The following is a 72,089-nucleotide window of genomic DNA, read 5'->3' as shown; positions in this document are numbered from 1 at the left end:
TTAGACCGCGCTTAGTGTCTGCCTGCTGCCAAGGTCCCATCCGAGCCTACCATCGCTACTGTCTGAATTACCACAGGTACCCTCATTTGAACTATAGACATTGACTTGGTATCCTGTTGGCCAGCTGCTATCCTGCTATGGTGATACGGCCCAGTGGGTCCACTTACCCACAGATCGTGACATAGTCACAAGTAAATCAGCATCATCTTTAGGAGACATCATGATCAGGTGGGTGCACGTGTTCTGATTCCACAAACACAGTCCAAACACAATTGAACACAGCACTCCAACACAGCTAAATATTAGGCCATGTGCACGTTACCAGAGGATGAATCACTTCCCCAACAAATTTGTAGAAAAAAACCATGGGACAAAGGAACAGCACCAGGACTTCAAGGAAGATATAAATGGTTGCTTTATTCACCTCAAGTGAGCGACATTTTGGTTGAAGACAGAACCTTTCTCAAGCTACCACACAGTGCAAAGTGTCAAGTTTATATAGGAAGTACATACAGTAATTGGTAAATAGTTTGGTGAGATAAGGAGGTGAATGATCCTTAGGTCAGAGATCATTGTTTCAGGATCACTGACCGTCTTTCACGTTCTGAATATTTCTCTGCTTAAATATTTTCTCCAGCTGCAAAGTTATGACAGCTATACCATGGGCCAGATAAAGGTTTTGTGTGGTAAATACTATAATTGACATATATGTTTTTTTTTAATCAAATAGTTTTTATTAACAGTTTCCAGAAAGAATACAAACAAAAGAAACAATGCATATAAAAAGCTAAATCATACAGACAATACTGCACAGTATAAAATATAACAATACTACATTACTATAGTAATACCACATTACTATAATAATACTACATTACTATAATAACAATACTACAATACTATAATACTACATGACTATAATAACAATACTGCACAGTACAAAATATAACCATACTACATTACTATAATACTACATTACTACAATAATACTACATTACTATAATACTACATTACTTAATTACTACGTTACTATAATAATACTACATTACTATGATACTACATTACTATAACACTACATTACTATACTACTACATTACTATAATAACAATACTACATTACTATAATAATACATTACTATAATACTGCTACGTTGTATAATATTACATTACTGTAATAACAATACTACATTACCATAATAATACTACATCACTATAATAATATGACATCACTATAATAATACTACATTACTATAATAACAATACTACATTACTATACTATAATAACAATACTATATTACTATAATACTACATTACTATAATAATACTACATCACTATAATAATATGACATCACTATAATAATACTACATTACTATAATAACAATACTACATTACTATACTATAATAACAATACTATATTACTATAATACTACATTACTATAATAATACTACATCACTATAATAATATTACATCACTATAATAATACTACATTACTATAATAACAATACTACATTACTACTACATTACTATAATAATACTACATTACTATAATACTATATTACTATAATAACAATACTACATTATTATAATACTACTATATTACTATAATAACAATACTACATTACTATAATAATACTACATTACTATAATAACAATACTACATTACTATAATAATACTACATTACTACAATACTACATTACTATAACAATACTACATTACTATAATACTACTACATTACTATAATACTATATTACTATAATAATACTACATTACTATAACAATACTACATTACTACAATAATACTACATTACTATAATACATTACTATAATACTACATTACTTAATTACTACGTTACTATAATAATACTACATTACTATGATACTACATTACTATAACAATACTGCAATACTATAACACTACATTACTATACTACTACATTACTATAATAACAATACTACATTACTATAATAATACATTACTATAATACTGCTACATTGTATAATATTACATTACTGTAATAACAATACTATATTACTATAATACTACATTACTATAATAATACTACATCACTATAATAATATGACATCACTATAATAACAATACTACATTACTATACTATAATAACAATACTACATTACTATAATACTACATTACTATAATAACAATACTACATTACTATAATACTACATTACTATAATAACAATACGGTACTACATTACTACTATATTACTATAATAATACTACATTACTATACTATATTACTATAATAACAATACTACATTATTATAATACTACTATATTACTATAATAACAATACTACATTACTATAATAATACTACATTACTATAATAACAATACATTACTACATTACTATAATAATACTACATTACTATAATAATACCGCTAGGTTTAAACTTACCGGAAATTTGTGAGTTTACCCCATGTGCTTATTTGAACAATCCAGTTTAAGGCCCAGTTCACACAGTTTTTTTTACACAGATTAAAAAAAAAAAAGAGCCATCCTTTTTCTTGCTGCGGTTCCGCCTCTGACATGCCATTGAAATCACTAGGATGCAGAGAAAGTGTTTTTTGCACGTGGGTAAAAAACACAGCGAAAATCGCGGCAAGAATTTGCAGGCAGGTCAAAATCTGCCTCAAAAGCAGATTTTTCTACCTGCCAAAAAAATCTGTGTGAACAGGGCCTAAGTGTCGCTAAATGCAGTCTGGCTGCTTAATTGGCAGCATTTGGCAGAGAATGTCAAGATTGGGCAGCCACTTCTTAGATACTGCCACAGTGCCCTCTGTAGATATTGCCCCAGTGCCCTTTTTAGATATTGCCACAGTGCTCTTTTTAGATAATGCCACAGTGCCCTCAGTATATAGTGCCACACACACCCACATGTAGATAGTACCACACAACCCCTATAGATGTGCCCCACACACACCCACTATGGATAGTGCCACACCCCCCTATAGAAAGCTCCATTGGGGCTCCCTCTAGGAGTGGAATCCCCAGCCAGAGTGTTGCCGACGCTCCGGCCAGGGATTCCTCTGCTGGAGCAGCCCCTGAAGTCACTGTCCATATATGGACAGCGACGTCAGGGGATCTTCCTGAACCGGCCAGCTCAACACCAATGCTCGGGCCGGGGATTCATCTGCTGGAGGAGCCCCTGAAGTCACTCAGCAACGGGAGCCCCAATGGAGATATCTACAGGGATGGGGGGCGTAACGCTGTCAACAGGGTGGGGTGTGTGGCCATTGCTCACCTACCACCGATGATCCAGCAGCGCGGGAAGGGGACTGCGCTCCTTCACGACGTCATGAAGGAGCGCCGGCGTGCTCCTCCTTCGACCTGATCTCTCTCCCGCATATGACCCGCGGGCCGCGTGTGTGAGACCCCTGATATAGCCAATGAATAGCAAGTAATTTGCGTGCTTGATACAATATCTTTTGGGCAGTCAGTTTCAGAGAAGCAGTCAAAGGCAGATTGTCTACATAGCCAAATATCCCTACTAAAGGAGAACGAAGAATTGTAACCGATAATAGTTTATTCAAAAGTCTAAAAACTCGTTCCAAAAAAGGCTGAATAACTGGGGGAAACAGCGTGAGTGCCAAAATTTCAGCACTGCCTGGCTGGTAATATATATCCAAGTCCTCCTCAACCTTAATTGCGTTGCATCGTCTCCCTCTCTCCCCTATAGGGCTTGGCTCTTGCTGCCTCTTTGGTCTCTTTTGTACTGCGCATGTTATGTATTGGCGCATGCAGAGTGCAAACATAAAATAAAAATACCACAGTGTTTTTTTCAGGCGGACACTACGGGCCCAAGAAAACAACACCCAGTTTTTATGGACTGTCTGTAAATTTACAGACGGTTAGCAACCCTGAGGGGGAACACTGCTGTATAACATTTAACCCCTTCCCGTCATATGACATACAGTTACGTCATAGCTGGGTAGGGGAAGTATACAATGCGAGTGTCGGCTGTATATTACAGCCGACACTTCACAGTAACGAGTGGGATCGTGCTCGAACGCGATCCCGCTCATTTAACCCATTAAATGCTGCGGTCAATAGTGACCCCAGCACTTAAATCGTTAGAACGAGGGGGGCGACCCCCTCTGACAGCTCATCAATCCTATGGTTGCTCATCGCGCCGATGGTTGCCATGGCAGCCTGGAGGCCTAATGAAGGCCCCGGGGTCTGCCATCTTTGTGCTCCTATTAAGCCGTGCATCTGGCAGGGCATAATAGAAGCCTGTCAGAAAGACGATAAACTGCAATACATTAGTATTGAAGATTATAGCGCAAGCGATCCAACAATCACTGGTTTAAGTCCCCTAGGGGGGGGGGGGGGTATTAAAAAAAAAACTTAAAAATCTGTCTGAACTATTACAATATAACTTTATTAAATACGCACGGTGAACGTCGTAAAAAGTGATCAAAATATGCATGTACCCCAAAATGGTACCATTAAAAACTACAGCTTGTCCAGCAAAAAATATGCCCTCATACCACTCAATCGACAGAAGAATATAAAAGTTATGGCTCTCAGAATTTGGTGACAAAATAAATGTCATTTTTTACAGTTAGTTCTTCCTTGTAAAATTAGTAAAATAAGAAAAAAATATATCTAAATTTGGTATCGCTGTAATTGTATTGACCCGCAGAATTCAAGGGTTCCGACGTTTTGACGGAATCAGTAGCATAGTCGACTACGCTATTGATTCCGTCAAAACGACGGTACCCCTGCACAACGGAGACAAACTGAAACCATTGGCACCAGATCCGTCACCATTGAAATCAATGGTGATGGAAACGGAAACCTATGGTTTCCATTTGTGTCAGTCAGGGTCCCGTTCCAATGGAAAGCTGAGACAGGACGTCGGAACGGGACCCTGGCGCAGATGTGAACGAAGCCTAACCCCTGGTGCTCAGAAACTGCTGTAGGGAAAATGTAGCACTAAGGCTGGGTTCACACGACCTATTTTCAGGCGTAAACGAGGCGTTTTACGCTTCGAATTACGCCTGAAAACACGGCTCAAATACGTCAGCAAACATCTGCCCATTCATTTCAATGGGTTTGCCGACGACCTGTAATTTTACGCGTCGCTGTGAAAAGACGGCGCGTAAAATAACAGCGTCGTCAAAGAAGTGCAGGACACTTTGGGTATGTGCACACGATATCGACAATTACGGCTCAAATTACATCCCAAGAAGTGTCCTGCACTTCTTTGACGACACTGTCATTTTACGCGCCGTCTTTTGACAGCGACGCGTAAAATTACAGGTCGTCGGCACAGTACGTCGGCAAACCCATTGAAATAAATGGGCAGATGTTTGCCGACGTATTTGAGCCGTGTTTTCAGGCGTAAAACGCCTCGTTTACGCCTGAAAATAGGTTGTGTGAACCCAGCCTTCTTGGGACGTAATTTCAGCCGTTTTTCATTGACTTCAATGAAGAACAGCTCCAAATTACGGCCGTAATTGACGCCTCGCAAAACACGAGTATGAGCAATTACGTCTGAAATGCAGGAGCGGTTTTCTCCTGAAAACAGCTCCGTAATTTCAGCCATAATTGTCGATATCGTGTGCACATACCCTAAACGTTGGCATTTTAAAAGAATGCTTGTCCATGTAATGCATGGGCGTGCTGGGTCTGCCAAAGTGAAACCAGCTAGAGTGAATTTTTGTTCAGCACCTAGAAGTGGGGGACCCCTATGATGTCAATATGCCCTAATAGGACATATGGACAGAATGTGTTTACTATGTCCTCTTGTTTCCTTTAGGGTACGAACGTACACAGCGTATTCAGAGCGGATACACTGCGTTAAGCTGCGCAGCATATGGCCTGCAAAATCATCCAGGGAGGCCGGACTCGAGAAGCAGGGAACTCTGGGTAAGTATAACTTTATTATTTTTTTTCTTCCTTGCCATTTTTGCAGCGCATCGCTGTGATTCCACCGCAACACACACTGCTTTGTTGCGGGATTAAGCACCCCATTGTATTCAATGAGTAAACCCGCAAAAGAAGAGTTGTGTATCCGCAGAATTAATGGACACCGCAGGTCAATTTATGTGCATTTTTTCTGTGGAAATTTACCAGTAAACACGTACAGCTCGGCTGCGCGCACACACACACACTACACACGTACAGCTCGGCTGCGCGCGCGCACACACACACACACACACACACACACACACGTACAGCTCGTCTGCACGCACGCACGCACACACACAAACATGTACAGCTCGGCTGCGTGCGCACCCTACACACGTACAGTTCAGCTGCGCGCACAGTACACACGTACAGCTCAACTACGTGCACAGCACACTCATACAGCTCAGCTACGTGCACAGCACACACATACAGCTCAGCTACGTGCACACTACACATACAGCTCACCTACGTGCACACTACACACGTACAGCTCAGCTACGTGCACAGTACACACGTACAGCTCAGCTACGTGCACACTACACACGTACAGCTCAGCTACGTGCACACTACACACGTACAGCTCAGCTACGTGTACACTACACACGTACAGTTCAGCTACGTGCACACTACACACGTACAGCTCAGCTACGTGCACACTACACACGTACAGCTCAGCTACGTGCACACTACACACATACAGCTCAGCTACGTGCACAGTACCCAAATACAGCTCAGCTGCGCACGCACACACACACACACACACTACACACATACAGCTCAGACGTGCGAACATTTACACACAGCTCTGCCGCCTGTACGTTATATACAGCTCTGTGCTCAGATCACACACGGCACTCCTGCTCGCACATAACAAATCTGGCCCTCCTACGTCCACTCCACATACACACACAGCACTGCTACATAAACGTTACATCGCGCTCTCCTTTCCACAAACTCCTCCCATACGTGAACCGATCACATGATTATGACAAAATCTAAGGTCCTTTACAGTCCACCAGGCTCTAGCATCCACCATTTATTAGCACCCCTCCCCCTCAGCCGTTCATCAGTACCACACATAGGACTTCACCCTACAAGTCTATCCTTCTATCTCATTAACCCTTAAGGGTACCAACGCAGGTGCATCACATAACCCCACCTACCTGCCCTCAGAACCAGTGACTCAATAGGAAACAGAATGAACACGTGATCGGTGGAGCACATGACTGCTGCATCCTACCTACCAGGACGCGCTCCATTTGGGTCAGTGTGTGACTTACCTCCCGGTATTTGTGCTTCTGTTTGTGAACAATGACAAGGTAAGCGATGCGTCTTCTTAGCCCGTATGTTCAGACTCCTAGCAGGTTGTATCAGACTGCTGCTATATAGAGTCACAATGTATTCTCATCATTTATATACATGATGCCCAGTCAGGAACGGGCGATACCTTATAACATCCCATACTGATATGCCCTACCTAGACATACCATGAATATCTGGCGCAAGGTTAGGCCGTGGTAGTTGTGGGTGCAGAGACCATAGTGAAGCTGCTGAGGACTGGACCACGGTTGAGCCAAAAAGCATTTGACCTAAAATACCTAATGGGTTTTTTTTTTTAAAGTGCAGCTAAACGTTCAACAAACTGACATGTCAGAAGTTTTGATTGGTGGGGGGTCCGAGCACTGAGACCCCCACCAATCGCTAAAACAAACCGTGTGAGCGCTCAGCCGCTTCGTTTCTGTTCGGCTTTTTTTTTAACTGGGCGTGTTTACTTGTTTTACTTACTGGGCGTTGTGAATAGAAGTGTATGATGCTGACCAATCAGTGACCAATCAGCATCATGCACTCCTCTCCATTCATTTACACAGCAGCATCACGTTCTTACTAGAACGATGTGCAGCCACATACACAAGTGTCCTGATAATGAATACACATGACCTCCAGCCTGGATGTCATGTGTACTCAGAATCCTGACACTTCTGAGTACACATGACATCCGTGTGTCATGAGCATATGATGCGTGGCTGCGTGATTTTCGTGCAACCGCCATCATTATGACACTATGTTTTTATGTTTGTAAACAGAAAAGCACGTGGTGCTTTTCTGTTTTCATTCATAGTTTTGACTACTGCAGCGCGCATCACGTGCAGCACACGGAAGTGCGTCCGTGTGCCGTGCTCGGTTTTCACTCACCCATTAACTTCAATAAGTGCGTGATGCGCGAAAAACGGGCAAATATAGGACATGTCGTGAGTTTTACGCAGCGTGAAAATCACTGACAGTCTGAACGACCCCATTGACTAACATAGGTCCGTGCGACGCGCGTGAAAATCACGTGCGTAGCACGGACGTATTATACGTTTGTCTGAATAAGCCCTAACTGTCATCACTACTCTCGCTGATAATGGAAAACTAGCAGATTTCTCCATTTAGCTTTGTATATGAATGGAAAACATTTTTAACCCCTTCACAACTGCCATATGGCTATATACGTTCCAACTGCTGATGCCCCGTGCAGTTGTCACGTATATAGACGTATACAGCCTGGAACGGGGTTTAATGAGTGCAGTGCTGCTTCAGTGTGAGCAGCGCTGCTCTCATGTCTGCCGGGGCTTTGAGAGCCCCGGACTACACCCCCCACTGTAGATAGTGCCACCTAAGCTCCCTTTAGGATCGGAATCCCCGGCCAGCGCTCCGCTGTCGTCTCTCCATCCCCGCTGTAGATAGTGCCAATCCCCCCCATGCATTTAGCAACCCCCTTCTATAGATAGCATTCCACCCCCCCCCCCCCACTGTAACTCTCTCTAGAAACAGAATCCCCAGCGTCAGATCGCACTACCGGGGATTCCGCTGCTAGAGAGAGCCCCTAACGTCACTGTACAGTTGGACAGTGACGTTAGGGGGCTTCCTCTAGTAGCGGAATCCCCGGCCAGCGTGTCCGCTACTGGAGAAGTCCCTGGCGTCACTATCCATATATGGACAGTGACGTCAGGGACTACTGAAGCGGATTCCCCGCTCTGGCAGGGGATTCCGCTTTTAAAGTTAACCCCTGATGTCACTGTCCATGTATGGACAGAGACATCAGGGGCTCCCTGTGGGAGCGGAATCCCCAGCCAAAAGAATTCTGCTCCTACAGGGGGCTACAGTGGTGCTATTTACAGGAAGGGAGTGCCATTTATGGGGGATGTTGCTATGTACAGGGGGGTGATATTTGCATGGGGTGGCACTATCTACAGGGGGTGTGGTGCTATCTACAGGGGGGTGCTATATGCAGGGTGTGTGGCACTATCTACATGGGCACTACCTACAGGGGACACTGTGGCGCTATCTACATGGGCACTGTGTGTGACACTATGTGGACCCTATCTACAGTGAGAACTGTGACACTATGTGGGCACTGGCACTATTTACAGCGGGCACCACTGGCACTGTGGGCAATGTGGCACTGTCTACAGTGCTATTGCGTCACTATCTACATGGACACTTTGGTGTTTTCAGGGGGTTGGGACAAAACCCTAACAATTAAAATTCATCCATTTTTTTTAAACGTCCATGAAAAACGGATGGCAAATGGCGGTTAAAAACGGTCAGACGTCCGGGCAATGGATCCAAGTTTTGAACACATTGATGCAAAACAGCGGTGAAAAACGGACAGCTGATTCGTTGTTAACGGCCCTTTTTTTCACTGTCGTGTGTATATAGCCCTCTTCACTCTCCCCCCACAGCGATCCAGGCTGACGGAGAGAGAAGACTAATTGTCACAGAGCTGTACAGTGTGTGTGTGTGTGTGTGTGTGTGTGTGTGTGTGTGTATATATATATATATATATATATATATATTACAAAAGTGTTTTTTGTGATTTGTCTGCTCATAATAAAAATTTAAAACAGAATTAATTAAGCTAATCTAGAAAATGAAAGCCTCATAAGTCTTGTAAAATACAAAGTAAAAACAGTTGTGATATTCAAAGCGGTTACAAAGATATTATCGTTTAAGGAAGTGCATATCAGAAATCTGGACATGGGCATCAATCACCTTTGGTCATGAAAGGGTTAATCACAAAATCATGGCAAGATAAAAAAATAAAAAAAAAGCTTTTAGCAAGTGTTCATTTTATGTAGATTTTAGCTGTGGAATTTTGGAAATTGTTCAGAAATTGTTTCAAAATCTTTTATTGTATGTTAATAGAGAAAAGAGTCTACTCGTATAAACATTAAACAACATCGCACAATAAGGCCCTGTTCACATAGATTATTTTTTTTTTGCAGGCAGAAAATATCTGCCTCAAAATTCCTGCAGGAACTGCCAGTATTGTTTTAGCACTTTTTCCCAAATTTTTTTTGCCCGTGGCCAGTGAATTTCATGCAAAAACAGGTCAGAGGTGGAAACCACTGGAAGAAAGAGCAAGCCGTTTTTTTTGTTTTTGTTTTTTTTTTCGCTAGCTGCCAGAAGCCGTCCAGGAAACAAACGCCTTTGCCTCCCATTGAAATCAATCGATTTGGGCCTTTTATTGGCGCTGATTCCGGTTTCAACGTCAAAATCCGTGTAAACTAACTCTAAAACCTTGAAAAAATTAAATGTCAACATTAATGGCCAGTTTTTTTGGTGCTGACATTGAGGCGGAATACTTGGAATCAGCACCCAAAAAAAACCCAGACGGCTTTTGGCCGTTTTGCGGAAAAAAAAGCGCCATGTTCTTTCTCCTAGCAGTTTGTGACTCTGACCTCCCATTAAAATCAATGGGAGGCAGAAAAAAAACCTGCGGCACACTTTTTTGCATTAGATTTAACGGCTGAGGGCAAAAAAACCTGTAAGAAAAGCAAAAAAAATAAATAAATAAATCATTCAAAAACGCTGCCAATTAAATATCTACCTCAAAGTTCCTGAAGGAATTTTGAGGCAGATTTTTTTTTTCCTGCCTGTCCAAAAACTCTGTGTGAACTAACATCAATGTCATGAAGACCTGGAGAACCCTCATAAGATCTGTGGTACCACTTGGTGTGATATTGGTTCATGGTGGTTGCTTGTTTTTTTTTACATAATTCATCTTTATGGAGACCCCCTGCTGTGACTGCATCAACTGACCGGTATAATGATTCCAGTAAGAGCTGCAGGTTCACAAATAAATCGTGCCTTCTGTGTAGTAAAATACATGCATTTTAAAGAGGCTCTGTCACCAGATTTTGCAGCCCCTATCTGCTATTGCAGCAGATAGGCGCTGCAATGTAGATAACAGTAACGTTTTTATTTTTAAAAAAACGAGCATTTTTGGCCAAGTTATGACCATTTTTGTAGGTATGCAAATGAGGCTTGCAAAAGTCCAAGTGGGTGTGTTTAAAGGTAAAAGTCCAAGTGGGCGTGTATTATGTGCGTACATCGGGGCGTTTTTAATACTTTTACTAGCTGGGCGCTCTGACGAGAAGTATCATCCACTTCTCTACACAACGCCCAGCTTCTGCCAGATCACGCTGTGACGTCACTCACAGGTCCTGCATCGTGTCAGACGAGCGAGGACACATCGACACCAGAGGCTACAGTTGATTCTGCAGCAGCATCAGCGTTTGCAGGTAAGTAGCTACATTGACTTACCTGCTAACGCCGAGGCTGCTGCAGAATCAACTGAAGCCTCTGGTGCCGATGTGGCCGACACGATGCAGGACCTGTGAGTGACGTTACAGATCTGCACTGTCAGAAGCTGGGCGTTCTGAAGAGAAGTGGATGATACTTCTCATCAGAGCGCCCAGCTAGTAAAAGTAGTAAAAACGCCCCGATGTACGCACATAATACACGCCCACTTGGACTTTTACTTTTAAACACACCCACTTGGACTTTTGCAAGCCTCATTTGCATAACTACAAAAATGGTCATAACTTGGCCAAAAATGCTCGTTTTTTAAAAATAAAAACGTAACTGTAATCTACATTGCAGCGCCTATCTGCTGCAATAGCAGATAGGGGCTGCAAAATCTGGTGACAGAGCCTCTTTAACTTAGGCATACATGAATTTTCATACTTTACACATTTATTGCATATTAGTAGGATCTGTTATAAGTGTTCGATTGTTTGGAGTCCTGCTGAGATTGCAGAAACCCACACCAATCCCAAGAACAGGGGTGCCGTCTCCCCCGTTTGCAGAAAGGTGGCTGCGCATATCCAGTCGACCTCCATTATAATGAATACAAGATGAGGAAATAACTCCGCATTAATGCCAATGAGACCAGAAAATGCAATAACGTGTATCTGCAGAACGGCACGTACTATAGTAACTACTCATGTGGTCGCCCTGTTGGTTATGTTTTTTCCCCATTAAAATAAAACTTATCTGGAAAAAAATAACGCTTGATCTCTAAAAAAAATCTTGTGCTACAAAAGTTCCATGCCCGATTCGCTTATCTCTAAGGTACGCAGAAGGAGCTCACTCAGGTTCTTCATGTAAAGATTTTTTAGTACTGTAAAGTTTGTTAGAGGTGTGCTTTAAGGTGAAGAGGACAGTTACTATTTTACGTGGGTGTTAGATGATTTTGCTCCCCAAATAATTGCAGTTCTAAACTGTGTTCATTTATCACAGATAGAATTGTGGATTAGAAAATACGATAACCTTTAATAGGTACACTACCGGTCAAAAGTTTGGGGTCACCCAGACAATTTTGTGTTTTCCATGAAAACTCACACTTATATTTATCAAATGAGTTGCAAAATGACTAGAAAATATAGTCAAGACATTGACAAGGTTAGAAATAATGATTTTTATTTGAAATAATAATTTTCTCCTTCAAACTTTGCTTTCGTCAAAGAATGCTCCATTTGCAGCAATTCCAGCATTGCAGACCTTTGGCATTCTAGCTGTTAATTTGCTGAGGTAATCGGGAGAAATTTCACCCCATGCTTCCAGAAGCCCCTCCCACAAGTTGGATTGCCTTGATGGGCACTTCTTGCGTACCATACGGTCAAGCTGCTCCCACAACTGCTCTATGGGGTCGAGATCTGGTGACTGTGCTGGCCACTCCATTACAGATAGAATACCAGCTGCCTGCTTCTTCCCTAAATAGTTCTTGCATAATTTGGAGGTGTGCTTTGTGTCATTGTCCTGTTGTAGGATGAAATTGGCTCCAATCAAGCGCTGTCCACAGGGTATGGCATGGCGTTGCAAAATGGAGTGATAGCCTTCCTTATTCAAAATCCCTTTTACCTTGTACAAATCTCCCACTTTACCAGCACCAAAGCAACCCCAGACCATCACATTACCTCCAGCATGCTTGACAGATGGTGTCAGGCACTCTTCCAGCATCTTTTCAGTTGTTCTGAGTCTCACAAATGTTCTTCTGTGTGATCCAAGCACCTCAAACTTCGATTCGTCTGTCCATAACACTTTTTTCCAATCTTCCTCTGTCCAATGTCTGTGTGCTTTTGCCCATATTAATCTTTTCCTTTTATTAGCCAGTCTCAGATATGGCTTTTTCTTTGCCACTCTGCCCTGAAGGCCAGCATCCCGGAGTCGCCTCTTCACTGTAGATGTTGACACTGGCGTTTTGCGCGTACTATTTAATGAAGCTGCCAGTTGAGGACCTGTGAGGCGTCTATTCCTCAAACTAGAGACTCTAATGTACTTGTCTTGTTGCTCAGTTGTGCAGCGGGGCCTCCCACTTCTCTTTCTACTCTGGTTAGAGCCTGTTTGTGCTGTCCTCTGAAGGGAGTAGTACACACCGTTGTAGGAAATCTTCAGTTTCTTGGCAATTTCTCGCATGGAATAGCCTTCATTTCTAAGAACAAGAATAGACTGTCGAGTTTCACATGAAAGCTCTCTTTTTCTAGCCATTTTGAGAGTTTAATCGAACCCACAAATGTAATGTTCCAGGTTCTCAACTAGCTCAAAGGAAGGTCAGTTTTATAGCTCCTCTAAACAGCAAAACTGTTTACAGCAGTGCTAACATAATTGCATAAGGGTTTTCAAGTGTTTTCTAATCATCCATTAGCCTTGTAACACAGTTATCAAACACAATGTACCATTAGAACACTGGAGTGATGGTTGCTGGAAATGGGCCTCTATACACCTATGTAGATATTGCATTAAAAACCAGACGTTTGCAGCTAGAATAGTCATTTAGCACATTAACAATGTATAGAGTGTATTTCTGATTAATTTAATGTTATCTTCATTGAAAAAAACTTTGCTTTTCTTGCAAAAATAAGGAAATTTCTAAGTGACCCTAAACTTTTGAACGGTAGTGTATGTATTAAGATAATACGGGCACCCAGTGTTTTAAAATTGTGACTGATATTCACACACCAACAGCTTTAATATCCTAACCTACCACAGAATTCCAAACTAAGATATGTGATAGGAGGATAAATATTAAGAGAACAGTCTAGTGCCAATCTAGCCCTTGGAGGTAACTGGACCCTTCTACAGAATTGACTAATGCACTACAACGATACTGTTTCCCTAGTATCAGCATGTCAGGCTTCGTTCACATCTGCGTCAGGACTCCGTTCCGACGTTTCCCATCGGAACGGAGCCCTGACTGACAAACTGAAACCAAAAGTTTCCGTTTCTATCACCATTGATTTCAATGGTGACGGATCCGTTGCCAATGGTTTCAGTTTGTCTCCGTTGTTCAAGAGTTTCGTTCTTTTGAAGGAATGAATGCTGTAGTCGACTATGCTATTATGAATAAATAATTGACGAAAACGAAGTGGGGTTCCCCCCCCATTTTCATAACCAGCCAGATACAATAAAACAGCCGCAGCCTAGCATTACCAGGGTGGGAAGGGCCACGGTTTTTGACCCTTCCCAGCCTAATAATACCAGCCTGTGGCCGCCCCAGTGCCCGGCCATCGCTACAGATGGTCGAGTACTGGATTGTAGCCGGCTCTTCCCGATACCCCTGGTGGCGGTGGTTACCGGGGTAATAATGGGGGGTTGTTGCTAGCCTTTTTACTGGCTCACACTAAGACAACTGCCATTACTAAGGTGGTAATAAAGTATTACAAAGCAGAGAGATCACTCCCTGTTTACACAGAGCTTGCTGTCGCTAATTTTGATGCGGAAACCGCGTCGGAATCAGCGCCCTAAAACCCACAAAATCTCCCCCGCTTTAATTTCAATGGGAGGCAGAGGCGTTGTTTTCCCTGGTGGTTTTTGACCACTTGCGGGGGGAAATCCGTTCTTGCGGCTTCCGCCACGGACCTCCCATTGAAATCTTTTCCGAGGTGTTTTTCGTGGCGTTTTTGCCCATGGTTCTTGCATTGGCTCCAATGGCCACGGGCGATAACAGCGGGAAAAAAGTGCAGGCAGTTTAAAATCGGCTTCAAGATTCCTGAAGGAATTCTGTGGCAGCTTTTTTTTTTTTTTTTGTGAACAGGGCCTAAGGGTGTATTCACACAGTGCGGTTTTCCCGCGCAGCTGAAAACAGCATCAAATAGCGCATGCATTTTTACCACAATTTTTTTTTTCGATGCGGTTTTCGGCTGCATGGCGACAATGCGGCAAAAACGCACTGTGTGAATACAACCTAAGAAAATATTTTTTTATTCAAATAAAAACTCCCCTGCACAACCTCGTTAAAGAGGCTCTGTCCCCACATTATAAGTGCCCTATCTCCTACAAAAGAAAGGCAAGTTGGATCCAGCGCTGTGGTTGATATAAAATGGAAACAGGTTCCAAGTTTAATAGTCCTGGTTAAAAGAAATCCAAGTGTTTGGAGTCCTGGTGTGAAAAAGTGGGGGGATGGTATCCTCAGAGCCATCCCCCCACTTTTTCACACCAGGACTCCAAACACTTGGATTTCTTTTAACCAGGACTATTAAACTTGGAACCTGTTTCCATTTTATATCAACCACAGCGCTGGATCCAACTTGCCTTTCTTTTGTATTTATCTATCGTGTGCCGACACGAGGATCCGGGCGCTATCTACGACACGCTCCTAGTGTCAGGTGAGCTGGAGGATTCCTCCCCACTTCTTGTTTTTTGCCCTATCTCCTACATAAGGAGATCGGCGCTATAATGTAGGTGACAGTAATGCTTTTTATTTAAAAAAACGATCTATTTTTACCACTTTATTAGCGTTTTTAGATTTATGCTAATGAGTTGCTTAATGCCCAAGTGGGCGTATTTTTACTGTAGACCAAGTGGGCGTTGTACAGGGGAGTGCATGACGCTGACCAATCAGCCTCATGCACTCCTCTCCATTCATTTAGTCAGCGCATAGGGATCCTGTTAGATCACTATGTGCTGTCTTATACTAACACATTACCAATACTGAAGTGTTTAGACAGTGAATAGACATTCCACAGGATGTCTATTCACAATCTCTGCACTTCGTTACTCTGTCTGTGGTAGTTACAGCAGAGGACGCGTAATCTCGCGAGATTACGCGGTAAATGACAGGTTACAGCGAGATTGCGCTTCCTCGGCTGTAACTACCATAGAAACTGTAACGAAGTGCAGAGATTGTGAATAGACATCCCGTGGAATGTCTATTCACTGTCTAAACACTTCAGTATTGTTAATGTGTTAGTAGATCGTCCAAGTAGTCCAGCGTATCTATGACGTAGTGCAAACGGTCGGGCAGAACCTGCAGAACAAAAAAATAAAGTTAGTAATGTAAAAAATAAAAATGTTCTCACCTCCCAGCAGACGTCTGTCTTCTCCTTGCACCACAATATAAACTACAGGCTAATGAAAAATAATTTCCTTAGGGTATGTTCACACGCCACTCAAAAAACAAAAGACTTGTAAACGTGTCAAATATACTAGCGTTTCTTTTGAAGCGCCTTTTAAAATACTGGCGTGTTTTTCACGTGCTTTTTGCACGTTTTTGGCGCATAATTGGGACTCCCATTGACTATGGGAACATTTGGTACAATTTACGTGCCAAAGAATTGACCAGACGCTTATTTTTTTTCTGCAACGTGTTTTTATTAAACCGCTTGCGTAAAACAAGATTGTATGTACCAACGCTTTCACATTGATGTAAATGGAAAGCTTTTGACGCGTCTTTCGAGGGCCTTTTTACAAGTTTTTTGGCGCATAAGTATTACTCCCATTGACTATGGGAACATTTGGCGCGCTTTATGTGCCAAAGAATTGACCAGAGGCTTCTCTTTTTTTCTGCAACGCATTTTTAAAAACGCTTTATGTATGTACTAACGGCGAGCTTTCTCATTGATGTAAATGGAAAGCTTAATCAAGAATTTGATTTTTATTTTTTTTTTCGGCGCCAAAAACTACGTAGAATACCCGCTGTGTATACCTGTCAACTGAAAAGTCATTCACCACAGGGTCTTCCCTCTTGTCTTTCATCATTCTGAGACTTTTGGTGTGTCCTAGAGTTCTGCCAGCTGCCATTGTAAGAGCACTCCCAAAATGGGAGCTGGACAATGCTTAGCAATTTGAAGACACCTTTTCCTGGCTTGTAGTAGAAAATAGAGAAGGGGGAGAGTCTCCCTTCCACTTTTTACAGCAGCTGTAAGTCAGGCCGCTTTGCCCGATTCACCTTGTGGATGGGATTGATAGCAAGGTGTCCCTTTTTGCTGATGATACAAAACTTTGTAGGATACTTTAAAATATTACAGAAAGACATAGATAAGCTGGCAGCATGGGCAAAAATATGGCAGATGAAATGTAATGTTGATAAATGTAAAGTAATGCACTTAGGATGCAATAATAGCATTCATTTATATACATTAAATGGAATAAAACGGGATAACGGAACAAGAGAAGAACTTGAGTATTCTGGTAACAAATAAGCTAAGCAGCAGCACTCAATGTCAGGCACCTTTTGGAGAACTGGAGATGGTTCAAAGGCGGGCAACGAGATTATTAAATGGGATGGGAGGTGTCGCTTACAATGAAAGGCTAGAGAAATTGGGCTTGTTCACCTTGGAAAAAAGACGTCTTAGTGGGGATCTTATTAATATGCAGGGCCGGCCTTAGTGGTGTGCTACCTGTGTCTTTGCACAGGGCGTATCACTCCAGCCGGTGGAAGGGAGCGCTAGGCTGGCTCCCTTCCCCCCCCGCTTGTTTCAGAAGCGCCTGGTTTCCTCTCGTCTGTGTCCATTTACGGACCGTGATGTCATTGGCTTCTCCTGGAGTGGAATCCCCGGTCACAGTGTCGGCAACGCTGTGTACGGGGATTCCGCTTCAGGAGCTTCCCCTGATGTCACTGTTTGATATATGGACAGAGACATCCAGGAGCGCTCCGGGAGCGGAATCCCCGGCCACACAGGGATTCCGCTCCTTCAGGCAGTTGCAGTGGTGCTACCTACCAGGGGGGCTCTGTGCCACTACCTACCAGGGGGGCTGTGCGCGCCGCTACCTACCAGGGGGGCTGTGCGCGCCGCTACCTACCTACCAGGGGGGCTGTGCGCGCCGCTACCTACCTACCAGGGGGGCTGTGCGCGCCGCCTACAGGGGGAATCTGAGTGGTGGGCTGATGGTCATTTTACTGTGAGAGGGGGGCTGATGGTTTTCAAGTGGTTTCCACCTCTGACCTCCAATTGAAATGAATAGGAGGCAGAAAATACCTGCGGCACTCGTTAGGAGCTTTTTTTTCCTGCGTCTTTTGCATTCGCTTAAACAGCTTAAAAAAATAAATAAATCAAACAACGCTGTCAGTTCCTGAAGGAATTTTGGGGCAGATTTTTTTTGCCTTACAAAAAACGTGTGTGTACATACCCTACGAGTGTAGTGGTTTTATTCAGCCGTTTTCTGTCTTTCTCGAAACAATTTTTGGTAGGGGTGCCCTGAGGAAATTTTATTTTTCCAGTGCTGTCTCGAGTCCGAAAAGGTTGGGAAACTCTGTACTAGGCTACAGGATCGTGGAGCAGCTCAGTTCGTCATGGTAACGGGGCCTAGGTATTTTTTTGGGGGCACTATCTACAAGGGGGAGCTGTATGTCACAAGCATACATTATACTGTGTAGGGGTACTACAGGTGGCATAATACTGTGGGCACAATTAGAGGACAAAATACTGTGTCCTTGAAGGGGTTGTAATGTATTATATTATTATTATTATTATACTGTATGGGGGCAGTAAAGGGGTATTCAAATTTTTTTTATGGGGCATTTTTTTTATTTTTATTGATGGGTGTGGGGCGCCGAAAGATCATTTTGCACGGTGCGCCATCTATCCTAAGGCAGGCCCTGTTAATATGTATATGTGCTGTCAATACAGAAAACTAACACATGATCTGTTCCTTCCAAGGAGTCTACAAAGGACCACGGGACACCCATTGCGTATGGAAGAAAGACGTTTCAGACATCAGTATAGAAAAGGGTTCTTTACAGTTAGAGTGGTCAAGCTATGGAATGCCCTTCCCCAATAGGTAGTAATGGCAGCTGCTATGTCAGCATTTTAAAAAAAAGGCTAGATGCTTATTTATTTTACGAATGGCATTGAGGGTTATAATTAATCGAGCAAAGAATGACGGGTAATTTATTCAGAAAGGTTGAAGCTGATGGATGGATGGATGTCTTTTTTTTTTTCAACCTATGTAAATATGTAACTTTGCTGTAATTCTGGGAAGTGCTCCCTCTGGTGGCCAACATAGAAAAACCATGTAAAATTATCATTTAATTTTTAATACTTCCCACTTGTGGAAGAAAAAAAAATATACAGCAAAAAAAAACATAAAAAAATATAATAAAAATAAGTAACTTACTAGAAATGTTTTTTTTCATTTGCGACACGTTTTCTTTTTAAGGCTCCTTCACCTATCATGTATTATTTTATTGGTACCCACATGGACCACGACAGCTGGATCATCACCAGCCCCTCCCAGTAATTATCCACCTAGGGATGTCACGATACCAGAATTTGGACTTCGATACCGATACTTCGTTTAGTATTGCGATATCGATACCAATCCGATACTTTGCCAACAGTAATAATAATTTTAAAAAAAGTTCTTCCATTTTCTGATGTGAGGAGCGTGGGGTGATGATGAATTTAACCTCCACGTGCCACACATTAATAGTAATTAACCCCATCATGTTTCTCAGTCATAATGGGTTAATGTGTGAGGTACATGATGGGGTTAATTACTATTAATGTGAGGCACATGGTGGTTAAATTCATCACACCTCGTGCCCCACAATAAGTGATAGCAGTTTTTATAGAATTTTTTTGCAGCGTACACATCATAAATGATGCAAAAAAATTGTTGTGCAGGTTATTACGGCCGCGCCAATACTGAATGTGTATTTTATGTATTGAGCCTTATTTTAATGTTTATTGTAAAAAATGTGTATGTGTGTTTTTTTTTATTTAACATTACTTTATGTTTTTACTTTCTTTTTAAACTTTAATGTACTGGCATATATTAGATATATCCCAGTACATTAGCCTGTGTACTGATAGTACACAGGCAGTTGTTAGGACATACCTCAGTATGCCCTAACAACAGGAAATATGTTAAGACAGCCCTGGGGTCCTTCAATGGACCCTGGGCTGTCTGCCCATATATGGTATGTCCCTCAATCGCGTCACAGGGATTCCTGTGACGCGATCCAAGGGGCATCCACCCTTCTCATTTTCTCCTGAAAGCGGCAGTCCGCTGTGATCGCAGCATTCAGGAGAATAGCGGCGGAGATGAGAGGTTTCCCTGATCTATGCCGTTATAGAGCGGGACTGCGGTGTGTAATACAGCCATTGCCCCGCTCCTGACAGGAAGTTCGTGCGCGGTCAGCCTGAGGTGATGCGGCCGGCGCTTCTCTAATGAGTGGCGATTCAGACACTGAAGACAGAACATGGGGTGTTTTGCAGTGCGGCCGCCATGTTCTGTTTTCAGCGCCGGCCACATCACATCATGCTGACAGCGCGCACTTGTCAGGACTCCGGAGCGGGGCAATGACTGTATCACACAGCCGCAGCCCCGCTCTCATACATTCATGTGTTACAATACTGAGCTGTGCGTCCGCACAGCTAAGTATCGAAATACCTGAAATAACGGTATCGAACAGTTTTTGGGATGCAGAGTATCGAAGTTTCGATGCATCGTGCATCCCTAGTTCCACCACATGGCGAACCCTGGCACCAGGTAGACTGCAAACCATTCGGTTGAGGTCTTGGCGACAAATGATTCTATCCGTCTTCCTGATGATAGAATCCCATAATCTACTGATAGTCTTGCCTTACCTGCATCACCATCTCGCCGACTACTAGCTGGGCTGTTCTCCCGGCTGTTAAGGAGATCAGTATCCACTAGGGCTGCCATTTCTGATACCGACACCCTTGCATCATCACCCAACTTAACAATTTTGAAACAGAAACTGTATTGGCCTTCCTTTTCTTGGATCCGTTTCTACTGCCCCTAACTACATTAACCCAGCTACTTGCCTGATCCTGCTGACCCATGTTTTCACCCTCCAGTTCTACCCCACTAACTGCGTGCTCCGTGAGCAGCATGTTCCGCTCAAGATTGTCTATCCTCCTCAGTGTTGCTTTTTGCTCCTCCAGATATCTAATGCGAGCTTCCAGGTGAACAACCTGCTCACATCTGCCACAGAGTTATTCACCCTGGAACTCCTGCTCCAGTCACGCATACATATGACAAACTGTGCACTGAAGAAAACCTCCAATCTTGCTGTCCATTATCCCAGTTACAAAAAAATAGTGAACAATTGGAAAAAGTAAAAGAGAAGAAGAGTACTCACAGGGACTTCTACTCCTCTTTACAATTTCGGTTTATTAACTTAACTTATTTTGCAAGCCACTTAGTCCAGCAAGCCCAAAGTTAATTTATATCACCAGAGAGCAACTAACCCCTCCACCTAATTAGCTGCACAACAGGAAAGAAAAACAGGGTTAGTTCATTGCTGATTAGAAAATGGAGGCATTCCTCCTAACGGTACTGTACGCTAATACAAAAGGGTCATTTTTGATATTACTCTATAACTGTAAACGTTGACATTTTCACGATCTCAAAAAAAGTGGCTAACTAGATTGGAAGCATTCCTCCCATTGTTGTTGTTAATGTGAATAATCAAAGGTATTGTCCTACAATTATGGATTCACAGACTCATCAGGATAGGTGGATTTCTAACTAAAGAATAGAGGCATTCCTCCCATTCATACAGCGAGCAGAGCGTAACTGGTTGAAGACGCAGGACGAGAATGCTCGTCCTGAGCGGCGGGTCGTTGCCGCATTAGGACGAGCATTCTCGTCCTGCAGTTAAACTGTCACCGCTTGTAAACAAACGCAAACGGTGACAGGACAGTGACTTCAGCTGTCACAGACAGCTGAGCGTCACAGCTATTGGCGGTGGGACCAATCACGGCTCCCCCCCCCCCCCCCCGTGGATCGCTGTGATTGGTCAGTCACTCCAGGCTGACCACTTTTCTGATGTGATTGAATTGCCGCCCTTCCTCTGTGATGGATCTCCTCAGAACTGTCACAGTTGTGACAGTTCTGAGGAGATCGGACCAGAGTGAATTTAGTGCGTCCCCTCACGAGTGAAATACACCACACAAACCCGTTTTTTAACCCCTTAGAGCTCCCCAATCCACCTCACCTCTCCTTTTGGGAGACCTGTAAAAAGTTATTTTGTTTGTTAAAAAAAAAAGTTGTGTAGGATATATATAGGTGATTATTTTTTATATATATATATATATATATATATATGTGTGTGTGTATATTATATACATTATATAGTGTGTGTGTGTGTGTATGTATATATATATATATTATAAACATACGCTATATATATCGTACGCAGACGGGCGAAAAAGAGTGTTAACCCTTCCTGCGCTGACGTTTTAGGCGCGATTTTTTTGTTTTAGCATAAAATAAAAAGTTACAATTTAAATCTAAAAATTATTAGTAGTAGGTTACATATATACACACGCATACACCAGGTTTCTGACGACATGTCAGACGTAGTTTTTTTTATTTGTCATAAAATTTTAAAAAAGTTAAAAAAAATTAAGTATAAAGTTATGGCTAAACAGAATTACACTGTGGAGGAGGCCTACGCCATGCTGTGTTCAGACGCAGACACGGAAACCGCCAGTGAGGATGAGGAACACTTCCTTATTTTGTCATCCTCTAGCGATAGTGAGGAACCCCCACAAAGGCGGAGTAGGCAGAGTGACAGTCACTCAAGTGACTCCAATTGGGTGCCCCCAAATATTTTTTCACTCCAAATTCCTGAATTCACTTCTGCCCCAGGAATAAAAATTGATACCACTGGGTACACGGAATTAAATTTTTTTTCACATTTTCTTCACGGAGGAATTGGTGAACCTAATGGTCACCCAAACAAATATTTATGCCGAACAGTATCTGGCCAGTCACCCCGCGTCCTATTACGCTAGAGGCCAGAAGTGGCATCCAACATGTGCTGCAGAAATTAAAAAGTTCTGGGGGCTCCTTCTTATTAAGAAACCCATACGGTCCTACTGGTCGACCGACGTTTTGTTTGCTACGCCAATGTACAGGGCTGTAATGGTGAGAACTCGGTTTGAGGCAATATTAAGATTCCTCCATTACACTGACCACAGCCAGTGCCCTCCGCCTGGTGACCCCAACCAGGACAGATTATTTAAAATTAGGCCGCTTATTTCACTTCTGAGGCCTCATTCACACGACAGGGTCCGAGTGCCGGCCGGGAAAATCGGCCGTTTTTGGCCGATTTTCCCTGCCGGTTTGCATCCGATTTGCATCCGTTCCGATTCCGTTCCGGGCCGAGTTGCCGTTTTTACCGGCCGATTTGGACCCGATTTGCATCCGTTTTTTTCCCTGTCCGTTTTAAAATCGGATGAATTTCATTTAAATTTGTTGCCACACACAGCCCTTTGTAGATAATGCCACAGCCCCCCTGGTAGGTAATGCCACCCAGCCCCCTGTTGGTGATGCCACACAGCCCCCTGTAGGTAATGCCACCCAGCCCCCTGTAAGTAATGCCACCCAGCCCCCTGTAGGTAATGCCACCCACCCTGCCCCCTGTAGGTGATGCCACCCACCCTGCCCCCTGTAGGTGATGCCACCCTGCCCCCTGTAGGTGATGCCACCCAGCCCCCTGTAGGTAATGCCACCCAGCCCCCTGTAGGTAATGCCACCCAGCCCCCTGTAGGTAATGCCACCCACCAGCCCCCTGTAGGTGATACCACCCACCCAGCCCCCTGTAGGTGATGCCACCCAGCCCCCTGTAGGTGATGCCACCCAGCCCCCTGTAGGTGATGCCACCCTGCCCCCTGTAGGTGATGCCACCCTGCCCCCTGTAGGTAATGCCACCCAGCCCCCTGTAGGTGATGCCACCCAGCCCCCTTTAGGTGATGCCACCCAGCCCCCTGTAGGTGATGCCACCCTGCCCCCTGTAGGTGATGCCACCCTGCCCCCTGTAGGTGATGCCACCCTGCCCCCTGTAGGTGATGCCACCCTGCCCCCTGTAGGTGATGCCACCCTGCCCCCTGTAGGTGATGCCACCCTGCCCCCTGTAGGTGATGCCACCCTGCCCCCCTGTAGGTGATGCCACCCTGCCCCCTGTAGGTGATGCCACCCTGCCCCCTGTAGGTGATGCCACCCTGCCCCCTGTAGGTGATGCCACCCTGCCCCCTGTAGGTGATGCCACCCTCCCCCCTGTAGGTGATGCCACCCTGCCCCCTGTAGGTGATGCCACCCTGCCCCCTGTAGGTGATGCCACCCTGCCCCCTGTAGGTGATGCCACCCTGCCCCCTGTAGGTGATGCCACCCTGCCCCTGTAGGTGATGCCACCCAGCCCCCTGTAGGTGATGCCACCCAGCCCCCTGTAGGTGATGCCACCCAGCCCCCTGTAGGTGATGCCACCCAGCCCCCTGTAGGTGATGCCACCCAGCCCCCTGTAGGTGATGCCACCCTGCCCCCTGTAGGTGATGCCACCCTGCCCCCTGTAGGTGATGCCACCCTGCCCCCTGTAGGTGATGCCACCCTGCCCCCTGTAGGTGATGCCACCCTCCCCCCTGTAGGTGATGCCACCTTGCCCCCTGTAGGTGATGCCACCTTGCCCCCTGTAGGTGATGCCACCCTGCCCCCTGTAGGTGATGCCACCCTGCCCCCTGTAGGTGATGCCACCCTGCCCCCTGTAGGTGATGCCACCCAGCCCCCTGTAGGTGATGCCACCCAGCCCCCTGTAGGTGATGCCACCCAGCCCCCTGTAGGTGATGCCACCCAGCCCCCTGTAGGTGATGCCACCCAGCCCCCTGTAGGTGATGCCACCCAGCCCCCTGTAGGTGATGCCACCAAGTCCCCTGTAGGTGATGCCACCAAGTCCCCTGTAGGTGATGCCACCAAGTCCCCTGTAGGTGATGCCACCAAGTCCCCTGTAGGTGATGCCACCAAGTCCCCTGTAGGTGATGCCACCAAGTCCCCTGTAGGTGATGCCACCAAGTCCCCTGTAGGTGATGCCACCAAGTCCCCTGTAGGTGATGCCACCAAGTCCCCTGTAGGTGATGCCACCAAGTCCCCTGTAGGTGATGCCACCAAGTCCCCTGTAGGTGATGCCACCAAGTCCCCTGTAGGTGATGCCACCAAGTCCCCTGTAGGTGATGCCACCAAGTCCCCTGTAGGTGATGCCACCAAGTCCCCTGTAGGTGATGCCACCAAGTCCCCTGTAGGTGATGCCACCAAGTCCCCTGTAGGTGATGCCACCAAGTCCCCTGTAGGTGATGCCACCAAGTCCCCTGTAGGTGATGCCACCAAGTCCCCTGTAGGTGATGCCACCAAGTCCCCTGTAGGTGATGCCACCAAGTCCCCTGTAGGTGATGCCACCAAGTCCCCTGTAGGTGATGCCACCAAGTCCCCTGTAGGTGATGCCACCAAGTCCCCTGTAGGTGATGCCACCAAGTCCCCTGTAGGTGATGCCACCAAGTCCCCTGTAGGTGATGCCACCAAGTCCCCTGTAGGTGATGCCACCAAGTCCCCTGTAGGTGATGCCACCAAGTCCCCTGTAGGTGATGCCACCAAGTCCCCTGTAGGTGATGCCACCAAGTCCCCTGTAGGTGATGCCACCAAGTCCCCTGTAGGTGATGCCACCAAGTCCCCTGTAGGTGATGCCACCAAGTCCCCTGTAGGTGATGCCACCAAGTCCCCTGTAGGTGATGCCACCAAGTCCCCTGTAGGTGATGCCACCAAGTCCCCTGTAGGTGATGCCACCAAGTCCCCTGTAGGTGATGCCACACAGCCCCCTGTAGGTGATGCCACACAGCCCCCTGTAGGTTACACCCATCCCCCCCCCCTTCCAGGAGAAGTCACTGACTTCAATGTCCATATATGGACAGTGTAGTCACTGACTTCTCCTGAAGAGGAATTCCCTGCCATAGAGTCGGGGATTCCGCTGCAGAAGTACGTGACTTTGCTGTGTCCATATATGGACAGTGTAGTCATGCACTTCTCCTGTAGCGGCTTCCCCGGCCATAGAGTCGGGGATTCCGCTGCAGAAGTGCGTGACTTTGCTGTGTCCATATATGGACAGTGTAGTCATGCACTTCTCCTGTAGCGGCATCCCCGGCCATAGAGTCGGGGATTCCGCTGCAGAAGTGCGTGACTTCGCTGTGTCCATATATGGACAGTGTAGTCACGCACTTCTCCTGTAGCGGCATCCCCGGCCATAGAGTCGGGGATTCCGCTGCAGAAGTGCGTGACTTCGCTGTGTCCATATATGGACAGTGTAGTCACGCACTTCTCCTGTAGCGGCATCCCCGGCCATAGAGTCGGGGATTCCGCTGCAGAAGTGCGTGACTTCTCTGTGTCCATATATGGACAGTGTAGTCACTCACTTCTCCTGTAGCGGCATCCCCGGCCATAGAGTCGGGGATTCCGCTGCAGAAGTGCGTGACTTCGCTGTGTCCATATATGGACAGTGTAGTCATGCACTTCTCCTGTAGCGGCATCCCCGGCCATAGAGTCGGGGATTCCGCTGCAGAAGTGCGTGACTTCTCTGTGTCCATATATGGACAGTGTAGTCACTCACTTCTCCTGTAGCGGCATCCCCGGCCATAGAGTCGGGGATTCCGCTGCAGAAGTGCGTGACTTCGCTGTGTCCATATATGGACAGTGTAGTCATGCACTTCTCCTGTAGCGGCATCCCCGGCCATAGAGTCGGGGATTCCGCTGCAGAAGTGCGTGACTTCGCTGTGTCCATATATGGACAGTGTAGTCATGCACTTCTCCTGTAGCGGCATCCCCGGCCATAGAGTCGGGGATTCCGCTGCAGAAGTGAGTGACTTCGCTGTGTCCATATCTGGACAGTGTAGTCACGCACTTCTCCTGTAGCGGAATCCCCAATCCCCGGCCGGGGATTGGGGATTCCGACTCCTACAGCGAGCAATAAAAGACCCTCCTCCTCCTCCTCACATGCACTCTGCACTGTGAGGAGGAGGAGAGAGAGTGCGCGAGCGACGGTAGACCCGGCCATCACTCGGGACACATTCCGGTGATGGCCGGGTGTTACCCGGCCCCATAGACTTCTATGGGAGCCGGGCGGCCGGGCACCCGGCCGAAAATAGAGCATGTCCTATTTTTTGACGGCCGGTTTTCCCGGCCGTCAAAAAATCGGTCGTGTGAATAGCCCCATTAGGGGTCTATTATTCCTAATGCAGCCGGGTGCCGGCCGATTTATGAACGGCCGGCACCCGGCCGGGAAACCCTGTCGTGTGAATCCCGCCTGAGTGAAACATTTTCAGAGGCATACACCCCTAATCAAAATATTGTCAAAGATGAGTTACTCGTGCTCTTCAAAGGAAGGCTACGATTTAGGCAACACTTGCCAAGTAAAAGGGCAAAATACGGGATAAAAATTTATAAGCTCTGTGAGAGTGAAAGTGGGTACACTCACAGATTTAGAATTTAAGAGGGAAAAGACTCCCAAATCTGCCCAACAGATTGTCCCCCTGTCCTCAATACAAGCGGCAAAATTGTGTGGGACCTTTTGTACCCCCTGCTAGATAAAGGTTATAACCTTTATATAGACAATTTCTATACTAGCGTTCCACTGCCTATTTGATAAAAATACAGTCGCCTGTGGCACAATACGGAGGAATCAAAAAGACCTCCCAAAAAATTTGGTCGACCAGAAACTGAGACCTGGTGATAGCAGGTCATTGTCTAATGGGACTGTGATGGTGACCAAATTTAGGGATAAAAAAGATTTTTTTATCATCACGTCCATTCATGGGGACAGCAGCACCCCTGTTCCAGTAAGAGGGCGTAATGCCACAGCCCTCAAGCCCGTGTGTATACAGGAGTATAACCAACACATGGGTGGCGTTTACCTGGCAGATCAAATGCTACAGCCATACAGTGCAATGAGGAAGTCCCGCGTATGGTACAAGAAGACTGTAGTGCACCTCATACAAACAGTGCTGTACAATTATTTTATTATTTATCGGAAGTCAGGGAATCAAGCACGGTATCTTGAATACCAGGAAAAAGTAATAAAACAACTACTTTTCAAAGACCGAGCAGAAGAGGCTGCAAGCAAATCCCATAGCAGCGAGGTCAGCAGAATTGTATCAGGGTAGCACTTCCCAAGTGAAGTTCCCCCCACTGAGAAAAAGAGAAGACCATACAAAAAATGTTGCGTCTGTTATAAAAACGGAATGCGAAAAGACACGGGCTATCAGTGTGACACTTGTCCTGATAAGCCAGGATTGTGTATCAAGGACTGTTTTTTCACGCCTACCATTCCTCCCTAAATTATTAATTTTATGACTTACTCTCTACTTTTTTTTTACCCATTTTTGGCCTTTCATCCCTATTTCCGGAAACATTATTGCCCATTTATGAATTGGAATTAAACCTAAAAAAAAATAAAAATACTTCATTATACCCCTAGATGAATACTGAAAAACTAAATACTTCATTATACCCCTAGATGAATACTGAAGGACAGTGTTTTCTGCTCAGTAACTTCAGAAAGTCTGCAAATAAATTGTGCCTGGAATTCATCTAACTAGGCCCAAAAAGCCACAAGGCGCTCCTTCAGTTTTATGCTCTCCCGTAATTCTAGCTAAAAAAAACGACATGGTCAACATAATGACTATACCCCTAAATGAATACTTTCAGGGTGTAATTTCCAAAATGGTGTAACTTTTTTGGAGTTTCCACTGTACTGGCACCTCAGTGGCTCTGTAAACGTGACATGCCACCGAAAACCATTCCAGCAAAATCTGTTCTCAAAAAGCCAAATGGCACTACTTCCCTTCTGAGCCCTGCCGTGGGTCCAAACAGCAGTTTATTACCACATATGAGGTATTCCCGTAATCAGGAGAAGTTTCTTTACAAATTTTGTGGTTCTTTTTCTCCTTTATTCCTAGTAAAAATTAAAAATGTCTACGTTTTTTCAGAAAAAAAGTCGATTTTCATATTCATGGCCGAATTCCACTAAATTCTGCAAAAAACCTGTGGGGTCAAAATGCTCACTATACCCCTAGGGAAATTCCTTGAGGGGTGTAGTTTCCAAAATGGGGTCGCTTTTTGGGGGTTTCCACTGTTTTGGTACATCCAGGACGTTGCAAACGCGACATGGCACCGAAAATCATTCCAGCAAAATCTGTTCTCCAAAATCCAAATGGCGCTGTTTCCCTTCTGAGCCCTGCCGTGGGTCCAAACAGCAGTTTATTACCACATATGTGGTATTCCCGTAATCGGGAGAGGTTGCTTTACAAATTTTGGGGTTCTTTTTCTCCTTTATTTCTAGTAAAAATTAAAAATGTCTACGTTTTTTGAGAAAAAAGGTGGACTTTCAATTTTACAGACTATTTCCAATAATTTTTGCAAAAAACCTGTGGGGTTAAAATGCTAACTATACCCCTCGATAAATTCCCTGAGGGGTGTAGTTTCCAAAATGGGGTCACTTTTGGGGGCTCTCCACTGTTTGGGCACCACAAGACCTCTTCAAACCTGACATGGTGTCTAAAATATAATCTAAAAGAAGGAGGCCCCGAAATCCTCTAGGTGCTCCTTTGCTTCTGAGGCCTGTGTTTCAGTCCAAGAGGACACTAGGGCCACATGTGGGATATTTCTAAAAACTGTAGAATCAGGGTAATAAATGTTGAGTTGCAATTCTTGGCTAAAACCTTCTGTGGTACAAATTTTTTTTTTATCACAAATTAATTTTGCCCAAAAAAAATGAAATTAGTACATTTCACGTCTATTTTGCTTTAATTCCTGTGAAACGCCTAAAGGGTTAAGAAACTTTTTGAATGCTGTTTTGAATACTTTGAGGGGTGCAGTTTTTAAAATGGGGTGATTTATGGGGTCTATCTAGTACATAAGGCCTTCAAAGCCACTTCAGAACTGAACTGGTCCCTGTAAAAATAGCCTTTTGAAATTTTCTTGAAAATGTGAGAAGTTGCTGCTAAAGTTCTAAGCCTTGTAACGTCCTAGAAAAATAAAGGGACGTTCAAAAAACGAAGCAAACATAAAGTAGACCTATGGCAAATGTTAACTAGTAACTATTTTGTGTGGTATTACTATCTGTCTTACAAGCATATACATTTAAATTAAGAAAAATGCTAATTTTCACAAATTTTCTCTAAATTTTGGTGTTTTTCACAAATAAATACTGAATTTATCGACCAATTTTTTTCACTAACATCAAGTACAATATGTTACGAGAAAACAATCTCAATCGCTTGGATAGGTAAAAGCGTTCCAGAGTTATTACCACATAAAGTAACACTGTCCTGAAGGCCAAAACAGGCGGTGTCCTTAAGGGGTTAATGCTCTCCTACCTCTGCCCTAAATAAGTACCTATAAATTGTCTGGGTCGTCTACATGGATGTGGGAATTAAAAGTTGCCTAATCAGACTCCCTACATGTTTCACCACCTATAGTGGCGTCTTCAGGGGAGATGACTGTTTTTTATTACAGAATAACTAACACTGAACACAGATGTGAACGAAGCCTTACACAAGTTCCTTTCTTTACAGCTTGTTTATAGCTGAGAAACAGTCCGGTGTGACAAACATGCAATAACCGGATAGAGACAAATGGTAAAAAAAATGTGTTTTTAATTCTGCTGTAGTGTATTTTGTGACTTCGTATATGGTCTAATGACTAACCAACTATGCTGTATTGCATTCATGTGTAAATACTGACTACATACATGATATATACTGTGGAAATGTATCTTTAAATACTATTACAGTTGCTGCGTGTTATTACTAGAGTATGGCCGTTTTGCTATATAAACTGCCATTTTCCTTTATCGGACACATAGTTGACTAAGTAGCTTACTAAAACTGTGTTTGCCGTTCTGTTTCACAGTAGTTCTTTTCTTTTTATTTAAGGGTTTCTCAGTGTTCTCTGTAAGGATGAAGTTGACGTATCAGTGAGTTCTAGCACATCTTCAAAGTCTACAGCAATGAGTGGAAAGTCTTTACTGCTCAAAGTCATACTACTGGGTGATGGTGGCGTTGGAAAAAGCTCCCTTATGAATCGATATGTAACTAACAAATTTGACTCGCAAGCATTCCACACCATTGGAGTTGAGTTTCTTAACCGGGATCTTGAAGTTGATGGGAGGTTGGTGACTCTGCAGATATGGGACACCGCTGGTCAAGAACGCTTTAAGAGTCTTCGCACACCCTTCTACCGAGGAGCCGACTGCTGTATACTTACATTCAGCGTGGACGACAGACAGAGTTTTTATAATCTTAGTAGCTGGAGAAAGGAATTCATATTTTATGCAGATGTTCTAGAACCTGAACGTTTTCCTTTTGTTGTTTTAGGCAACAAACTTGACAAGAATGAAAGAGAAGTTAGTACAGCAGAAGCACAGGCCTGGTGCATTGAAAACGGGGGCTGCCCCTACCTAGAAACCAGTGCCAAGGATGACACAAATGTTACTGGTGCATTTGAAGAAACAGTAAGACAGGTTCTGGCTATGGAAGAATACATGGAACATACAGTGTTTGGTCATACCATAGACCTCCATAGCAGTGGCCGCTCAAGGTCACTGTGCTGCTAAAGAAAAAGTATTGCAATGATGTAGTGTAAAGATTAAAAACTGAAACTGGTAGTAGGAAGTTGGCATACTGGTTCAAAAGTAAGAGCAAAAGTTCCGGTATTCAAAGGATTGCAAATCGGTGTTGGGTCTACCGATACGGCACAGGAGGAGGCGAAATTTGTCTGCGAGGTTTCCTGAGGTAGTGTTCATCAAATTCCAAATCTATTTGTCTGAACACATTGTAAAGAAGTAGTGATATTTTTGTAATTTCTTGAGGCTAATGGCATTTAGATGACTATATATATATATTTTTTTTTATTGTGCATTTTAAAGGGTAAAGGTGTTTTCCAAGAATGATAAAACCCAGTTAAACTCCCCTTGTTGACAGATAATAAACACACTTTTGAAATTCTGCTCCGATTTCCCACTACTGGCCTCCATCAATTCATGTTGAACCTGGCTCCAAATGTTGATGCAATGACTTGTCCGCCACATTGACATTACGCCATGTGACTGTGGTGGGTGATCATTGCTATGTGAAGGGGGCTTTCATTTATAGTGACATAAGGTCCTGTCTCAGACAAGACGACAAAGAAATACTCGACTTCAGGGGGGCGAAATACTCGACTTCAGGGGGGCTTCTTATTCTTAAACACCCTTAAACACCTCCTATAAATGTTTCAGATCAGCTACCCTTAGATTAGGTATTTTTTTATTTACATTTATGGTATTTTAAGTGTAACGCTAAATCCTGTTTTACGGAGCAACTACATAAAGTAGTCCTGTCTACTTTTGCAGTATTATACATTCTTAGTAGGGATATTTGTCGTGAGAAAGTGTAGCTGTCTTATCAATATACTATTAAGGAACATTTAGGACATTACTTATCCAGTTGCCCTTGGGCAAGGGAAAAGGACATATACTATACATACTTTTCAATAGGCCTACATTTCGGTATTAAAAATAATTTTTGAAATTGGGTTTATAATCCAGTTTTCTGAGACTAAATTTTGAATTAACTGTTAGCCATAATCTTTAACATTAAAATAAAACAATGCTGGAAGTAGATCACTCTGTGTGTAATAAATCTATAGAATATATGAAGTTCACTTTTTGAATTGAATTACTGAAATATATTAGCTTTTTGATATTCTAATTCATTCAGAAGGACTAGTGTGTGTGTGTGTATGTGTATATGTATATATATATATATATATATATATATATATACACACACACACACTCACTCTGTTGAGGCTTTGTAATAATTAGACGTCTTCTCTCTCTGTCAGCCAGGATCGCTGTGAGGGGAGACTGAAGAGGGCTGTAAGGCTATTTTCACACAACAGTGGAAAATGACATCCGTGTGTCTCACAATTTTCATAAATTTCCAGGCCGTCTGACTGTTTTTAACCGCTGTTTGCCATCAGTTTTTCATGACCGTTTAAAAAAATAAATGAATTATTTGTCCCCACACCCTAAAAAAACCACAGTGCCTATGTAGATATTGCTGCAATGACATGATAGAAAGCCCCTTTATAATGAGGTCGAACTCCTTACATTAAAACAGGTGCAGATGCTTTTCTATAACACTCCAAAATTGTCGCAGTTCCTACCAAGAACTGAAGTATGAAGATTTCTACATGAATGTTGAGAAAAATGTAATCTATAACATTCAGATAGCTAGATATCACCTGTAACACTTGCTGCATGCGGTTTCTGGTGAATACTCCGTAACTGATGCTGAGACTCTTGCTCTTCTCAGACATGGGTGCTCAGGCTTTCTCCTGCAGCCACTGCACACCAGGGGCAGATTTGGGGGTGATGGGAGAAGTTGTCGTAAAACACCCCCCCCCCCCCCCCCCCCCAAACCTCAGCAATGGTTTTTTTTGTCTACCTTTTTTAATCAACTCTTATCTGTCGGACTCCTCCAATAGATAATGGTCGGCAATACTCGCCTCTCCCAGCTTCTTTTTAGCTCCGAGCGCCGGTGAAGAGGAGTCTGGATCAAGGAGATGTGAGTATATACAGCGGTCTGGTTGGATTATTTAAGGGGTCTAATTTATTTAGGGGTCAGGTTTGTGGTCTATAATAATAAAAAAAAAAGCACTCTGGTGAAAATTCATTTCAAGCGCCTCTTTGAAAATGTGAAAGGAATTGATGTGTATCGGCTTACCGGCCTCTATTTGACAGTCATTCCAGGCCGCTGTTCAGTCATGTGATCTCCACTCTGACCACTCAAATGCTACAGCATCTTTAGTAAGAACTGGAGATCAGTCTCTCAATGCAAGTCTATAAGGGTATGTTCACACGGCCTATTTACGGACGTAATTCGGGCGTTTTTGCCCCGAATTACGTCTGAAAATAGCGCCTCAATAGCGCTGACAAACATCTGCCCATTGAAAGCAATGGGCAGACGTTTGTCTGTTCACACGAGGCGTATATTTACGCGCCGCTGTCAAAAGACGGCGCGTAAATAGACGCCCGCGTAGAAGAAGTGACCTGTCACTTCTTTGGCCGTAATTGGAGCCGCTATTCATTGACTCCAATGAATAGCAGCGCTAATTACGGCCGTAATTGACGCGGCGTTCAAGCGCCTGCACATGCCGGTACGGCTGAAATTACGGGGATGTTTTCAGGCTGAAACATCCCCGTAATTTCAGCCGTTACGGACCCCCGCCGTGTGAACATACCCTAAGACTCACATCGAGGTTCTCCTAGGGCTGCATTGAGAAACTGACTTGTGGTGCTCACTGTAAACGCTGTAATATTCATGGAGTCCGAGTGGGGATCACATGACCCAATGACGGCCTGGAACAGAGCAGCTAACTGTCAAAGTGGCCAACAAGCCAATTCACATCACTACCTTTCACTTCACCATGTTTTTAACCTGGGCAGAATTTAGTTTTTGCTGGCGTGTTTGAAGAATTGTAGGAGTCTGAAGTTATTTAAGGGTCTAGGGTCTGAATTAATATAGGGGTCTGAAATCTATTTAAGGGTCTGATCTGGGGTCTGAAGTAATTTTAGAGCTTGTCTGAAGCAGTGTATGGATCTGGTCTGGGGTCTAAATTTATTTTGAGTTTTGGTCTGGTGTCTGCACTTATATAGGGGTCTGAAGTAATTTAGTGGTCTGGGCTCTAAATAAATTTTGGGGCCTGGTCTGGGGACTGAAGTACTCTTGGGGTCTGGTTTGGGGTCAGCACGTCTCTTTTTTTTTTTTTTTTTTTTTTTTTTTTTTTTCCCCCCCATCCACCTAAACTTAAATCCTGGATCTGCCTATGCTTCTCACTACCACTGCCAGTAGAACTCGATACTAAGCTACTTCTCTCTCGCTGCATATCGGAGTCTCTGGCTGGGCTACTTCCGGCCTCTTTCCCGCTTTTTCCTCAGACAGTTCCCCTCATTCAGCTTCCACCTCCCTCAGTCCCAGCCAATCAATAGTGCACACACACATGTCAGACTAGGATTAGAGGTCCACTCCTGGTGTCTATCGGCTATCTGGTGCGCTATTGCAGCCAGCGTGTATGGGCGATGAGGAGAAACAACAGATAACCAGTTGCACAGTCCTTTAATGCAGCAATATAGCAGTTTCCTTTTTCATGTAGGTACACGCCTCATTGACCATGGGAATGGCCAGTTGTCCGTTTATTTATAGAGTTCTAGGAGGAATAACTGAGGAAAGGCACCATGCAGAGTTTTAAGAAAGATGCTTCAGAACTGTTATTTTATGGGGTACACATTTATTCAAATACACCTGACAGGTCCTCTTGAATGATGTGCAGACTCCATGTCTATTCTATTGGAGCTGTGTAATCAAGTGGTGGTGTTTTTTACTTTACTTACTTTGATTGGTTTCTATGTGAGACAAAAGAGTAGTTGAAGAAAAAAAATAAACCTATGTCCATGTGTAACCATTTTATTCGGAAGCATTAAGGAGACATAAAAGGTGGAACTGCTGCAAGGTAGTGAAGAACATGGTCCAGTTCCGACGACTTAAACAATTGATAAAATGTAGGTTTGAATGCCATTCGCATGTAGAAAATACTGAAACATAGAAAACAGGCGCCATTGACCAGTAATATTGTGAAAGTGAAGGACAGTGATAAAGGTTATGCTCCCATTTTGTCTAAAAACACACATCTCTCCATGGCATCTAGTGTAAAGGAAAGCCTAAATGCAGAAAACTCGCCAAAAGTGAATATAAATGTGCAGTAAAATCCTCATGTTGTACATACAGATTTTTCCACAAATTTAAATTTTGCAAAGCAATAGGTGCGAATCTGTGTAGGGCATGCTCTCAAATTCTGTCCAGATTTATTTTTTCTGCAGCGTGTGAGGTTTTAAACCCTATTTGTATGCATTGTATTGTACTGTAGTTGCAGGTTTTCGGTTCGGATCACATAAGGAACATGTAATACCCAGTTGTTCCCGGAGACCTCTCCTAGATGTAAGAATTTTGTTGGGATTTTGCCTTCACTACTTGTCGCAAAGTGAAGACAGGTTTATAGTGATTTCATGGAGTTCTGGGGATTCTTCATTCTGTTGACTTAAAAATATTTAAATCTTCCTCAGCTGCTTTACATATCTTGCTAGTTCTTAGATTTCCATAACTTGTTTATGAAATCTACTTTTATTGTATATGGTTTTCTACAATTCTTCCTAATGTACATATCACGTCCGGTGTAGGAGGATATAGCTCTATCTTTGCTTCATATTAAACATGTGTCTTTGTATGTTGGCTGTGCCATAAGTGTCTGAGATGGGGAAACACCTTTAAATAATATAAGCATCACTAATGGTCCGAAACTGGAACACATCTTGGCGTAAGATAAATTATATACAGTATGTACCCCACTTTATTTACATTTTCTGGGGAGCAGACTCCTTGTATAAGTGACATGGTATATAACTTGAGTCTACCCATTGCTGGTGATAGTATTGCATATTACTCGCCCCACCATGACAACCTCTTCTTGATATATAGCCGACATAATTCCTCACCACAGGTCTGGCTTCTGGAAGTTGTGGCTAGCCATACATTGTGGCCATAAATGTAGTGTTACATAGCGGCCATACAAATAATGGTAGGGGGTGATTATTGCGCTCATTTACAGTCTCTGTGTGGTTCAGTGAAGAATACTGCTCTACCGTGTCATACAACAGTTTGTTCAAAATAAAAATTGAGCCTAAATTCTGCTCTGTTCACATCATGCTTGTAATGTGTGTTTATTGACGAAAATCCAGCTGATATTCCTGGCTGGTTGTTGTGATACATAAGAAGTTGATATTAAATTATTAATTGCGTATACATGAAATATGCATCTGATAATATTTGGGTCAGTTCACGCAGCGTGCCAAGACGGGCCCCAAATCACCCTCATTGATTGCAATGGAAGGCAGAGGCGTTTTTTCCTGCATGGCCTTTGGCCGTTAGCGGGGAAAAAAAGCGGCATGCTCTTTCTTCGAGCGGTTTCTGTCTCTAACCTTCCTTTGAAAACAATGAGAGGCAGGAAAAACCTGCGGTGCGCTTTTTTTTTTTTTTTGCCATAGCTTTTGCATTCAATTTTTTAAAAAAATGCAGCAAAAAAAACGAGAAAAATAAGCTTCTAAAAATGCTGGCATTGCAAAATCTGGCATTTGTCTGCCTGATAAAAAAAAAACGCTGTGTGAACTACCCCTTTTTGATTTTTGCAAAATCTAGACATGCAAGGGTCTGTTAAAGCTATTTGGTTTGGGTATATTAAATACAGTTTAACCATTTGATAACACAAAGTGTTATCCAAAATTCCTTTAATCAGCCTTAATAGAACATGATAGGTGCTGTATTATCAGATTTTGGGGATTACCGGACAGTTATAGAGAACTAGTAAGGGTAGAAAATCTGCTACTTTAGCTTTGGGGTTTTTTCAGAGGAAAGTATTAGTTGGTTCTTTCTGCACAGCTTTCTATTGCAAATTTGTACTAGAAACAAGTACCCGATTTATTAGACTTTCTGTATTATTGGATGGTGGATTAAGGGAATTTCACTGTACTATTTCCTTTTTTTATTTCTTACCATTTCAAAGATCTCTATTTGGTTTCAGTGAATGGAAGCCGCATTATTTACATGCAAAGTAGAGCTTAAAGGTAATGTCTTAGCAGAAACCTTCCTTTTCAGAAAGTAGCCTCCATGGCAAACAGCTGATGTTACTGTGGAAGCCATGGTCAGCCAGGTATTTAGTATGTAATATTACAAGTCTGAAATTTAGATGAATGGTCATCGATATAGTACACGGATGTCAAGTGTGCCAGCTTTTACAACGTAGCTCTCCATTCTGGCTCAAAGAGGGGGGGGGGACCTGAGTGGGGGAACCTCTCTCTGATGTGCAAAGGGCATATCGACGGGGGTTTTCTTCATGAGAACTCCTTTTAGGCTGGGTTCACACTGAGTTTTTTGCAGGCAGAAAATCTACCTCAAAATTCTCTGTTTGCTCTCCCTGCACGCCGATTTTCGTGGCGTTTTCCCCCCGTGGCCATTTAGCACCGCGGACAAAAAACGCTGCGAAATACACTTTCTCTGCCTCCCATTGATGTCAATGGGAGGTCAGATATGTAAACGCCCGCAGATAGGGCATGTCGCTTCTTTTTCCCGCGAGCCATTTTTTCCGCACGCGGTAAAAAAACGCTTCCGCCTCCCGTTGAAATCAATGGGAGGCATTTTCGGCGCGTTTTCCGACGCGGTTTCCGCGTCAAACTCTGTGTGAACAGACTCTTAAAATTACTAGTAGAGTATGTGAGCTAAACGTTAGCAGCACAGATCTCTCTCTCTTCTTGATAGTTTTCTACAATGTACCAGTGTAGGTAAAAAAAAAATTAGGGTAGGAAGAGTATGGGTTGTGGATCTCACAGAGGGTTGTCTAGACTGGATACGATTGTAACAAACTCTCAACTGTGAGAACTTTTAGTCCTTTACTTGTTTTAAAGAGTACCTCAAGTGATCCACTCAAAAATCTCTTAGGATCTACATCTCAGTGTGTCAATTAAAGTTTCTAAAGTAGAATAAAAGAAGTGAGTGCTCTATGCTGTTTGGCAGCTTCATTCACTTGCAGGCTGCACTCTCTATCCTACAGAGAAGGAGGAGACTTTAATTTCTGCAGCCCTTTACTTCCTCCCTGCTGAGAGAAAGAGATCGCTAACATAACTCGCTTATCTTACCATGTACACGCGTCTGTAGAGGAAAAGTGCTATGATTACTTCTTTTTTAGTGAATTAGCAAGACCTCTTAGGCACAAATGGCTGAACTTTTAAGTGGAGAAGCTCCACAGTGGACCTAAAGGTCCGTTCAAACGGCGGATTTTGTGTGACGGGTCCCACCACAAAGTCCGCCTCAGAATTATTCCTCTTCCCATTGACTTGAGCAGGACATTTCTTTTTCCCACCAGCTGAAAAAAAATCAGCTAGTGGGGGAAAAATAAGCACCTGACTAAAATCCTGCCATGTGAACGTGGCCTAAGACTACTGATAAGTTTTTATTTTTTTATTTTTTACTGGAGGTATAGTGTATGATTGGTGCGGGTCCGACACCTGGACCAACCAACAATTAGCTGCAGCCTGTGGGCACTGGATGTTATTGCACAGTATGCAATGTACGGAGCCAGAAGCAGTTGGCTCCGTACACTTCATAAGGTCTGTGCTACAGCCCTGCTCCTGTTCACTTGAATAGGAGCAGTACTGCAGCTCGGCCACTGTAATGTGACTGGAGCCATCTGCTTCTGGCATGGATGTCCCGGAGGCAGCTGGAGCAGCTGATCGATCCGGGTGTCGGACCCGCACTGATCATATATACTGATGACCTATCCGGTGGATAGCTCATCAGTTGTCCGGTAGTGGACAACCCCTTTCAAGCTTCCATGTGCAAGCAGTAACAGCAGACCAGAAACTTTAAAAAGTTAAAGAATTTTAACACCAAGTATATTAGAAAGTTACATAACTTTTTTCATTGTAGAATGGTAGTGTTTTATTTATAAACAAAAACTGGAAAACCATTATATTCCTATACTGGAGACTGGTTTGTTCTTCTTCTTCTTTTTTTTTTTTTCTTTTTTTTTAAACTCTATCTACTTTACAGTTTTTCCAAAATATACATACATGGGTAAATAACCACAATCAGTAGGTATAATAATTGGTGCAACAACAATAGAATGAGTATGGGAGTATGTTTTTATTTTTCTCGATGACCTTTTCTTTAAATTGAAGCCATTACATCGATCTACCAGAACACAAGTATAAGGGTGTAAAGTCCTATTCAGTGTTCACTGTGTTCTTACATTAGAGGGACATCTTTTAGTTTGTAGGCTCCGGCATTGCTTCTACAGTCGGGTAAACTAAATTCCTTTATCAAAACTTATATAAAATAGGTTAAGGATCACAATAAATAGAATCATTCAGACAGTGGTGTACAACAATAATGATGCAGTCAAATTTGGATGTAGTAATTTCATTGGAAAAAAGATTTACAATGATAACTAAGAGTAATCAATAAAAGCATTATTCTAGAAAAAAACAAATTGTCATTAAAAAATTTTTTATTAATCAACAGCATTGACGTCAACGCTCAGAAAAATTGCTACATGACAAATAAAACATCCCTATTCAGTAAACTGTGAATAAAATGCATGCTTCCAACCTGGGACACCCCAATGAAACAGGCGTTTTACACCAGGTTTTCTGCGCTTCTTTGTGGGAGCTCCGGAAGAATCTCAGTGAGTTCTGAGCCCTCAGTCTGTGGAGTCTGCCGGCTTTTCCCAGTCTCTAGGGCTTGCTGGTGATATACCCTGTTGGCTGACAGACACATGAGGGCGTGTATCTGAAAGAAAAGGGAGACTAGTGTCTGCCTTTGGGTTCAAAATCTCCTAATAATAAAATTGCCCCTTAATTTATTAACTTACCCACGGAGATCCCAGAGGAAGAACATTTTGTTTTTATCTTCCTACCAACAATTGTGGAGAGATTCTCCATTTCATAACCCTCGCAAATTATTTTTAATGGCTGAGCTACATGTTCTAGACATAATTTTCTTTAAGTATGCCTCTTGTAAAAACAAGAGTTACCTCTTCCACCACCATTATCCAGAAAGGTTTTTAGGCATACTTGTTTATTCAGAGCAAAACTATACCCAGAACTGTCCATGTGACAGGCTTGGTCTTAGAAAAAGCACAGGATTATCTAAGTACTTTGGATGCCCACCAAAGACAGCAGTTTTTTTGTTACCTTTTGAAAGATGTATTTAGTGTATCATTAATTACAATCCTATAATATCAAAGCCTAGAAGTTCAGACCGAAACATACAATTGTTGAGCACGTGAGAGTCTAAGAGAAACATCTAATTTACTGAGATTATGTGTAATATTCGAATTATATTGACCCACTCTTAAGGGTCCATTTTATAGCCCTTTACAGGTCTTGTAAGGTACGAATTCTCCATGCTTATAGGGGGTCTTAAACAGGTTTTCTTATCTTGGACATTTATGGCATATCCACAGTATATGTCATAAAAGTCCGATAGATGCGGGTCCCACCTGTGGGAGCAGCACCTATCTCTAGAACGAGGCCCCCTAAATTCTGTTCTGGCTTACTCTGGTCCCGCTGCCTCCCGACCACATGCTGGTTAGGTGGTCGGGGAGTTACGGAAACAGGCGGGTGCTCGCTGATTCCGCAACTCCCATACAAGTGAATGGGAGTTGCTTAAACAGCGTAGCACAGCGAGCTATACTGTTTCTGGAACGCAGTAGTTAAGGAAACAGCGTAGCTCGCTGTGCTAAGTGGTTTCCGAAAACACCCTTTCACTTCTTTGGGAGTTATGTAAATCGCGTAGCTCAGTGAGCTCGGCTGTTAACGTAACTTCTGACCACCTAAACAGGATGTGGCCAGTAGGCAGCGGGAGCCGAGTAAGCTGGAATACGGTTTAGGGGGCACCGTTCTAGGGATAGGTGCGGATCCCATCTATCAGACTTTTATGGCATATCCTGTGGATATGCCCATAATGGTTCAAGAGGGGAAAACCCCTTTAGGGGCATTCCTCCCTATTTAAAGTACTGATGAGTAGCAACAGCTCCAAAACAGGGTTACCTACAGATTGGTCTCTCTCTGGTTTGTCTATTAACCTGAGTCCTATATCAAGGCTCTATAAATGGTCAGACATTGACTTACAGGGTAGTCACCTAAAGGTGGCAATAGAGAGAGTTTTCTTCTGCAGGAGAGCTATTTTGCTTGCATAGCCCTTTACGGTCCTTACGGATCCATAAACAAACCTATAGTCACTACTCGTCCTCACCCATGAGTCATCATATTCTCCCCTATTAGCAATGTTTCTAGTAGACCATAACTCTGGATGCCACCATTTTTTTTTTTTTTGCACGGATAAAATCAGAGACCTACAGTATAAGTCCATAAATGTCTATGAACGCTGTATTACACATGTGTACAACACAGATACGTAATACAGCCATGTGCATGGCCTACATGAAAAAAGGCTCTAAGGCCTAATGCACATGGTAGAGCCCTCTATCTATGGGTGCCCTATTATGGCTCCTTAAAACTTGGAGGTTGTGCTGAGCTATAATATTGCCTTGTACATGAGACCTTAGGAACATTTGTATTTTAATAATTTTTTTTTTCTGTGATGGTGAATTTAGTATTTTATTTTGAATTCACAAACCTTTATCAAATTAATTCAGACCTCCCAGGCAGATCAAAGATGTAAAGTTTTGGTTATGAAAGAAGAAATTTATCACAATTTTTATGTTTTAAATTACATTACTAATCCGTTAATCTGATTTTAGCTGAAATATGTTTATTGTATTATATATGTCATTATTGTTTAATTTTAATAAAAACATATAATTCTATAATTGTATTTAATATCCCATTTCAGCCATAGAAGGTAACTTGCAGCAGACAGCAGAATGCTTAGGTGCAGCATAATTTTTAAGGACCGGTGTCTTATGTAGAATTTTGCTGACTGCGTATATGATTGCATACATTTTGCATAGGTTATATATTGAATGCCCACTATTGATCATTTCATCTCATTGAAGTTATACACTTGCAGATCTATACATGTAGTGGTGACACGTCAAAAAAAACTCACCCGGACAGACACGTCTGAAATTTGATAAAGAAACATTTAATTGCTTATAAGCTTTTACATTCCATAATTAGTGATTCACAGCAATACCAAAAGAAGATGAAAAATCATACTATAAAATAAAAAGAACACCCTTTGTCTGCTGGATCAAAACCACTTGATTTTTGTGGGGTTGTGTATTTATGTATGCTACACTATATAGAGAAACACAGGTTCAGGAAGGGCAGTGTTTAGGAGCCAAATCGAAGATGTTTTCTTGTTATTCTCTTAACTGCTGTTACATTTCATAAATAGTTGACAAGGTTCTTAGCTACCTGTGTATACTTCAACCAAAATGGTAGCAGAGTTTGAAGATGGACTCATTGGTTTGCACTGACACAATCTGTACATACTGACGTTACCATCAGTTTCATGGTCTTTAAGGCCTTATTCAGACCAACTTGGAATACGTCTGTATAACGGCCATTAAAACAACGGCCGTCGCACGGACGAATGTATTTCAATGGGGCCGTTCACACGGCCGTTTCAACAACCGACCATGTGAAGGGTCCGTTGAAAAACAGAACATGTGCTATTTTCTTCCGTTTCCACCAGTCCCTCCATAGACTCAAGTCTATGGGGATACGTGAAAACAAGACCCGCATGGGGCAACTCGGAGGTGAAAAACTGCTGTTTTTCACGTCTGAGTTTCCCCACGCTCGTCTGAATAAGGCCTTAGCCTGTATTTAATAATCCCTATACAGTGCATATACTCTATAGATTCTGCAATTGTCTTCTGTGACTAAAGGACCCTTACGCTCCTATATATTAGAACAACGTTAGTGGAACCGGATAGATGTGAGGAGATTCAGGGCTCATCTGTACACAGATTCCTGGCCCCAAATATTTTACCCCCCCATACTAGATATCTAGACTGCACTAAAAGTACTATGTATATGTCTGCCCTATGTCTCTCGTATCTTCCTTCTACAATTTATACAGAAACGGGAAGTATAATCTGTAATTAGGATTACCACATAATTATTTTTACAAACTAGCTGTCAAGTTGGGGGGGGGGGAGAAGTTTTGCTCACTTTTTTATACTTTAGAAATGATATATGTAAAATTCTCACAAGTTCCTATGTAGATCATCTACCATAAATGAGCGTTCTTATTTTAGTGGAAAACAAACGGATAACATAAATTTAATGAATTTATAATTATTTCTTGGAATATTTGCTTGAAATGTTACCTGAAATGGGTTTTAATTGAAGCCATGAAATCAACTTTATTAATGAATGAAGGGAAATGGCAGATAAGACGATCAAAGTGATGTCCATTGCTCGGAGCTAGAAATGTGCAAGTTGTCACCTGTGAAACGGCGTTCTAGCCAGCGTGAGAGATCTTTCAGTGTAGCTCTTCACTGGACAGCTAGGTCTTCTAAATTACAGGGACAGGCTCTTCTCTACTTTTTTTATTTTACATTTATATACCATGAGAGTTTATTATTAACCAAATGTATTATGGCATTTTTCCTATTTAGTGCTTCTTCATCTTATTTATTGCATTCACTTGGGCTTTGTTCACTTTAGCATCATGGCTTCCATTCCTTAACAGAGCAACGACAGCTTTGACAGATCTTTTTTGAAACGAATACTGATGGATCCCATTGACTTATAATAGGTTCATCAGGTTTCCATTAAGTCTAAAAAAAAAAATCAGCAAGAATAGCACTTGACTACGCTATTTATTTTTGCCTTTTATTAAAATAAAAATAAAAAAATATGCCAGATTAAATGAAAACCAGCACTGATGTGAACAGAGCCTTACATTAAGTAATATTTACGGATGTATTCTAAGCTGTGCTACAAAAGTACAGATTTAGCTTTATTGCATACCATTTACTCTATATTCCTATGGTAGCAGGCTGGTTGTACGATCCTGACTAATAGTAAGTTTGCTGTGCATAGGAAAGTGTTTAACAATAGTCAACCAAATTTTAGGTTCTGAAAATGTTACATATATGTTTCTATATATTATTATTATGTGCTGAAGAAATTAGGCAACGTTCATCAATGATAGCCTTATCTCATACAAAGTAATGCTGGCCACGCACGGAGGTCTGATGAAACAAATTGATCACGGTAAAATTTGGCCATATACTCCCACATTAGTGCATTGCCAAGTCTGAAGAAGTTTATCAGTAAGGCCATTATTACTGCATGGACCAGGTCATAAATTCTCTTCTTAATTTTCTATTAATCTTATCCAGCACCTAATGTGTTCCCATCAGATATAGACTTGGTCTATTATCATATAATCCATAGTTTTGTGTCGTTTTTGGTAAGTCATAAAGAAATAAGCCTGGAGAGCCACACTAGGCGGCTCCCGTAGATTGATAAAATGCAGATATAGAATGCAATATTAATCTTACCATTGTAAATCACTTTTTCCATTCACAATTCCATACACTACAGCATTCCCCTACCTGAGATGGACTGCTTGTCCTGAGCTGCCAGGTTCATGGATGGAATACCAGAACTATGTGGTACAAGGTTATTTCTCTGAGCTGGTATAACTTGTGCTGTAGGCATTTTATTACAACGCCTCATGCACACGACCGAGTCCCGTCAGTGATCTGAGGAATAATAGAACATGTCCGATCTTTCCTCGGATCGGAGACTCGGATCATTTTTCATGGACCTGATTCATCCTCTAAAGTGAATAGGTCCGTGAAGACTATCGGATGCCGTCAAAAACGGCCCGAGTGGCACAACGGTCGTGTGCATGAGGCGCTAGTCCTATGATATATCTAATAAATTGGTGTTTTTAAGACCTTTGGTAACGTAAATGAAATACTTATACCAGGGCAGAGAAATAACTCATTACTATCTCCTACCTTTGGTAATCCAGTAGCTATTAGACCAAGCGTATACTACAGACATGCACATGTGTTATAAACCGTGCAGAACCTGAGGGGGTAGGGCATGACAAAATGGCAGCCTGTGTTATGTCACCAACAATGGCGCAGAGTGGTTAGTGGTTGATATATATGTAGAGATATATATGTATATAATATCGGGCCTGGTATATAATAATAAAAGTGTTGCTGTCATTTGGTTTTATATATATATTGTAATAGTGTAAAGCAATATATTATTAGTATGTGCTATTGCAACATAGACTATAGTTTCCTCTAGACTAGTCAAATTTGTTGCATATGGAATATAAATAATGATTTTAGTTTTTCAGTTTTCACTTGTGCAGTTATTTTACTATAGTGGGGAAGGGGGAAAAAAATAAATACAGGCGCTCCTCTAAGGTAAGCACGTATGGATGGGATTTATAACAAGGAAATGTGATTGTGGACACAGATCATAAGTGAACAGAAAGGGGTGATCACTGTACTCACCCTCTGTGTTTGTGCAGAATGGTCGGCACAATTCGATTCTTAAACATGGGGGGGCCGATAGGCTCCGTGCGGCAGCAGTATGCAGGCCCCCTGGAGTGGACCACGGTAGCTGCTTTGGCACCAGAACACTCAGTGAAGGTAAACTCCAATGGATTCCAAATAGAAAAAAATAATCACTCCTTCATGTGGCACTCCTTTGTGGCTTGTGCCAGAAAGGTAATTTACTCAACCACCCGGTTACTGAGTAATTACCTTTCTGCCGCAAGCAACACAGAAGCACCACATGGAGGAGTGATTTTTTTTCTATTTGGAATCCATTGAAGTTATTTTACTTTTATATTCCTACTATCTGGTTTAGGATAACGATATACTGTGCAGTAGCACCATAAAAGGGGTTATCTAGGATCTTGTTTCGTTTGGCATCAAGGCAGGGAATGGTGTAAAATAATAATCTGACAAATACTCACGCCTGAAGTGCCGCCCGCTCCAGCGCAGAGGCCCTGTTCTCCACGGCTCCGGTGCCGGAAGCTCTGGCATCGGTCACGTCCCATTCATCAGCTCCGTACTGCTGCAGCCAATCAATGGCCTCAGTGGTGATGCTGCCATGAACGGCACATGACCTTTGACGCCAATGATTGGCTGCAGCATCTTGTGACCATTATACGGCTTGTGACCGCTGCAGGGGCTTTCTGAACCGGAGCCAGGGAGAACGGATCCTCCACGCTGGAGCGAGGAGCACTTCAGGGTGAGTATCTGCCAGTTTATTATTTTACACTATCCTTTACCCTGCTGCCTATTTTTTTTTTTTTAAGTATTGGCAACACAGTACAATTTCTATGGATAAACAGACCATTTTAAACCATATTGACTGCAAATTTCTTTATCAATCAGCACCTAGTTCAATTTTTGACCTATATCTGATGAGAATACACAGAGTAAGATATGACTGTCTACCTTAAGTGCAGTCTCTGAGATGTGGGTAAATGCATTAATTTTATATTTATGGCCGATAATACAGAGATCCTTTGTGTTGGCAATCACGCCATGACACCAGCCCTCAAAATGTATGACCAACCTTACTGAAAGGTTTAGGCCCCATTCACATCGCGTTTGTGCTATCTGCCGGGCCTATAAAAGTTTTTTTCATTGAAAATGTATATAAACGTGTACCATTTTCAGTTTACGTCTGTTGTTTTTTTTATTTTTATAACGTGTACGTTTAGCATATACTCATACGTCGGTATATGTTTCAGTTTTTTACCTAATAAAAGTATACTTTAAAGTGAACAGAGAAAAAAAACGGATCGATTTACTGTATATAAATGGATACAAACGTATAGCATTACGTTTGCATACATCGTCCATTGAGATCAATGCTAAAAAAAAGTTACGTCGCGTATACTTTTTTTGAAGTACAGAATAGTGTAGCAGACTACACTTTTCCGTACTTTCAAAAAAACTGTATCCCAACTTCAACCATGATCAACAGAGCAAACGAATGCTATTTTGGTGTACATTTAACCCATTACAGTTATGTATACGCCGAGCTATACGTTTCAATACTCTTTTACGGTTTAAAAACGTATACGCCCGGCGGATAGCACAAACGTGATGTGAATGGGGCCTTATCTGCAAGATAAAAACGAAAAATTGGATACAAAGGGCAGACCAGCTATAGAAGCTACCAGATACGTTATTAAAACTCCAACATTAAAATAAAGAGAATAAAAAAATATGTTATGAACATAATGTTGAAGGTATTTTTTTTACTCAGTCCTCAGCTTGGAGTCTAAAACTTTCGATCGCTTCGGCCAGTAACTCGAAGCACAGCATAGTTGAAAGATGCACCTATCATATATGTGAGCTGTAAAGGAACATACAGAAGAAAGAACACGCATTGTATAAACATGAACATTAAATAAATCATTGTTTATACGATAATTTGGTTTACAATACAGATTCCCGGTTTACAAGAGGGACCCCAAGAGCAACCTGAATTTATTATCGATCCCTTTACTGCCCTGGACCACTACAGTATGTAAAATGAACCCCTTAATTTATCTAGACTACATGGTATATAAAATTAACCCCTTCACTACCCTAGACCACCAAGGTATGTAAAATTAACCGCTTAAGTGCCTTAGACTCCCAGGGATATTACAACAGTCCCTTTCACTACAATAGACCGCCATGGGTTTTGAAATTCTGCTCAAAAACTAAAAGTTGTGGGCTGGGGGCCTACTTTTGCTTCTTGCCCATGGCCTCTTTTTTTTTTTTATATATATATAAACTGTCCCTGTTCACTTGAAAAGCATTTGAGTATGTCCGGCCATAAAGTACATCTGATTAAGCTATTATGTTTAACATTGCATGAAATCTTTATTTTTAAAGCTTTTGTGGAGATTCACAAAATTTGAATGGCATCTTTGAGCTATATACTGCAGTCTGAAGCGAGAATGGTTGAATTGAGCTCTGGTGCAACCTGTCTGGTCTTCCTAAAACAATAAAATGTAAACACCCCATCAAAGAAACCAGATGGGAGAAATCTATCGAACTGCTGAAAAGGAGAAGTTGAGTAGCTGCACATGGCAACCAATCAGATACCACCTCTCAGTTTTCAGAGACGCTTTGAAAAATAAAAGCAACCTGATTGGAGCCATGAGCAACTACCCCACTTTTCCTTTCCACCAGTTCTGATATATCTTCCCCACTGTAGTTGAGCGCTAGCAGTCTGTGCTACATGTAAAGCATGACCTTCACGGTTTAGCGCTGTGAGCATATGCAAGTCATAGAGAGGGGCCCAACCAGCCAATGATGATTCCCATTTGTCTTACTTGGCACCAGCAGAAGCCGTACCCATATATACCTGGGGAATATAAATACTTCTAAATCTACTAAAAAAAATTTTTTATCGTGAGTAAAATTTAAAAAGGTAACATCTGAGAGTACAATGTTAAGCTCTGCTCACATATGTGTCAAGGCATCCGTTCACAATGGAAGCCATATCGCAGTGCAGGTTCCATCGTATGGCATTTTTACAGCAAGTGTAACGCTACAAGAAGCGCTATTTATGGTTACATAGTGACCGTTACTTGAATAAAGAAACCTGTCCTTCAAATTCAACCTTTCTCAGAGCAATAATAAATCCTTCATTGCTAAATTATTCATAACTCTCAATATCATTAGATAAGCATCTAGCTTTTTTCTTCTTTTTTTTTAATGCGGTCTTTGTATCTGCCATAACTACCTCTTGGGATAGACTACTCTAACTGTAAAGAACCCTTTCCTATATTGATGTCTAAAACGCCTTTCCTCCACATGCAATGAATGTCCCCTTTGTAGAGTTCCTGACCCCAACATACATTTATGCAGATTAATAAGATCACCTCTAAGACATATTTTTTTTCCAAGCTGAACAAGTCATATTTTCAGCTTCTCATTGTATGAAAGACCTCCCATCCCATTTATTAATCTAGTTGCCCGCCTTTGAAACATCTCCAGCTCTTCTAAATCCATTTTTCAATGTTGAAAAAGTAATGCCATATTAGAGATGTGGTCTAAAGGATTTATAGAGGGGCAATATTACATTTGGATCACACATTATTAAATTTCTCTTTTTAAATACCCAAACATCTTATTTGCTTTTGCAGCTGCTGCTTGACATTGAGTACTACTGCTTAGTTTACATGTGACAAGAATACCCAGGTCCTTCACTTGTTCTGTTATCCCCAGTTTTATTCCATTTAATGCGTATGCACTAATACTATTTCTGCAGACTAGGTGCTTTACCTTACATTTATCAATATATTATTTGACACCTTGATGTACAGGCTGCTAGCTTATCAAGGTCTTTCTGCAATATTTTACCATCATTCTTGCCATCTAATGTAATGGAATTGCTGCCGAATTCTCCAACGCACGTGTGAACAGAGCTTAAATCGACCAGCAGAGGAACTGTGCTTTTAAGATTTATTTTTTTACACAAACCGTATGTTCTTTACTTCCCTGTGATTCTAAAACAGTATTGATAGGATGCTATTTGTTTGTTAACCATTGAGTAGCTGGAAAATGAAGATCTATTTCTTAAGCCCCTTACATCTACAGGATGAGTCAAGGAAATATTTATTACTTTCATATTAATGTTTGTCAAGGGATTTATATGAGAGCTTTTACTTACCAGAGCCACAAGAGTTGCACCTGCACCCACAAAGGCGGCAATGAAAAGGTGGAATGTCATCTGAAACTGTAAAACAAGAGTGAGTTGAGTTAGGTCATGTGCAGGAAAGCCATTATATTCCAATTCAAACATCATAAGAAAGGGTTCTTTACAGTTAGAGTAGTGCAACTTCGGAATGCCCTTCCCTAAGAGGTAGTAATGGCAGATGTAATAAAATCACCAAGCACAATGCCAAACGTCAGATGAAGTGGTGTAAAGCATGTCGCCACTGGACTCTGGAGCAGTTGAAACGTTCTGTGGATTAATGAATCCAGCTTCTCTATCTGGCGGTCTAATGGGAAAGTCTGGGTTTGGTGAATGCCAGGGGAATGTTACCTGCCTGACTGGATTGCACCAACTGTAAAATTTGGTAGAGGAGGGATAATGTTATGTTTTGTTTTTTTTCAGGGGTTTTCCTTAGTACCAGCGAAGGGAAATCTTATTTCTTCAGAATACCTGACCATTGTATGCTTCCAACTTTGTGGGAACTGTTAGTGAAGGCTCTTTTCTGTTTCAGTATGACAGTGCCCCAGTGTACAAAGCAAGGTCCATGAAGGCAGGGTTCGGTGAGTATTGTGTGGAAGAACTTGACTGGCCGCACAGAGCCCTGACCTCAACCCCATTAAGCACATTGGGGATGAACCAGAAGGAAGAGTGCGAGGCAGGCCTTCTCGTCCAACATCAGTGTCTGACCTCACAAATGCTCTTATGGATGAATGGGCAAAAATTCCCATAGACACTACAAAATCTTGTAGAAAGCCGTCCCAGAAGAGTGGAAGCTGTTTTAGCTGCAAAGGGGGGACCCTCTCCATAATAATGCCTATAGATTTAGAATGTGGTGCCATAAAAGCTGTAGGTGTAATGTATAGGTGTCCCAATACTTTTGTTCATATAGTGAATATGCAGTTTGTAACTCCTCTATTAACATAGAATGTAATTTCACCCTCCTATCACTTTAAAATCTATTCTCACTTAGATTAGGTTATGCATTTTCTACATGTGTCATGAAGACGTCAAAGGTTTTACGGAATATACATGTAGATGAAGAGGATAAAGAATATTTTAATGACTCAGAAACTAACCTCACTAGTTTTACAAATTGCAAGTAAACTGGTTCCACACACTTTCCCAGGGAATGAATTCCATGGCAGGATTCCTAAGAGAAGGGAAGGAAATTAGAAAATCAATATAGTTGTAAAGAGAAGTGTCCCCTGTCTCCCTACTCTGCGAAGGGGGGGGGGGGGTGGAGATGTAATTGGGGGAAGTATACTGTGATGCATCCCCACTAATTGTATCACCCGCCACGCTCATGAGTCAGCCGGTGACGTCATACCATCGCACCGACCCATGTGAACGGGTGCAAGCGGCGCTATTGTGCCTGGCTCGGGAGTGAGCGCACCATCTAGGCTTAAATAGCCCAGCGCCTGTGTGCTAGCTCTCTCTGTTCCTGCTCCCACCACCAACGAAGACTCCTGCTCTCCCCACCAACGAAGACTCCGGCTCCCTCATCGCTCCACCAACGAGTCTAAGTATCCTCTCCCCCTCTTCTCCACGTGCAGCAGCAGCTGCACTGAACTCCTGTCTCTCTTCCTCACCTGGACAATGAGCATTATCTCCCTACCTCTCCCCTATAAAACGAGCTGGTTTAATCCTTTGCCTCCCTTACAATAGCCTGCAACTTCCCCTGGTAACCCTTTACCTCGCATAGCCTCACATCCCCTGGTAACCCTTTTTCGTCCCATAGCCTGCACATTGGTTTAACCCTTTCCTGCACTACCTACACATCCCCTGGTAACCATTTACCTCCCCTGTACATCAACCTGCTTATTCCCCTTGGTTAACCCTTTACTAGATGTGACAGATTACAGGTGAATCCTGCGTTTCTCTGAGACTGAACCCGTCAGGTCAGCGGGCCTGACGGATTCAGGTCTTGGCAAACGATACAGCTACTCCACAGAGCAGCTGTATCTCAAAAAGTAAAACAAGTTTTTATTAAAAGCTAATTATAAAGTTTCACCAAACACACTGATAAACCTGTTTTATTTAAAAAACAAAAAAACCCCTTTCAAAGTTTTACATTACCTTTAAAGATGGAAAATTGTGTAAATAAAATCCAAGGAAAGAAAATATAAAAAATGACTCCACTGTATCAATAAAACCGTCCAATTTATTTTGTAAATAGTAGTGCTGTGTTCACACTGAGTTTTTTGCAGGAGGAAAATTCCTCCTGCAAAAACTGCTCCAGTAGGTTTTTGCACAGTGGTTTGACAAAAACACTCGTCGAGGTTTTTTTTTCCTCTTTCTGACTCATTGAAATGTGGTTTTGGAGGCAGAAACCGCCTCAAGATGGGACATGTTGCTTCTTTTTACCACGACGAGTTTTTTTTTACTCGTGGTAAAAAAAACTCGTCTGCCTCCCATTGAAATGGGAGGCATTTTCGGCCGGTTTTTGAGGAGTTTTTTGGCGCGGTTTCTGCCCCAAAAAGCTTGTCAAAAAACTCTGTGTGAACAAGGTAAGGCTTGAACTCTACTGCTTGTTCATTCTAAGGTTGTCCTATCCAAAATATCACTAGAGTATTATAATTGCTGTATACAGTTTAATTGCCAATGTATTGTAGGGGACAAGTGGTGTGCTGAAAAGAGAGTGGGCCCGACATTATAATGCCAAATTATGACTCTAGGTCCAATTCCTCACACACTTGTTTTCGAGTAATGCAGTTTCTCTATAGAGAGGGGAGTCCTGAACAGTTTCTCCCATTCCATTCTACAATACATGGGTCCAACCAGGCCTCAGCACTCTCTCATTAAGGGCGTTATAGCAGCCTCATTGGCTGTATCTAAGGTACGTATGCTTTCAGGGACAAGTCAGTTCTTTTGCGAAGGTCCAAACTGATATGCCATGTCTAAATAAGGACAATGCCTTATGATTCTTGACATACATCAAGAGCTATTGAGTAGACTTAAAGAGAACCTGTAACCTCTCCTGACATGTCTGTTTTAGTAAATAATTGTATTCCCCATGTAATAACAAATCTAGAGCATTTTTTCTTAAACCCCTACGTTGTGCCATTGCTCTATTATTCCTCCTAGAAGTTCATGAATAAATTGACATCTGGGTGTTACCAGTTAGGTGTGTGTCCCTACACAGACTGACAATGTCCAATCATTGCTTACAAAGTGAGACTTTAGGCACACACCCATTAGACAAGAGGAATGGTAACACCCATTTGTTAATCTATTCATACATTTCTAGGAAGAATAACAGAGGAATGGCACAACGCAGAGTTCTACGAAAATCTGTTCCAGAATTATTATTTCACAGGGAATACAAGTATTTACTAAAACAGACATGTCTGGAGAGGTGACAGGTCCTCTTTAACTTAAGAAGCAACACACGTTGTATTCATGTTTAACTGTCAAAGAAGAATGATGTCATCATGATCGCCATGATAATGAAATCAAGGCTTACAGCTTTGTAGCCTTTCACGCTTACCGTACATGCGGGCATCAGCACACAGATTACTGATGCCAGCTGAGGTCTTTGCAGGAACAGCAATAGACTGGCAGGTAACCCAAGTGTTGAAATAAATGTAGACGGGAACAGCCGAGCAGGCAAAGATTAAAATCCACAAGATGGTGACAGCGTATGTAACACCAACAAACTAAATGAAAAATATCAACACAGGTCCATGTTACAACACAACAGACAATAGTATAACAAGTAGAGAGCATGGCATAGGCTGCACGATACTGTAAGGGTATGTTCACATGCTGAGTCAAAAACATCTGAAAATACGGAGCGGTTTTCAAGGGAAAATAGCTCCTAATTTTCAGACGTTTTTTAAGCCACTCGTGTTTTTCACGCAGTCTATGAAATAGTCAATAGTTTTCAAAACGGCCGTGTAAAACAAACGGAACAGAATGCCGTTTTTCCCATTAAAATCAATGGGCAGATGTTTGGAGGCGTTATGCTTCCGAATTTTCCGGCGTTTACACCCCCGAAAAACGGCCGAAAATAGGGTATGTTCACACGGCCTAACACTTATTGAGTAATCTGGCACATGGTAAATGTTAAAGATTTAACACACCCTGTAAGATGAGAAATATATGTATACGTTTTCTAATATTATACTATAATTACCTTGTCAGGGTGTCCCAGCCACCTCCCTAAGCAACGGCAAAGCAATTCCAAGCTGTGGACTGGATGCCGTGATCGGGGACCTCTACTTTTGGGTGGTCCACCTGTGACTGTAGCGATAAGACCCCCCTTTATAGAGTGTGGCTTAAATTCTCCCAGGATGTGTTTGATTGCAGTAGTGGTATAAAATCCCTCAGCCAGGAGTAGAATTCCAAACAAGAAAAAGAAGATGGCAATTCCATAAATCGCATACTGGAAGGCATTGACCCTGTACAGAGAAGAAGCTATAAGTTACCACTGAGCTATCCGTAAACTGGACATGAACTGTATTCAGGACAAATGTATTTTATGTCTTCATTAATTTTACTGATACAGATAGGTATCATTACGGTTTGGAGTATGTACTGTATACAGTGGGGTGAGCAAGCTCCCAGTTTATTCGCCAGCCTAGACACTAAGGCACACCACTTTAGTTGCACGTTCTTTCATACGCGAGACTATACTCAATGTATCTCAGTCCTCCTCCTTTTTCGGGCAGCACAGAAGCACCTGCTTACTCTGTATGATAAGAATCCTACATCAACAGGTTAGTGACATACGGCGCAGCCTTCAGAAAAAAAAATAACAGTTTGTGTTCAGTTATACATTGCAGAGTAGGTCATCCCAGTTATTAGTCCAAGAGGATGAAAAAGCAACTACTCTGGGTACCATTTGGTGCCACTTATCTGGGTTTTAAATTCCCTTCCCAGCACAGAAGTAGGGGGAAAAGATTATGATTTGCCACTTTACTGCATCAGTGGGCTAAATCGGAACCCTACTCAGGACAAAGAAAAAGGATTAATTCCCATGTTCAGCATTTGTCATAAATGTCTAATAGGTATGAGCCCCACATCTTGCTCTGCACCAGACCCCCATTATCCCAGTCGTTAAGTGGCCCAGAAATGGGACACGCACCTATAAGGCATTTATGGAATATCTTGTGGATATATCACATATGTTCTGCTCTAAATGCTTTGGCTTGTGAATCATAGATGGACACACGAGTGTCGCATCACCCTTATTTTCAAACCTTTAAGATGTTTCTACAGGAAAAAAAATTTAAATTGTAACTTAAATTATATAGCGAAAACTATTAGGCTGAATGCACACGTTGCGTAATTTGATGCGGAAAATACGCATCAAAACCGCAGGTATACGCACAGAATACCGCAGCTTAAACCGCATCGAATGGTGCGGTTTTTTATGCGTTTTTAGGTGCATTTTTACATTTAGATGCGGAAATAAGTGCATTTTTATGCTGCATATTTTGGTGCGTTTTTCTTTAAAACGAGACAGATACAATTGGCAAACGGAAACGCAAGATAAATTGACATGCTGCGGATTCAATTTACGTGCAGAAAAAATCTGCTCCGTGTAGATGACATTTTTTGAAATCTCACTTACTTTGCTGGTACTGTGTTATGCTGTGCATTTGCGGCACGCATATCTGCGTGGCAAAACCACACGTAATACGCATCGTGTGCATTGACCCTTATAGTGCGGGACTTTGTAAAACAATTGTTTTTCCATACAAGTTGATTCTGGATCAAATGAGTAGCATGCACCAGTCATAGTCCAGGCTGCAGGCTGCTTTTACTGACAGTAGGAGGCAGAGCGGGCTGTTCTACCTCCTAGGTTCCCATTTTCAGTATGGCATCTAGCACTGTGGGATCACATTGCATTGTACAGCACTATCTCCCATGCTAATGAAATATAAGTATGCTTGTAGGAGTTTAATGGATAAAAGTACAGGGTTAGTGACACCATGGATGGATACTATCAGAGAACTCATAAACCTGACCCTGAAGACACAAATGGAAAGCAGGAATAGAAAAACTATTCATATTGTTACCAGTATCCAAAATCATCTTTCAAAGACAGATGGTTACAAGACAGTGAATGTTTTAAAACTAAATAAATAATCTGTTGTAATCATTGAGATACTCACACGTGAATTAGATATTCATATTCCTGGTAGTTTTTGGAGAAGTAGGTTTCAATCAGTTTCTCAGTTCCACTTAGCGCTTCATGACCACATCCACAAAACAGGGCAACCCCGGCAAAACAAAGGACAGTGGCAATGACTGAAGCAACTGGGACTCCAACCATACAACGAATGCAACCATCGTGCCAGCCTGCAAACAAGAAGGAAATTTAAGTGAGAAGAAATACATTTAAAAAAAACCGCAATTTAATATTTTACATTCTACCTGTGACCATGTAGACTTGATTCGTACAAATTGTGTTAAAAAAAGCAGAATGTTGTAACACGTCATATTACCCAGATATTCTCCCCTACACTCATTGCTTCTAAAGGAGAATGTGGTGCCTACAGGTCATTAATACAGACCCGTAAGGTCTCCATGTGCCGCCGTACAGGGTCAGTGTATGTGGCTTTGCCATGTGCATGAGTCCTAATGGAATGTCAAAAAACAATACAACACATTAGATCAGAAAAATTTACCGCTAGCAGAGGTATATTGGATACATTTAAAACAGTTACCCAACCACCCAACCAATAAGCTCCATATCATATACACTGGTCCCTCAAGTTACAACATTAATTGGTTCTGGGGCAACGATTGTAAGTTGAAAATATTGTACCTTGAGATTATAACTCTATGGAAAACTAGTATTTGGTTCCAAAGCCCCAAAAATGTTAACCACAGATAAGAAAACATTATTAAGCAGATAACTAATACAGATAAAGCAAGTTCTCACATATAAAAGTCAGAAATACTGTAGCTGCTGGAGGCTGTAAACCAGAAATATAACATGGAGACGCCCTCACCTGGTGTCAAAAGAAGCAACTCAATCTGGCCAGGACATGTAGTACTGTGCTGTAGAGAGGCGCTTCTAGACAGCCAATCAGAGCCTGCACTGCATTACAGCAGGTGTTTAACCAGTAAAATGTGCATGCTGATTGGCTGGATTTTCCAGCCAATCACACGCGCCCGAGATCTAGACCTTTTCTGGCATTGTACGTTGAATGTGGTATCAAGATACAATGGCCCAGGAAAGACCATTGTATGTTGAAAATATTGTAACCTGAGGCCATTGTAACTTGAGGGACCACTGTATATGTATAATGTCCCCTATGGTTCAGCGCATGATGATGTCAGTGCATCACGTCTACCTGCGCCAAGCCGCTCACAGCAAGCATCACATAGTGAATGGTGGAGCAGGGAGCTAATGGCTCCCTGCTCCACCATTGTACTCAACTGTATCTGCGTCCTAAGGTTACAGACACATTTGAAACCGGGACATCGCCCAGTATCCAGGACTGTACCGCTGGATCTGGGACGATTGGGAGGCATGAATGTGGTCTTGATGTGGATGAAATGGGCCTATTTTGGGAAAAGAGGCTTTCTTGTGCTTTATAACTTGTGAAGAAAAACATGTATCTAGCTTCATTACTTAGTGGCTACTGTAAAATTTGGTGAAGGAGGGATAATGGTCTGGGGCCAAGCCATGAGTCTGGGCTTGGCCCCTTTGTTCCAGTGAAAGGTAATTTTAGAACTACAGCATACAAAGACATTTTGGACAATTGTATGCTTCCAACTTTGTGGCTATATAGCCCCCCCCTGTAGACAGCGCTATACAGTCCCCCCTGTAGATAGTGCCACCCTTCCCCCCTGTAGATAGCGCCCCCTCTTCCCTTGTAGACAGTGCCATACAGCCCCCCCTTTTAGATAGTGCCCCACATCAACCTTGTAGATAGTGCAACACTCCCCCCGCCCCCCTTGTAGATATCACGTCGGCATGCCCAGGGATCCTGTCCCTGTGCTTGATAGGCCGCAGGCTGAACGTTGCCGGTAGCCTAGTAAATTATAGTAAATGTAGCTTAGTAAATACCTCCCTGCTCTGCCATAGTGTTCAATAGTATCTGCGTCCATGTGGCATCGCTGTAGCAGCCATAGCGGCTACTAGCGGTGCCACCTTGGCCCCTCATGCCGCAGGCCCCGTAGCAGCCGCTATGGCTGCTGCAGCGGTAGTTACGCCACTGCGAAATAGTGTAGGTCTCTTTATGGCCACTCTGCTCAATACCCATTCAAATTTAGCAGAAAGCCTGTTTTAGGCAGGTCAAAACTGTGGCATTTAGTTGACTTGGCTGGTATACTTTCTGTATCAATTCCTCATTAAAATTAGTTTGTATAATTTGCGTGTTCTTTTGACATCTTTCTTGCTAGGAGACCGATTCACCATGTGGGCCTTCCAGATACATTCATACTAAAATCATAAGCTGTTGGAACGATAATATACTTGCAAGGTCGCTTTCGACATTTCTCTTCATAGGGAATAATTGAAGCTGTATCACCATCATCCCACCAGCCCAGCCACTGTAAAGCACATTTGTCTAATAATTATTTTATACTGAGACTTGTAAACAAAGAAGTTGCTTCACACACATAAAAAGGAGTATTTCCTGTCTGTAAAACTGTTGAATTTTCTTGGGTGGCTGATTTTTCTATATTACTTTTATTATTTAACAGGCTTTGAAACATATTTTGATGCTGATTTTTTTTTTTGTTTTTTACCTAGCAGGATTTTGTTTTCTCTGGATGTGTTGGTATTTTTCAATCTTACCAGAGGCTTCTTTGGAAGTAGGCACATGGGACAAGAGCCACCCGTGTTGGGTATGGGTTGAGATGCGATTGAAATATTTTGTAATAATAATGAGGGTACATACTATTATGGCAGTAGACTCACTTTGATAGGGGGGAAATAGCGGGTAGCCATCAGGCAGTAGCAGTGCTGGGGCCAGGCATGGTAGCATACAGGGATTTCTATGTACTACTTTGTAGGGAGGGGAGGATTAAACTGAAAGTCAATGGAAAACGGCTCCAATTACGTCTCAAGAAGTGACAGCCACTTCTGTGACGCGGGCGTCTTTTTTACGTGCCGTCTTTTGACAGCGGCGCGTAAAAAATATGACCGTTGGCACAGTACATCGTAAAGCCCATTCAAATGAATGGGCAGATGTGTGCCGACGCTTTGGAGCCGTATTTTCGGACGTAATTCGAGGCTAAAACGCCCGAATTACGTCCGTAAATAGGGTGTGTGAACCCAGCCTGATAGCTTAAATGCAACACAAATGCTGCAAAATAATTAAAATGGTGCATTTACAATGTGTGCCTAGGCTAAATGACAAATTTTACCACACCTCAACCTGAAAACTGTTAGGCTGGGTTCACACGACCTATTTTCAGGCGTAAACGAGGTACTATGCCTCGATTTACGTCTGAAAATAAGGCTCCAATACGTCGGCAAACACCTGCCCATTCATTTGAATGGGTTTGCCGACGTACTGTGCAGACGACCTGTAATTTACGCGTCGTCATTTGACAGCTGTGGGTATGTGCACACGATAGCAGGCATTTACGTCTGAAAAGACAGACTGTTTTCAGGAGAAAACAGCTGCCTCGTTTCAGCCATAATTCCTCCTCCTCGCATTTTGCGAGGCTTCTCTGACAGCCGTAAATTTTGAGCTGTGCTTCATTGAGTTCAATGAAGTACGGCTCAAATTACGTCTGAAAGAAGTGTCCTGTACTTCTTCTGACGAGGCTGTATTTTTACGCATCGTCGTTTGATAGCTGTCAAACGACGACGCGTAAATGACAGGTTGTCTGCACAGTACGTCGGCAAACCCATTCAAATGAATGGGCAGCTGTTTGCCGACGTATTGTAGCCCTATTTTCAGACGTAAAACGAGGCATAATACGCCTCGTTTACGTCTGAAAATAGGTCGTGTGTACCCAGCCTGTCAAACGACGACGCGTAAATTGACTGCCTCGGCAAAGAAGTGCAGGGCACTTCTTTGCAACGTAATTTGAGCTGTTCTTCATTGAAATCAATGAAGAGCAGCTCAAGATTTACGAGCGTCACAGACGCCTCGCATAATGCGAGGAGGAGCTTTTACGTCTGAAACGAGGCAGCTGTTTTCTCCTGAAAACAGTCTGTCTTTTCAGATGTAAAAGATAGTTCACGTGTGCACATACCCTAAGACGAGGGGAAAAAAATCCAGATGCCAGAAACATGGCAGATGCTTGAAAAATATCTACACCTAAAAAATGAACCATAATGTCATGTGAAAATATCTGCTGTGGATATAGTCTTAAATCAGTGCCGTTTTTTCTGCAAAACCTCATTCACATGCATTGTGCTGTACTTTTGATGCTGTTGTGGTTAGAGCTAGAAAAAAGGTTTGACTGAAAATGTGTGCACCTTTACATCATTCTGCTGTATACTTTTGAAGTGAATCTTACCTTTTATCCTCCTGTCACTTTTGGATCCAAAATTCTGTACTGATTCATTTCTAATATCTTTATAGTGGTCGGAGCTTCGTTTTTCTTATACAGAAAGACATAAATGTAAAAGATACCAAGGTTGCCGCCTGCAGTCGCCACTAGGGGGAGCTTAGTAGCTCCCCTGCTCCCTCTAGTGGTGGCTGCAGAAAGGCAGCACCTTATTATTTTTCTATGCTGGTGATTTGGAGTTCTGTATCAGAAAAACAGAGCATTGACCAATATTAAGATATTTTAAGACATTAATATACAGATTGATGTTTGATTGGTTCTACTGACCAATATTCTATTTACAACATGATAATGTGCAATCCTGTACCATTACACATATACAGTAAATCATACACAGGTACGCACTGCAAGCCTTGGCTTACTAGAGCACTGGTGCACAACCATTTCTTGTACGAGGGCCACAATAAAACTTTAAAGGATTACTCTGGGTAAAATTGTCACACTGCGTTATGCCTAAAGCAAGGCTTCAGATGGTGCTGCATGACACAGTGATTTATAGAGAACCAAAGAGAGAATACCAGTCATGCACCGCTACCGTTTAGTTTAAGCAACTTTTTCATTGTTTTTTGTGGAAAAAAAAAATTAACTTTTTGAGATACAGCTTCTATGTATCCTGGATACTCCGGGACTGGCAACTTTGGTGACAACGGTCCTGCGTGTCTCTGACATGCATGAAACGTGCTGGATCCACCTGTTAGCGATCACATCTAAGTACATAACTTAGAGCCCCAAAAGTTCCATTAATAGTTATTACCATAGTTTACTGGGGCCTCTGACTTTGCTTCTTTTACAATAATGACTGACACGTCCTTCCCTCCTCTACTCTATTGGTTCTTCTGTAGGAAGATGTGAATTTTCTACCGATATTGTGTGTTGTGGGTTTGTTTTTTTGAGCAAAAACATTTTTAAGAAAAGGTTTGCAGGTTACAATTCTCACTGGAATATACACATCCAAATATAATTGATATTAGCTGGATCATGTGTGTCAAAGACACGAAGGACCCACTTTCAGCCGAGCCGTTATTTCATCTGAACTGACGGAATCGGCTGAGAGAGAACGATACAGCTTCTATGTGTACAGGATAGATTGAAGCTGTATCGTAAAATGTCTCTCTTTTTTTTTTTTTTTATAAAACTCTTTGAAAGTAGCTTAAATACACATAAAACATTGATTTTTTTTTTTTTTTAATTCCTTCCAAATGTATACATAGCCTTCTCTATTATTACCGTAGATCTTCACCTCACCAAAGTTGCCTACCCCTTGACTATAGAGTTAAGGAAAGAGCTCCTGCTATGCCCAATATCCTACCAATATACTCCCCAAGATTAAAAATGTATAGCAGCATTTAACTCTATATAGCCTTGTATGTATTGATCAATAATAAAAGGATGGATATTAGGAACACAATATACAGATGTAAAGTGGCATCTACCACAGTACCAGTAATCTATAGCTTTCTATTGTTCACACAACTATAAATAAAGAAGACATTTAACAATGGGCCATAGTCACTCTTTGGATTTTTATCTCGAGTATCTTCATTAATGGTGCCAAGAAAGCTGATGTATTTGAATTATTTAACAAGACTGTGATCTTTTTGTTTTGTCTCACAACATACACTATTAATATACAGAAAATATATTCATAACCTGTATACAATACACAACACTCCCACAAGCAATCACAAGAATAGACAATTAGCCTCTGTATTACAAACAAGTGACTATGGTGAGGGGGGCCTGGCATGCCCTGGCACTGGCTACCTCCCCATTACTCCTACACATATACTGGAACACAAAGAATATTGTGTAATTGTATTGATAAACATGCCACATTGTATATAAAAGCCAAGCATGTTAGGAGTTGTGTCACTGTGTATCTGCATACTGTTAATTCATGACATCATCGGCACATTGTTGGGTGAAGAGGGACAACAAATCTATACATCATGCAATTGCCATAAAACAGATAACTGAAAACGAATGATATTGAATAATATTAACTATTGTGATCTTCTGGTTTGGATACAGTGGGGGACGAATTAAATTCTCTGCAGCTTTGTTGTCACCAGAATACATATATTCTCTATACTAGACCTCTGACTGTGACAACACATAGGAGAATGACATCTGTATTCTCCTGAGAGGGAAGCAGCAGTGAGTTTGGTTTCCCTGACACACATAATCTTTACCTATTGGAAAATTATGAAGAATAATTTCAGATAATCTATCATAATGCAAAAGCATTATAATTAAAGTGGCTCCAAACTTGAGCTTCGCTTTAATATTGTGGCAGTCAATGCTCAGGAACACACAAAATACATTTCTAGTCAAGCCCTCTTATAGAAGTTCTGAATGTCATTTATGTTAATAACATACAGTAGACACTTTAAGTGCTTGTCACATTTTGAGCAACTCTTTCCTTATGTCCTATTCTGGAATTACACCTTATGAGCCAGAGTAGAGACCCGCTAACAAGCATTGTGTGAACTCAGTCCATCCATGCATAACATGGACATTAAATGGCCACATATAATACTACACTTTCCTTGTAGTAGCCGCAGCAGGGGAAATGAACACATGCTGGCAACTTCTTATCAGCAGCTCTCATATTAAAGGGGGTGTCTATTTTGAGACAATTCCTTTAAGCATGCAATATGCTGTATCTGTCTACACATATGTTAAGTAATTGGGAATGTGGATTTTCAGTTAAGGAATGACAGTTTTAGATTTTAGTGTTAGAGCTGTTTTGATTTTGTAAACCTTGTGAGGTTTGTAATGTGGTAATCAATGGATGGACTATAATGTTTTCAGAAGATTTGCTAGATAGGGTTCAAATGTAGTATTGTAGTAGAATAGTGTAAAACTAGAAGCAAAAGCAATAATAATATTATAATAATAATAATAATAATAATAATAATAATAATAACAAAACTTTGAGACAGATTAATGTTTAGCTTCTTTGAGAACATAAGATGAAATCTTATCTAGAAATATGTTCTACATATAGACCGGATACGTAAAACTATATTCACACAAATTTCTGCGTCTTAAAATCATTTCCATTTACACGAATGTGATTATTTCTGCAGCATGTGTATGGACTTCTAGAAGCCCCTTCAGATGAATGTGACAGTTGTAGAAATTCTTCAACAAATCTGCGTGAGTGAATATATTTTAACTGTCAATGTTTATCCAGACAATGTGCTTCCTGTCAACATATTATGCCATAAAAAGTTTCACTTCCTTGCTATTTAATTATAGTATAATAATAATGTTCTGTGAAACCTGTAGGGACCAGAAATATATTGCCATTTCTGCTAGTATACAGTCAAATTAAACATTTGTTTATGAAACCTATTATTTGACTTACATTATTTGACATAATATTATAACATATAAAGAAACATTCAACATAACAAATCAATCACAAGTTCACTAATCATCCCATTGATCTGTTCTAGGTATTGAGGCATATGCTAATATAGTCATTCTTATAATTATTCTGTGTGTGTGTGTATATATATATATATATATATATATATATATATGTGTGTGTATATATATATATATGTGTGTGTGTGTGTGTGTGTGTGTGTATATATATCTGTGTGTGTGTGTGTGTGTGTATATATATATATTAGATATTTAATAAGAGATTTCGATAGATAGTTGGCCAGCTTCTGACTTACCCATGGTATTCAGTACTGTGGAGGAGCCTTTTCAGACAGTCAGTTACCTTTTCCTCTCTGTTACTGTGACCCGAGTCTGTGTCCACACAGTGTCATTTGAATTGTTTGTATATGTTTGGCAAGCCCCTTAACACATTCCTTTCTCCAATGGTCAGGGTACTGGTCATTGGCATAATGTAATAGGGTGGCAACCTTCTCCCAAATCAGCAAAATATTGGTTAAAATATACTCAAGGCGGGTGTTAGCACCCCGATGCCAGCTCCCCCCACGTCACTCTCTTGTGAATAATATAAAGGTTTATTGTTACTGAAAGGAGAGGAGTATAATGTAAGAATTATGTAAACTTTTAACCCTAGAATATAGTGTAAGCCATTTGGTTGATAACAAAGAACCTGCTACAAGACATAGTAACTTTCTCATCAGATGTGTGTCCATCTCATTTATTATCTATGTGCCTTATTGGTAAGCAGGCAACAAACCAACCCAAAGGAAAGTGTTAATATTTGTTCTTTTCTGCCAGTATTGGTTGGGTTGTGTAAGGGAAAGGCAGCTCCTATCACGGCTTAGCACCCAGCACTATTGGAAGACCAGCTGCAGCTATAATGAAAGGCAGATCATTTCAGACACAATGAATAAGATATGTCCAGCAAAGAGTTTTGTTTATTAATTGTATACCATGTTATACTGAATATGTTTAACTGTTTATGCTGGAAGTAACGTGGCTTTTCTGTTTTTTTCCTTTGTAGAATTTATTAAATAGTAAAGTTAATCACTAGAAATTGGATATAGACTATTAAAGCGTCACATTTGTTCATTATTAAATATTTATCAATTCGATAGATAGATAGATAGATAGATAGATAGATAGATAGATAGATAGATAGATAGATAGATAGATAGATAGATAGATAGATAGATAGATAGAAACCCCACTTGTTTACATTCAGAAACCTGTTCTGATCATGTCTAACTGAGTAGGTGCATAGTTTGTCTCAGGATCTGTGTGTATGGGGAGTTATGGTTGGTAATGAAAATGTGGAGACTGCTCAGGTTTAAAGTCCACATTTTGCTTTCCTGCATCCCAAAAGTAAACAAATGCATATCCAGCATACAAGAATCTCAACATATAAACACCTTACCCATCTGGGCACTAACTAAACAACAGGTTTCCTCACCTCTTATAAACCATAAGTACAGTGTACCTTGGATCGACTTTTCATACTATCCTTGTGTGGATTTCCAGACTCTGACACTGGACTGCCTTCACTGCAGCCCTAAATAGCCGAATGAACACACCTGTACTAATTTGGGTAAGGGGAAACCCTGTACTGGAGTGGGGAGGGAATGGCAAGTCCCTCTACCAATCCTACCTGCCATTTCATAGAAATCCAGACCCTGAAAACAGACTTAACAAAAAGTCTCAAACTAAGTTTTGCTGAGGAACCCAATTTTCTTGGATTCCTCATCTAACCGATATTTACCGGCTAGGTGTACAGCCTCTCCAGTACTTTCCCAGCCACAGCTTACATTCATTACAAGAGAGTTCTGAAACACTTAAAAACCTGAGTACAAGTATCAGTGAATGTTTTTTTAAATGGAGATCTGTTTGTTTATTTTTATGTGTTGTATTAATTTAGACGCCAAAAATGTATCAGTACACAGATACTAAACAATTTTATAATAGCATAGATACTCCACATAGAATATAAGGCCCACAAAAGCACAAAACAAAAAAGGATAATGTCATCAGTTACAATATATAGATAAACAACATTAAAGCAGAGAATACGCAGACCAAAAGGGCACATGGTCTTGCAATGTCAGCTAGGAAAAAACACAATATCCAACCAATGTGCCAAGTGCTTGTCACGGTGGGGGGTGTGGACCCACTGGGCCGTACCGCGTAGCAGCTGGCCAACAAGGTACAAAACAATGTCTATAGTTCAGAACGGGTACCGGAGGCAATGTAGACAATAGCGGGAGCACGACTTGACTTTCTCAGCAGGTGGCACCGTGGATGCAGCGGAAGACACGATTTAACTTTCTCAGCAGATATGATAGAACAGGATACAGGGTACAGGCAGCAGGAACGGGTAACACTGGGAACTAGGAAACACTGGGAGACCATTTGCAAGCCAAACTTAGGTATACAACAACGCTCAGGCAAGGAACAAATTTTTATAGTCCAGCAGCTATTTGGGCTAATTATTGGTTGGTGACAGCTGGACGTGTACTGGCCCTTTAAGGCCGTGCACACGCGCGTGCGCGCGCCCTGCATGAAACAGTCCAAGGACCCGGAAGTGAGTGCCGGCGTCTCCCTGGAGGGAGCTGACGCAGAGAAGACAGATGTCCATGGCCGGGGCCATCAGAGGGTAAGTCTGAACGACGGCTCCCGGCCATAGACGTTACAATGGTAATATAACCACTATGGGAAATAGCGGCTAGGTGGAACTATATAGTGCGTATAAGGAATAAAGACTAAGGAAAGAGTCTAAAAACCAGTAGCCAAAGAAGGGAAGACATAAACACAACAAAAAGGAAACTTTACTTACTTAGAGTGCAAAGCATACGTCATGATAATAAGGCCAGAACGACCCTCCCATACTCTACCGGCTAGAGGATTTGTTACAGCACTAATAATAAATGTAGCTACCAAGTTCCAAATGAGTTGCAAAAGAGCCAGGTAATGGCATTAAGAGTTTAAGCAACAAAAGCAGTTATAAAGAACCTCTAGATTCTGGGGAGAAGCTGGTATTCTTGTTGTTTAGAAGAATTGTGTGGGGCACTATAAAGGTGGGATGACTCTTGAACATCTGCATGAAGGCCTGTACATACAGAAGAGTCCGTTTTGGTAGCTATAAGTCAGGGCTATCCAACTGTCAGAGGATGCTGGTGAGTTTGCTAGAGAATCTGAGCACACTTTTTCCCGGGTGGCGGAGATGGAAGAGAAGATGTAGACATTGACCGCTGTATTTCCAGATGACACTTCCAACCAGAAATCTTCAGCAAGGCAGCCCTGGTCTGTAGCCAAAACAAGACTGCAAAGAATGCCTCTGGGCATCAAGGCTGGAATGAAATTAGCCCTGTGCAATCGACTTACCGAGGTTAAGCAAATGTCGGTGTCCTGTGGGCACTGAATGGACTTTACTAATAGGATAGACAGTGCTAGTAAAAGCTAGCAAAATGGGACACCGATTTGGAAGGGGGCACATTAGTTTATTTGTAATCAGTTTATTTTGTGGACTCCTCCAATAATTTCCACAGGAATTAAATATTACACAGGTGTTCATGTGAGGAGGCCTGAGTATCATGAACAGTGGCTTGGGGCATGTCATTTTATTCCTTTAACCTATCTAGTTTTTTCACATTCAGAATGATATCTAATTTAATCTCTTTCACCTTCCCATTGAAAGCAGCTTCTATGTGGTATGCAGCAGATAGTGCTGAACTTGATTGGACTTGTTAGTTTAATAGCAAGCTGTTCCTCCGACACAGTAATATTGTTGAGCAAGGTTTATGCAAACAAAGTAGGATTGCAGGGCTCGAGGCTGCACCCTGCCAGCGCTTGAAAGGTGGTAACAAGGGTCTCAGAGCCACACTCCCCGTCATGTGGCAGAACTGGAGAACAGCTCGTTTGACCACACCTTGGCTTGGTGAGGTTGCAGCTGATTGTATCCTGAGGAAGACCTGTCTCCAATGGAGGGACCCTGCTCAGCATCACTGAGCAATAATGAGACTATATGGTGATGTAATAAACAGCCTCCTCTTGTAGATATTGCCACACAGCCACCCCCCTTGTAGATACTGCCACACATCTCCTTGTAGATAGTGTTATGCAGCAACCCTGTAAATATTGCCACACACCCACATTAGATAGTGCCACACCCCCCTTGTAGATTGTGCCACACAGCCCACCTGTATATATTGCCACACTCCCCCTTAGTAGACAGTGCTACACTCCCCTTATAGATAGTGCCACACACCCCTGTAGATAGTGCCACACCCCCCCTTGTAGATAGTGCCACACAGTCCCCCCTTGTAGATAAAGCCACACAGTCCCCCCTTGTAGATAGGGGCACACAGCCCCCTTGTAGATAAAGCCCCACAGCCCCCCCTTGTAGATAGCGACACACAACCCGCCTTGTAGATAGTAACACAGCCATCCCTTGTAGATAGCGACACACAACCTTAAAAAAAACATACTTGTACTCACCTAGCCCCATTCCCGCGACGAACGGAGCTGCTCCACAGCCTTCTGAGCAGTCTATGAGACGGGATCCTTGCGTAGGCCAGCGTGATGCATTGATGGCATCGCGCTGGCTTGCACAGGGATCCTGTCCCAGCCCCTCAGTGAATGGCAGAACACAGATCTATCTCCTTGCTCTGCCACCCCCCGTCCTTCCCTTCAGTGGAGCCTGCGCCCCTAGGTACTCCCCTGTCCATGTGCGTGCTACAGATACAACTCCATTAAAATGTATGGAATGGATTTTTCAGAAATGTCTTCAAAGTATGTGCCGCATGTAAACACATCCTTAGGCTGTGGCTCCATGACAATGTTTTATAGCGCGACTTTCCGATTTTAGCTGAGAAGATAAAGAAGGTAGGCAGATCCCAAGAGGTAGCGATAAATCCAAAGTGGTTTATTCCAGTGCGCGACGTTTTGGCTTGAATAAGCCTTTGTCATTATCTTCTCTGTGAACCTTTAGGGGAAGCTGGGACCATGCCCCTGGTATGGCACGCAGCGAAAAATGAAAAGAAACTACAAGTGCTGTTCCCATCTTTATTTTTACCAATGTTTACTGTCAAGCAACATCTGCAGTCTACAAGAGTGAATTGAGCTGCATGCATCCTTTAGATGGCAGCTGTGGTTCAATAGTTAACATTTGAAAGTCGTGCCACTAAAGTCTCCAGTCTTATTACTATAACTTTTTTATTCAGTAGACTATGAGAGTCATGTTTAAGTACCTGGTGATCATGTGTTCACATACTGCAATTTCTACATGGTTCTCTATGAGCACTATGAAGCAAGTGTTTGAGAAGGTAGAAATAGTGAAAAAGGGACTCCAGCTTTCGCAAATAGCTAGGCTTAGCACCTATCGCTGCAGGATTCTTTTCTATTCTGAGGCTTTGTAAAAACAAATACCAGGCGTAATTATTGGAACTTTGGCATGGGGTTTGATTATGCCTTAAAATATCAGACTATTGGACAGTAGTGCTAGAATATATCTTGTCCCTATGGGATTTCACTTTAGTCAGAGGCCCGTTTACCTTGCCTTTCCTTTTTATCAACCTTACAGATTTAGGAAGGTCCTGACCAGAGTTCAGAAGTTTTTTTTATCCATTACTTCAAGCCAAACTACTGGTAGCATTGAGGAGTATATTCCTACAATGGTTATCACCTGCAATACCCACATTTCATAAACCTACTACACAGTTTGATAAATTGTTAGGCCTAGAACGATTAGAAGGGGAAGGACACAAAGAAACACATGCTAAACAGTTCTTTGATAAACTGGAAGCCTTTTATTGTTAATCCCTGGACTGGGTCAGAAATATCTTGGTTAATGTCTATTTATCCATACACTCACTGGTATGCCAGCGAAAACCTTAGGAGCACTCTGGGGAGCCTAAAAATCAGGGTCGAATTGAATTGAATTACATTTTACTCCTCGATCTTTGACAATTTGACGAGGAGTGCTGAGAACTGTTGGAGCATGTAGAGTCAAAAGTAGTCTGGATAAGATCATGATGGATCTAATTTCAGGGTGGGGCCGGGTGAAGCTGTTTGCCAGATACTTTGATTCAATGGGACTTCACTGACTTGTTCTTTTGCACTTTGATGCCTTTGCATTGCTGTATTCGAATGTAATGTACCATGCAGAACACACAAATAAAGCATATATCTCAGAGCGTTTTAAAAGATAAAGATAGATATTAATCTACCAACATAAGCACAAACAACACCCTATACATGACTCTCAAATGGACATCTCTTTCTTCTAACTTATATAAAGAAAAAGATAAATTGTCATATGTGATAACGTGGTCCACCTATTTCAATGTAATTGTCGGTTGCAATACGTTGGACGACGGGTCGAAAGCTACAAACACGTGTAAATAAAGAAAAGGGCTAATGCCCCATAATAAAAATCCAGTCGGATTGAAAGTTACTGAAATAAAGAAAGAAACAGTGTTTATTTACCTTTTAGTTACAATGTTGCAAAAAGGGTATGAACATTGAGATAAACTATATCTATTTAATTCGTAAAGAATGTTTTTATCATCTTTTTTTTATAATGTACAGAGCTGGCCTTAGGGATGTGAGTGATGTGAGGGATGTGAGTGCACAGGGAGCTGCATCCTTCCCACTGCAACGTCTATGGCCGTGACCCGTCGTTCTGACTTACCCTCCGACGGCCGCGGCCATGGACATGTGAGTTCCCTGCAGCGACATCCTCCTGTGAGACGCCGACACTCACTTCCTGGATCTGAGACTGTCTCCCGCAGGGCACGCGCACGGCCTTAAAGGGCCAGTGCGCACACAATTGCAGGAAATCTGCAATCAAGTCCAGAGTGCTGCTGGACTATAAAAAGAGCTGTGCCCTCTTGATCTGTGCCTGAGTGTTGTTGTGTACCTAAAGTTAGTCTTGCAAATGGTCTTATAGTGTTTTCCAGTTCCCAGTGTTACCCGTTCCTGCTGCCTGTACCCTGTATCCTGTGCTACCGTGCCTCTGTGCCATCTAGAGTCTAAGTCAAGTTGTGTCTTCCGCTACATCTACTGCGTCACACCCTGCTGGGTGTCCGTCTATTGCCGGAGCCTCATCTTCAGCCTAAATCACTGCTACTGTCTGCATTGCCTCAGGTACCAATTCTGGACTATAGACTTTGTACTGTACCTGTTTGGCCAGCTGTTATCCCGCTTTGCGGTACTGCCCAGTGGGTCCACACCCCGCGCCGTGACACCCGCATGTGGGGGGCACCACTGGGCAAGTTGTCAGAGCTCTATGCTATCTTCTTCTCGTTACACACAAGGAAGAAAACAAGAGCAGAGGAGGAAGTTCTGCCCACAGCCCATCCTGCAGGAAGCCTGTGAGACTGTCAGCAAGGAGAGATGGTAAGTGCCTATGCGTGTATATGTCTCTGTGTGTGTATATGTTCCTGTTTATGTGTGTTATGTGTGCCTATGTGTCTATATATATATATAAGTGTTTGTATGTGTATATTTTTCTGTGGGAGGGTGTGTGATTGTGTGCCTGTGTGGGTATCGTTAACAGAGTGTGATATCTGTGGCGTTACAGAGGACTGC

General features: G+C 42.2%; 2 protein-coding genes across 6 annotated transcripts; one reads left to right on the top strand and one right to left on the bottom strand.

The window, feature by feature from the left end:
• The first annotated feature begins 6,692 nt into the window (after positions 1–6,692).
• Positions 6,693–32,278, top strand: RAB9B (RAB9B, member RAS oncogene family). 4 transcript variants are annotated; one of them, XM_075834243.1, is made up of 4 exons: positions 6,693–7,257; positions 19,144–19,264; positions 30,847–30,909; positions 31,207–32,278. In XM_075834243.1, exon 4 carries the CDS (start codon positions 31,281–31,283, stop codon positions 31,884–31,886), a length of 606 nt encoding a protein of 201 aa, XP_075690358.1. In that variant the 5' UTR covers positions 6,693–7,257; positions 19,144–19,264; positions 30,847–30,909; positions 31,207–31,280; the 3' UTR covers positions 31,887–32,278. The 4 variants fall into 4 exon arrangements, with proteins under 4 accessions (XP_075690358.1, XP_075690359.1, XP_075690357.1 ...); XM_075834244.1 differs by lacking the exon at positions 19,144–19,264; XM_075834242.1 differs by lacking the exon at positions 30,847–30,909.
• A 7,768-nt stretch (positions 32,279–40,046) lies between these two features.
• Positions 40,047–64,952, bottom strand: PLP1 (proteolipid protein 1). Of its 2 annotated transcripts, none has more exons than XM_075835588.1 (7): positions 64,784–64,952; positions 56,723–56,909; positions 54,739–55,003; positions 54,091–54,259; positions 51,680–51,753; positions 50,559–50,624; positions 40,047–40,710 (listed from the first exon to the last, which is right to left on the bottom strand). In XM_075835588.1, exons 1-7 carry the CDS (start codon positions 64,785–64,787, stop codon positions 40,558–40,560), a joined length of 918 nt encoding a protein of 305 aa, XP_075691703.1. In that variant the 5' UTR covers positions 64,788–64,952; the 3' UTR covers positions 40,047–40,557. The 2 variants fall into 2 exon arrangements, with proteins under 2 accessions (XP_075691703.1, XP_075691704.1); XM_075835589.1 differs by lacking the exon at positions 40,047–40,710 and adding an exon at positions 43,009–48,245 and having other exon boundaries at positions 64,784–64,949.
• Positions 64,953–72,089: the final 7,137 nt, after the last annotated feature.

Source organism: Rhinoderma darwinii, chromosome 8 (genome assembly GCF_050947455.1).
Source record: "Rhinoderma darwinii isolate aRhiDar2 chromosome 8, aRhiDar2.hap1, whole genome shotgun sequence".
NCBI lineage: Eukaryota > Metazoa > Chordata > Amphibia > Anura > Rhinodermatidae > Rhinoderma > Rhinoderma darwinii.
Note: the sequence above shows the minus strand (reverse complement) of the source record. Positions and strands in the feature narration are given on the sequence as shown.

Excerpts from the sequence above, each read along its gene's own strand:
- RAB9B (XM_075834242.1), top strand. The coding sequence starts at position 19,243 with ATGGAATGCCCTTCCCCAATAG. Across the intron at positions 19,265-31,206 it reads GGAATGCCCTTCCCCAATAG|GGTTTCTCAGTGTTCTCTGT; the intron begins GTAGTAATGGCA and ends TTTTTATTTAAG.
- PLP1 (XM_075835588.1), bottom strand. Across the intron at positions 54,260-54,738 it reads GGCTGGGACACCCTGACAAG|TTTGTTGGTGTTACATACGC; the intron begins GTAATTATAGTA and ends TTTTTCATTTAG. Across the intron at positions 40,711-50,558 it reads GTGCAACTCTTGTGGCTCTG|ATACACGCCCTCATGTGTCT; the intron begins GTAAGTAAAAGC and ends CTTTTCTTTCAG.